Consider the following 62,502-nt stretch of genomic DNA (forward strand, 5'->3'; position numbering starts at 1 on the left):
CTTCAGAGCCCCCATTGTATTTGTGTTTGCAGCGTTTCGGCCAGCAGCACCGGGCAACGTTCCCTCCGTACTCCCAGGAACTCGGAGGAACTCCCTGGTTATTATGAGATTACCCCTTCACTGCAAAATAAACGGTTCTTTACAGATACCCTCTCAGGGGTGTTCCCTCACAGATGTCCGGGAGTCAGGAGGGGTCAGGACAGGAGGGATTCGACACTGCGTACAAAGCCTCTCGGCGCAGGCGGCAGCCCCCAGAACAATGCCATTCACTGTCCAAAGCATCCACGGGAACAGGGGCTGCCTCCGGAAAGCCTAAAGGAGGCTCTGTCTCACGCCTCACCCGCAGCAGCACCTTACACATCTGCAGGCAGCTCGACATCGGGCGCGGAAGGGAGCGCCGGATCACTCGCCTCTGGACAGAAACACCAGTTGCCGTATCCCAGTTTTCCCTGTTCCTAGGGGAAAGCGTTTTGGTTTGGGATTCCACAGGGTAACAGAGCCATTTCTCCTTGCTATCAGTCAGTGCTCACAGTATAGCTGTCACACTACAGATTTAATAACAGAAGGCCCAGCATCCCTCAAGCTTGCTGTTTGCTTGGGGGGGACACGAAGGGACAGAAATGTGTTTGCTTCTCAATTTGCTAGCAGCAACGGCAGACTGCCATTTCACGTTTGGCCTGGGGGCGAGGCGTACTTCTCCCGCGGGCCTCACGGGTACTTGACGACACTGGAGTGAGTCTGGATTGTGTTCCACTTTCTCCAAACTGGACCCTGGCAGTGACAGACCCCTCCAGCCCTATTCTGCAGGGCCACGATGCTGCTTGCTCATCCCATTCCCAGTTTCCAGTTTCGGATTTTCTGTACCCTGTTCCTTGAGACCGTAAGCCCACTAAGGCAGGGGCTGTTTTACACAATGCCTGGGAAACATCTGATACACTGAGACGCTCCGTCGGCAATTTATTCAAGCCATTTTTTCTCCTTCGTCCCCCCACCCTCTCCAAACACTCAGTTAAAAGAGACAAAGATTTAAAGATATTTCAATCTGGCAGGGAAGGTGCAGGATTATTTCGTTCCTTCTTTGAATTTTAAAAAGAAGATTATTACTGCCAATTTTTGACAACAGAGAACAGAGGGGCTTTTCTTCAGAAAAAAACAGAGGATACAAACACTCCAGCAGGTTTCAGGTCACTTGTCTCCTGAGCTACGTGGGGTCATTCTGAAAGCCATGGCTGCTTCACAATTTGCAGCATTTGCCGGACAGAAGAGTGGCCCAACAGGACACAAGGGTGGAGAACTGATCTCACAGGTGATGTGCGCAAGGGCGCTTTTAAAAGCTTCTGAGAGCTGCAGTTATGGAAATAACTGTGAGAACCTGAACCAGGGGTAAACCAGCGCAGCAACGCAGGGCTGCCTCGGGGCTGGAAACAGCAGCTCTCGCATCACCTTCTCGAAGCATGTCAGTCACAGCCTCATTCACTCATTTATTCTGCAGCAATGGTATTTGGCACTTTCCGATAACGCATAAATGCAGTATTTTACCAGTATCTGTAGTCAGGTACCCGACATCAGTTTCTGGGCAGCTTGCAAGCCAAATGCGCGCAGAGCCAGGGAACGGGCTCTTCGTGGCACGGGAGGCAGCCCTGGCACGTGGCGGCAGCAAGGCTGAGGACTGCAATCTGATAAGCTGCTGAAGCCACCTACAAATTAACTCCTTCCCAGGCACATACTGGGAAAAAACTCCTGGGCTAGGCTTCTTGAAACAATACTTCACTAAACAAGGCCCTGACAACGGAGATAGATTGCCTGGAGACATTGCGAGGTCAAGGAAAGATAAAAGCTTTCTTAAAAGAATGGTTGAAGATATTCATTGCCATATTGTGGTGATGACTATTTTCAGCAGATATGGGCCACAGCTGCACATGTTTGTGTGAAGAAAGGAAGACAAGAATGAAAGGGGGTTTTTTTATATCATTACGGCTTGGTCCCATCCCATTACAGAATACACAGAAGCTGGCTTTGCGAAGGATGCGTTCTTTTGAATCCTTGTGGCTTGGAGCCAGAGCTAAGGTAAACAGTTGCTAATTAATTTAATTTAAGCCATTAATGAGGTACAGAATCTAACTCACTTCACAGCAGTGTAGGTCCTGGCCTATACCCTATACCAGGTCTACATACTGTATAAATAATGCTATGTTAAGAAACTATTAATGTTGCAAAGTCAAACATTCGGAAGTTAAGGTACATCAGCAATAAGCCTGACGTTATTTCAGCCCTACCCATCAGCCACCTTACCATCTTTAATTACTTAACCACATAACAATTTTCAACTGGATCTCTGTTGAAGATCCTGTATATTTGCGGTCTGCTTTTATACTCATCATTCAATAGGTGGTTCATGTCTTATTTACTGCATATCGTCCAAACTCTGCTCTGAAGCCTGAATCACTGATTTTCTACATTGGTTTTTTTTTCTCTGTTATATTTAATTTCCGAGTTTCCAATGTGTGGAAATTCCTGTTCTGTTTCCAGCGACAAGCGTCTGAGGTCCATGCCTCTCCCCCGTCATCTTTCCAGTCCTACCTGTAAGCCCCCCACCCTTTCTCAGAACATCAGGATGTGGAGCCCAGCAGCTCTTTGTCCCAATGTCTTCGTTCTCAGCACTTCGGTACCAGCTCCCTACCTTCCGCAGTCTTGTTCCTTCTCCTCTCCCATGCTCTGTCAGACAACCACTGAAACCACAGCGGAGGCAGCAGCACTCTTCACCTCCTGTGCCCTGAGACAGCACGGCCACACCACGTACCTCGCTGCTCCGGTGGGAGAGGAGGTCGCCGTCCACCCCTGGGTTTGAGAACGGGCAGAAATCCTTCAGAGAACATGCATGTCTACTGTCTTTATGCAAAGCGGGACTTTCCGAGGCTCATAACTTGGGTAAACGTGAGAAAATTTTCACGGAAATAGGCAAGTATACATTCCTGACATCAGAGCGATCCTCCGCCCCAACTGCTGATCAAAAGACAAGTCTTTCATCCGAATTAGGTAGGGATTATTAATTCTTACTAGCATCCCTTTCAGGGATTTTTTAGCATATACATGGGAATAAAGTCTCCCTCAGTTTTTTCTGAAAACACAATTGTTTTTCCTCCCCTTTTCAAAGAAAGGGGAAAAGAAGGATGCAAGATATGGAGATTAATCCCTGACACGGGAAATTTCACCCTAGTTGTTTCAAATGTAGCAAAGTTCATACACAACTGAAAACAAAACATTATAATGATGTGGCATAAATTTCCAAAATACTTAATCATAAACATCTCCTTAGGTGTTGGCTATAACAATCAGTTTCCAGCACTATTTCTGTTAAATAGAAAACAAAACTCTGTTTTGCTCTCCTTGATTAAAAGGTGTGCTAAGATCTTGCAAATAATCGGTCAAAAACTTGTTAATAATCCTTCCTACGTTGTATTGCAAACGTTTGGCTCAGTTTAAGCCACCTCTTCAACTGAATTCCCACAGCCATCGCAATGCCGAGTTTTACCTTCCTGGCCCAATACACACAAGGCGGGTACACCCAGCGCAGTACAGCGGGGTGCCCAGTGTCAGCGAACCAGGGCATCATTAAAGACTCCAGGCCATCAGCTTAGGGATTCACCCTCTTCTCCTTCTCCTGCCAGCAGCCCATCCACCTTCCCAAGCCCCATGGCCGCTCTCCTTCACACCCCGCCCTTGGTCTCTCCCTGGGGTGGGCAGGTGCCCAGGGCCCGTGCTACGCAGGGCATGGGGAAAATAGGCTGGAGAACAACAAAAACCCATCGTTTCTCGTGCTAAAGAAAGGAGTGACCAGAAGCGAACGAGCAAAATGCTTCTGTCCCTGACTCCCGTGACGCTATGGTCAGAGCGAGCTCCGGCTCAGGTTTTTATCAGTCTTAGCATCAGGGTTGAGGACTGATCAGAAAATTGAATTGCCTTCTCCCCAGAAAGGCCGGAGGAGAAGGCGATTCTCCTGGCCTGGGTGAGGTGCTTTGAAAGGGGATCCCAAGGCACGTTGATAGGGGAGCCGGCAGTTCGGCTGCTTCGGTGGTACCTGTTTTGTGGACAAACAAATTACTTCAGTTTCCAACGCTGTAAATCTGGAACCCCTCATCACCACCAAATTAATAAAAACGTCTTTAAAAAGTGAATAAAAAACATGTAAAACACGCTAACTAGCCAGCAGTCTGGCGCTTGAAGCCCAAGATCGGACGGTAGAGAGGGAGCAGGGGGTCTCTTTCTCACCTAGGTAATGATTATACGAGCCCCATAAGGACATAGTTAAATCAAGTATTAAGAAGACTGCACTTAAGAGGGGGGAAATATGTCAATCACACTTTGCCTTTGACAAAAGGAAATTCCTTGAAACTGAGAATGGGGAGAGAGCGGGAGGGAGAGTGTCTCGTCATGTGGGTGGCCAGGAAACTGGAGGCCAGAAAAGTACGAGAGGGAGAAAGAGTAAGAGACAGGGGGGGAAAAAAAACCACCAGACTGAATTCTAATCCAAATGCTGTGAGGCGTTCACACCAGGCCTTGTGAGAATATTAACAAGGTTACAGGAGAGGGGCCTTTAGCCTCGGGAATTATTAGTGAATATGGAATTATATTTGCGCAAACACAACCAGATGCAAGCGGCTAAATGCTCTGCAGATGTGAGAGGAGACGGAGCGCGTTCCAAACGGGCAGCAGCTTCGTGCGCTTTAACCCTCCGTCGCGGTGCCTGGTTGCCTGCCTGAGAGGGCTGCTTTGCTGAAATGGCAATGGGACGGGAGGGATGGGGTCTTCTTTTTTAACAGAAATTTGAACACGGGAACACTTTAGGGATTATTCTTCCCCAGAGCCACTAGCATCTCCCAGCTGTCTGACTATGACGCTGAAGAAGACGTCCTGACTACGTTCTTTTATCTCTCTGTGCCTTAGATTAATTTCCTGCAAGTTTTCATTTTTCTTCCATTTTGCCATGTCTTTTTCTAAAATCTTCCTCTGTCCTCCTTCCCCGTTTTTCCTCATTGTTTGCTCTCTCCAGTCGCATCGTCTAACTCCACCGTGGCCTGAGCAGTTAGCCCGTACGCACAACACCGCAGGCTGTTTCCATTAGAACGAGAAATTGATTACAAGAGCCAGGTATTTCTTTGAAGTAATCCTCTTTTGCTACAAACAAAGTCCCGCTTCTTGAAATACGGTAAGATTGAACAACAATCCGTTGCTTTGCTCATGATCCCAGAAAAAAAAAAGCTCCTTCCCTTGGCTCCCTTTCAAGACCATTGTTTATTCACTTCATTTCTCGCACCATGATTTTTGGGTTTGCTCCCTGCCCGTTCCCTCCCGCTTTCCACTGTTTCATTCACTCTAATCGATGCTCCGACCCTGCATTCAATGTTTACTGTGGGCAGTAGCCTCCATTCTTTAAGTTATTACTAAACACGGGGTGTTCCCTCTTTTAGCTAGTGTGGAGGGCAGCGAGCACACCTAGCACCCTGAGCGGGATTTATGGATGATTCGAAACCAAAAAGCTACCTCTCAGCTCCCAAACTCACGTTATTAGGCGTATAACATCAGCAACTCAGTGTCCCAGCTGAGAATGCAGCTTCATCGTTCTAGATGAACGGCTGCTTCCAAAGTAATTACACTCCCTACTCCGAAAAGGAAAGAGCATATGCTGAATCTTTAAAGATCGACTTTATCCATTTAAGTACAAAGCCACTGAAATGGCCATAGGCATAATTATAAAGGGGTCTCGTGTCGCTCTGTGGCAGGTTTAAGACTTCTGCTCAAGAGGAAATTTTCTGCTACGAAGAATAATGGCAGCAAGTGACTGTTCATCCTATAGAACTGTAGATGTAAAAGTACGGAGATCTGGAGGCTTATGTACGTGGGATTTTAACCGATTACGGTTTGACTTGGGTGACTATGCTAATTGTGATTTTAATTACCTGAATGGTTTGAATTCCCATTAAGCAAGATCTTGCCCGTTTATTTCCTTGAATCACAATGCTTGTTTTCAAAAATAATCACAACATTCCTACAGTATGGCTTGTGCAGAATTACTGACAATACATGCCCTCCAGTTTCATCATCTTTTAAAATATTTTCTATCACTGAATGCGTACTTTAGAGGCAATTAAAGACTCTAGAGTCAGGGCAGAATTTTCAAACTCAGGCATGCTTTATCGATTATTCTTTACTCTCTATGAAAAACAGTGTACTCTCCTTAACAGTGCAATATGTATGGCTTGATTACAAAAGAAATTTTCTGGTGATTTCAAAGATGTATTTGAATATATTAATTTGCTTAGACATTAAAAATCAAGCATTTTAAAAAAATGGACCACCCATTATAAGACCTCTCTTTGTCTCCTATCTTGGTAAAAAAATACAGACTCCAGCAACCCAAGAGTATATGAGGCAGGAGGCTGCCCAGTGAAAAGGGAGGGTGGAAAAATATCACAACTTCATAGATGAAACACTTATTATTCTGTGACAAAAATTGTTTCCTATTAAAACTGTCAAATACGAATTTTGTTCTCTTAGTATTTAAGGGGGAGTCAAGGCATCAATGGGAGAGAGCAGCAAAAAGGACTTCAACCTCCCCTACAAAACTGGCTAAAAGCTCTGCTGGCTCCCACAGCCGTGGAACTCATTGTAACCTTGCACGAAGACTTTATTTCCCGGGCTTCTTGTAATTAAGCCGGTTTTGCCTGGGTGTTTTTCCTGCCGCATGTCATCTGGTTTTCCCCCCAGGCAGGGCCCAGAGGCTGCTCGGTGGACCACCGCCTGCCCTCAACATGGCTGCCACTCCCCAGTGCTCTGGACGGGCCGGGAGCGGTGGCAGGCCTCAGCTGGTGGCCACGTCGAGAAGGCTTCTCCCCATTGTTCCCAACGGGGTCTGTGTTTTATGATGCCTCACAGTATAGGCAGCCACCATCTCCCCCGAGGGCAACGGCAGTTTCTGTTTCATGGAGAACAATGGATGATGGTGGCCAGTCCAAAAGGGAACAATTCTGCATGGGGGGAAAAACAATAACAACAACAAAACAACTTTTAGTTACAAAAAATAACAGCAAGTATGGCCATTCATACGAAGCATCTGGGAGGAAAGCACCTATTGTGCCAGATCCTCTCTACAGAGAAGCCGAGAGGGAGGTGGGAGGCAGCGTGCTCGTCTTCAGCGCTGGAGGGGAAGCCAGGGGCACCCTCCCTGGAGGAGCGATGGAGAGCAAAGCGGACACGCGTAGACGGCCGGCTCCAGGCTTGTAAGCAACGCGGGCAAAATCGTATTTTGCTGCCCAAAGGAGAAGGGACAGGGTCGCTCCTGCCATGAGATGGAGGAAAGGTGAGGAGCTGCGGCAGAGGGCTCAGGGAGAAGCTGCGGAGAGCTGATCGGTCGCCACCGCCGTCACCAAGAGGCCAGAAGAGCTGGAGAGAGGGGCCGGTGCTGCTCGGCGCTGCCGCCCTCCTGCCCAGCCAGAGCTGGTGCCGGTGCCGTCCCCGGGCTGCCTCGGCAGCGGCGGCCGGCCCGGCTCTCTCGGTCTGTGGCACAAGAGAATCGGGCGGCAGAGCAGGCAGGGTTTGCGGTCGCCCCCAGCCAAGCCGGTGCCCTGCGCAGCTGGGCACCCAGCGTGCCGCACAAGGGGAGCGGGATTGTGGAGCCTGGGGAATTTCATACATTCCCAGGATAAAGCCCGGCTAAGGGAATGCCAACAAGGGGGTCGCGTATGAAGAATAGTTAATGGTGGGAGGCAACAAATCAGCAGGAATTTGGAGTGCAGAAAGCAAAGGGGGCTAGAGCCTACTTCAGCGACGTTTCATTGCTCTGGTGAAACAAAGCAGCTGCAAACCCAGTCCAGGTATCCCATAAACCACAGGCGTTCTGCGTTCCCCAGACGGGAACGCCATAGTCAGAGCATAGCCACGAATGTGCGTGTAAATGGTAAAATAAAAAACCTAACATTGATAAACCTTTACCTGGGAGTGTTATTTAATATCACATGAACACACCTGAGTGATTTTTTTAGAGATCATTGTAACAGCTCTGCATTTTATGTGCTTCAGTCTTTCTGGTGTCTAGAAATACACTTGGCTGTGCCATATCTACATTATTGTAAAGTGTTTATTTTGGTACTTTGTGACAGTCTTATTTTTTTAAATTAACGTAAAATTCATAAAATTACCAGTGAAGTATATATGGAACTGTACATTAAACAGATGTTAAATCATTACCAGTTCAACAGGTGTAAGCCCCTGATCTCATATTAGCAATTAGTATTTTTATTAACCACATCATAGAAAAAAACCCGAAAGCGCTGCTAGTAAAGTCTGTAGATGATGCACAGCTTGGTGGCATGACAAACAGGACGGAGGGAGCCAGTTACATACAGCTGGGCTGTCTGGTAGGAAGGGGAACTCGTTCAAGTGACGTGTCTGAAAACACATACATGGGGAAGGTCGCACACCTGGAAACAAAAATCCTACCTCACCCTTACAAGTCGGGGGACTGTGGAAATCACCGGCACTGAAATTGGTAGACAGAGATCAGATAGAAAGCATGTGAGCTCTCGGTGCGGCACAGCAGCTAGCACTATTCTCAGATATATAAACGTTATTTATTGTTCTATCAATCTGTGCATCGTCTGCAAACTTCCTTAGCAACACTTCTATGGTTTTTTTTAGCAGACGGTTGAGTAGAAGCAGACAAATTATATTGAGCATAGCAATAGTATTGTGGCACATGTTGGTGCTTATCCTGAACAGAAGAGCTTGAAAACCTGAAAAGATTAAGGAGCCACAATTGTAGTTTGAAATGTGTAAAGCCTATTTTATGACAGTTTTGAAAAAAATCAGTCCATGCCATTTCTTTAAGAAAAAAAAAACAAAATATACTTTGATTATAAGGGGAGAAGATTTCTGAAAGTAAAAGGTGTTTTAGCTTAAAAGGCAATGAGTTTATGCAATCTAAAATTGGAAAGTGAAATTAGACTAATTTAGATTGGAAACAGGGCATATTTTTAGGAACTGGAACAATTTATAAAAATAAATCATAGGTTTTACACCAATGACTTTTCAAAAGCGTCTGGTGTCTAATGACCCCTGATTTAAACGCGAATAAGGCAAGCAGATCTCTCTGCGCCCCACTCCCACGTCCCTATTCCCGATATCCTATCTCAGATCCTTATTCCAATAAGCAGGTTGAGGGATTCACTTCATTATTCCTTGTAGTCTCTTCCGAGAACCTTGGACAGGCGTTTAAGTCACAGGCAAGTGTTCACCCTGCAATATATCCTGCAGAGAAAGCGAGCGAGGCGTCATGCTAATGGCCATTGCCCAAAGGCAGCGGGGAGGTTCTCCTACTAAACCGAACAACCAGAGCTGCCAAGCAGAGGCTCAGACTGCCTGAATTCCTACCTACTCCTAAATTTCCCAAATCTGTTCCCTTCTGACATTTTTCCTAACAATTTCTTAACTTTGCCAAGCTTGTTTAAAACTGTTACGTTTTCTTCATTTTTCTATTAATTCCAGTAATACTATTTGCAGTCTTAAGAGTCTTTCATATGTTCACAGGTATGGAAATATCCCCATCGGCTGGGTACAGCTGAAGGAGGTTTGGCAGACGGGGGAAGTGATTAGGAGAGAGAAGACCGTCCTCACTAATAACGCTGCCCAAAGGAAAACTCTAGCCCATGGACTCTTACTCGAAGATGTGCTTCCACTTCAGAAAGGAAGAATCGCTGTTGCATACCAGCAAAAGCCTCCTCCGTGCCCCAGACGACTGTGACTGAAGAACCAGTCCAGACAAGGATTTTATCAAACTCTTTCCCAGATTTTGTTCCCGTTTCGCACACAGCTTAACAGATCTTTGGGTACGATGGGCTGAGGGAGTACGTGAATCCAGTGAAATATATTTTGGGTGGTATTTGCATTGATGCATATTAGTACACTGAAGTTTTAAAAGGAGGGCGTTTATGTAGGAGATAGGAAGGTCTCAGGGCAGCATCTAAACCAATAAATTTCCTTCTTTCTGGGGCTAAATTCCTGTAAGAATACCAGAAAGCATGAGAAAGTACTGCATACCTGGCCCCCAGCACTTCTTACATCTTTCCTCTCCTCTTCCAGACTTGTGTTCTTTAAAAGCAGACAGATATGGATGATACGTCAGCACTAATTTTTTCCTTTGTGAAGTCCGTTGACATAGCCATTTTTTTCTGTCTGTGGATTTCATTGAACATACAGAGGGTAAGTATGCCCATTCACCATTTCTGCTGACAGTCCCTAAGAACGCTTATCTGGACAGCAATACTTGCATATAAAGCGGAATTTCAGATACAAAAGACAGGAGTTATTAAAAGTGTTGCTTATGTTACACCCAAAAATACGTTAAGCATTTTAGAGATATAGAATAAGATAGCTCTCTGCTGGGAACAATGAGCGAAGGTCTTCTCAGACACCCAGGCTGGATTAACCACCAGAAATAACAGCAGAATTGGGTTTTCTATTTACTGTAGTAAAGCAACCTTGTCTATAAACTCCTTATTGCTGCAAACTAAAGGTGTGTGTCTGGGGAGGGCAAGCTGTTCCCCTTGATGTTCCAGGACATGGAAATACAATCCTTTTTCAGACACAGATGTTTGCAATAGAAAACTTTCACTCCGCTCTCTTCTGTTTTTAATCTGCTCATGACAGGAAACACAGATTCAAAATGAATGTAAAGAACACAGTCACCATAACTGATGATAATACAAAAGAACATGTAGGAAAGATTTCTTTTTCCCAACATACTATAGGGAGAAAAGGTTTGCAGGTTTCAGAAGATTCGAGGTGTTTTTATTTCTCGGTGGCTACTGGTACAGTGTTTTTCCATGAACTGCCCCGGACACAGCACTCCGCAACGCTACGATACTATCAACAGTTTGAGCACACAAAAGATTATACGGCACTTCTTCATGCTCCCTGCCAGATCTTCAGTGCTTTCAAACGAGTACCCTGCCAAAGCCTCACTGAACAGACGGATGTGTAAAAACGGTCAAAGATTTCACGTGTAAAATGTAAAATGAAACAGGTAAGAGGAACTGCTTCACCCTCCCCAGCCAGTCTTGCTGCTAACCTCGAGGCTCTCAAGAAATTCAAAGCCGTGCTTTTAAACTCCGCCAACCCACGTGTCTCCAGTTCTTTACGTACGACACGCGAAGGGGTCGCCTGCTCCAACTTCTCCTCTCGCTCTGCTCTTCCGATCCCACCCTACCTGGTCTCCCTTCTCTGCCTTCTCTCGCTTGCCTAAACCCCCTGCCCTTGCTCTCTCCTTCCGGTAGTACCTTGCTAATGACATCCTTCACCCAAAAACCAACGGGAGTCACAACATTTACACGGCGATTTCTGCAAGCTCGTTTATCCCGCTGTGCGTCATACGCTCTTTGATCCGTGTCCGTTTTGTCTGTTCAGACGAGGAGCTGTTTGGAGCTGAGGCTGTCCCCTGGTGTGTGCTTGAGCAACGCAGAGCACAACGGGATCCTGTTTTAGGCAGCACCTGAGCAATGCCGTATCAAACAAGAAAAACAATTGTCATTATAATTACCCCTCCCGCAAGCTACATTAAAAAACATGCCCAAACACTCAGAAATTGCGAAATGACAGCATCAACTCTGTGATGTGATTTTAATTCATTTCCCTCTCTTCTTCTGTATAAATATTATGATACTATATACCATATATGATACTACAGCTATACGATAGCACACTATTTTTTCTGCAAGGGTCTTGTCTCATTGATTAGTGTTCATTTATTAAAAGATTTTTTATTCAAAATGGTGTCCTAAAACTTTCTTACCATAGGATTTTCTGCCATAATCCCTCAACTGAGTAGAAAATTACTGATTTCCTTCTACATTATTCTTTGTTACTTTTATCAGAGAACGTGAATGATTCAAGGGTATTAGTGAAATTATTTTGAGCATGCTGACTTGAATAGCTGTTGCTCTTACTCTCTTTTAAAGATGGGAGCTAAAGCTCTATGCCCAATGGATTAAGCATAAAACCTAACTCTTACATGTTAAATTAAAAGACATAGGTGCTAATATTTTAGGCTGTTTCATGTTTTTAGCACATGGTATATTAGAAGCACAGTAGCAAAAAATTAGCTTTTAGCTAGGAGTGTGTAGAATTTCTGCTCATTTTTCAGGCAAGGAACACTAAATATTTTAGTACACACGATTTTTGATAGTGGCAAGGAATAAAGCCAGGTTTTCAAAATTTATTCAGCTTCTTCAACCATTCTTTCTTTTTACATTCTGCTGCCAACAACCAAACAACTTCTAACTTCTACAGTAAATAAGACGAGGAGGCTGTGCATAAAAGCTCTCTACGTATCCCTAACTCGTTCCCAGGACCCCGTTGGCACTGGAGACCAACCAAGGCTGCGTCCCGTGCAAAGCACGGCCTCTTCAAGGCTTCATGGAAGTAAGTTCTGCGGCTGCAGCCCAGCTACGGAGGTCTTTCCACCCAGAAAAGAGAATCGCAGCCTTTCTGTTCTGCTCCTAGCACTATCCTGCGTTTTCACTAATTACTTATTTGAGCATATGCCTAACTCTTCTCTTAAATCATTTTATGGCTATTCTCTGTGGTTTTTCCCTTGATTTTTCAATATCGCTTTTTAAGCATGGAAACCCAACGTAGACTTAGTATTTACTGACTGGTAGCCCAGTTCTAAAAAATCACTTCATTGGCCATTTCAGCAACAGGACTGCAGTAGCAAAGAGAGTTGCTTGTCCAGCACAAACCCTAGATCTTTTGCAGAACCACCATGTCCCAGGAGGCACAGGCTCATCTGAACGATACAGTCTAGAACTCGTTTCTAGGTCAACAGTCGGTTTGGCGATATTAAAAACAGAGAATTGCACTAGTGATATTTTGACCGAGTTCTGGCTCAGGTTCACCCGTTCCTGGTATTTCCCTAATTTGGGCTCAGATTCTGCACACCGAAACAGTCTCGAACGGATTCACAACGTGCGTTGGGGTGATATGGGTAGGGGAGAAGCATCCAGAATCATACGGGAGAAGGGTCAGAAGAGTTTCGGCGGCAGCGGGAGATTTCAGAGGACAACAGATACGAGCAGTGAATCTTTCTCCTCCCCTGACCGGGCCATCTCTCAGATGCAAGCCGCCTTGTCTTCGCTGGGATTCTCAAGCCAACCTCTTCCTCCTCTCACCCGCCTTGCACTTTCCCACCACTCTGCCTCTCTGCCTGCACCAAGAATAGCCCGTGCTTATTCTTCTGCCCCTGCTAGATCTCTAGCACAGTAGTGGGCTCTTCTTGTGTTAAACAGCTATTCTAAATATTGCATTGAATTTTTTCAGCTTGAGTTTGGCTTCAACAAAGACTCCGAAGTAATAACCCAGGCCCAGTTCTGGTTAAAGAAAAAAACCCCAAAATTACTTTAATTCAAGTTTTACTTCAGTTTCAATTTGATTTTAAAACATGCTTTGTTTTAATACACTCCTATTATCAGAATGGCTTGCGTGATCACCATGTTTTTAGCGTTGTTTACAAGTCTGTCAATATTTGTGTCAAGGGCACATTTCAACATAAATTATTCAGTATCTGCTTCCAGATTAGCAGTAACAGTACCGAGCAGGGCAAAGCACAGGCCACCACAGAACTCCACCAGAAGTCTCCCAATTCAAATTTAACAAGCGCTTTTGGAGAGCTGTCAGCTAATCGGCCCTTAGTCGTTTAACGTGTGCCTCTCTGGTATGTTTAATTAGAATGCTCTGGGGTACTGAGTCAAAGGTATTTCAAAAGTCTAAAAAGTACCACATTTTACTGTTCCATTTATTAACTCAAATTCTACTAACCTTGAAAATGAACACTAATACTTTTAAAGCAGTATTAACTATACCTTCGTTCTTTGGTCTTTTATCACTGAATCCCACATAGCTTTTTTCTTCATCATTTTGCCTCAAACCAATATCTGTCTCACTGATTTATAACAACGTTATATTTATATTTATTTAGTAGATGCTGAAAGTTTTCTCCTTAGCAATTACATACTGGAAAAGAGTTTGTTTTTAAATTCTTTACAACTGAAAAATTGTCTTAACATTTCCTTATCGCATTATCTCAATTTTCTTTACAGCTTGCTGAAGCTAAGTTGATATTCCGTTTGCCTCTTCAGCACCCCCCTCTTCTCTGCGTTAGTTTAAGACAGCTCTACCCGCCCCAGTTAGTCTCCAAGGGAGAACAGTTCTAGTTGTGAGACAGAGGCTAAGGCATCTGTGCACCCTCCCGCCGTCAGGGCTGTCACCTGGTGCTCCGCTCAAAGCACCTCTTCAGTCTCACACCAGCGGAGCAGCCACAGGATCTTCCCAATTTTTTCGCCTTAGGACCGGAAAATCTCAAAAAATATCACCTGGACTTCTCCATTTTTCAGCTTCTTTCCTGATGTCTCCTATAATTCAACCAGCTTCACGTGATCTTTGCCTAGTTATGTTCTCAGAAATGGCTGACACGTTCTTGCTGAAACATAACACTGAATAAAAATGTCAGGCAAAGATGAACGATGCACATACATAGAAGTTTTCAGCTCAAATTATAAACAATATCTAAAGTGATGATGCAAAGGATGGAAAAATTCTATGTACAATTTCTGGGTTCAAGTTAAAGTTCTTATTGACTGGGCAAAGTAGTAGCAGTAGTCGTCGTCTTATTGACTGTGTACTATAATACAATTTGTATTATAATACAAATAAAATAATACAATTTGTACTATAACACAATTTTGTATTGTACTATTGTACAATTTGTATTATAGTAGAGTCTGGGGAACTAAATTAAGATTAGGCTCCAATGTCCTAAGCACTGTACATACGCAGTTTTAAAATTTAGAAATTGTTATTAATCAATGCATGGCAGTGAAAATAAACAAACAGTTATGTAAACTTACAGTGGTTTTAGCTATTAAAATCACGTCAGGATTTTACAGTTAGGAACATTCTATGGCAATAGCCCCTGTGATAGGGTTTGGCCGAATCTTGCTCAGTACCCGTTGGCTACTGGAAAGAACGACCCGTGCGATGGGCAGCGACACTGGTAACAGACCTACGAGCGCGCTTGATTTCCCGACTGCTGCTTCGCTTCCCCAAATCCTGCCGTCGCGGATTCCCACAGCCACTGCCCCGGGCGTTTCCAGCCCTGCGGAGCAGCGGCAGCTCTCATCACCTGAACAGGGGTAACGAGGATTTTGTGGCTTCCCAGCCCGGGAGTTGAACTGGTGAGAAGTTAACTGGGGAGAAACCCGGCACCCTTCCCAAAAAAGCCGGCACAACGGGTTGATGCACGATGTCTTCAGGAGCACGTTACACCTCACTTGTAACGTCAGCCTTACCCGTTTGGCTTGGTTCTGTTACCTGGCGCCTGGGAAGCGTCACAGGCACAAGCACAGGATTTGGGGACGCGCCGCGCCAGGGGTGAAGGATGGAGAGAGCTGCTTCGGCCTTGGCGCTCGGGACAGCGCAGGGCAGGCCCAGGGCCGACAGCAGCTTCTCCCGGTCTTCTGTGGGGACGGACTTTGGACAGCCTGACAGGAGCGGGGCGGGCAGAGGCGGGTATCTCCGAGCAGGGCCCCGGCTGCAGATCTCCGCGGAAAAGCTGCGGCGGGCGCGGCCAGCCGGCCCGAGGGGAGCCGGGGAGACCCCGGGGGTTACGCGGGGGCGGGGGGGGCTCGCTGCCGAGCAGGGCCGCCTCGGGGGCGGCGGGCGGGCCCCTGAGGAGGGCGGCGGCGGCGGGCGGCGCGGCGCTGACAGGACGCGCGCCCGCCACGTGACCGCCCCCCCCCGCCCCACCGGCGGCCCCGCCCTCCCGCCGCCGCTCCGGCGCTGCGCGTGCGCGCGCGCCGGCCGGCGGACACGCGGCTGCGGGGCGCATGCGCTGACCCCTTCCCGCCTTTGCCATGGCGACCCCGAGCGGACTGATCCGGGCCCTGCACCGCGGCGCCCGCGGCCAGGTAACGGGCCCGGGGCGCGGCCCCCGCCCGGCGCACGGCCCCCGCCCGGCGCACGGCCCCCGCCCGGCGCGGACGCGGGGTCCCCTCCCGGTCTCTCCGGTTGGGCCGGCCCGAGCGCCAAGCCCGCCCCTCCGTGCCGCGGGACGGCTCCGCGCATGCGCGGCGGGGGGCGCGGGGCGGGGCCGGGCCGGGGCCGGGGCGGTCGCCCTCGGGTCCCGCCGCCCCTCAGGCCGCCTTCCCGCGGCCCCGTCCTCCCTCCCCGCCTGCCGGCCCCGGCGCCTCTCACCGCAGGGGCTTGTCCTCCGCGGGGCAGAGGGGCTTTAGGGGCAGGGGAGAGCGGGCGGCCTGGGCCGGCGAGTGAGGGGGGGGGCGCGGCGGCGGCTCCCCCGCGGCTGGGGGTGTCCGGGTGGGCGTTCCGGCGCTGAGGTACCGCGGGCGTTGTGCAGCCTTGGTCTTTGCTTTTTCCCCAGAGCGTTATCTCCCCGCTTTAAATGTACCTGCCTGTCTTCTCCAGCAGGGAAAAAAACCCGCATAGGCGTCTGAGCATTAGTTATAAGATGTATGTCAACCTTGGTACTTACACAGTTCCAGTGGGGTGTAGTGGCGGTTAAATTTGCTTAACGCATTTGGGATTTTCATTGTAACCATAAGGGACAGGAACTTGCCCCCCTTCCCCCCCCCCCCCCCCATTACAAAATTGAAATAAAGGAGCAATTGAGCGCATTGATCGTATTTTGGAAGATACCCTAAGCGATCAGCCAAGGCAGGTAGGAATGTATTCAGCGAGCATGTGATTCTAGGCAACCTCCTTCATAACGTTTTCTGTCTGTAAATTATTTGCCTTACGAATCTAAATTTTTATGTAGCTTGTAGTCTTGTTTTTAAAATGAATGGAAGAATTACTTACTAAAACAATTTGATGACAGTAATACTAATGCTGCATCATTTTGGTGAATGTTTCCCTTAGCTGGACAATTGGCTTTTCCAGAAAAATCACGCTCACGTTCGTGTATCATCGAAATCCCGAATGGCATGCTGTGCTTCTCTAATGGAACGCTTTATCCAGAACGGGTGTCAGGGTGGATGTGTCTTATGTTGCTTGTGAGGAGAAATAGGATAAGTGGAAGATCAAAGGTGGCTTTCAGTTTCTTGGTGTTATCTGTGCTGCCTGTGACCTTGCGGCAACAGAATTCTAGCTGATACTCTCAGCTAGGGAGTTGTTATTCTGAGAATTTCAAGCTAAAACATACACTAGTACACAAAAAGTTGGTGTATATAGTGGTGAGTCTGGGTAAACTACAAGTTGCGGGAATGTTTGAGTTATTTCAGAACTGGGATTTTTAAGGTTAAACTTAAGAAACTAAGGCATATTTCAGTTACTTGTCAAGACAGCTAATAGCGTGCCAATGACCTTGATTCTGCCCTTTCTACTGAGGAGGTAGAATGAGAGGGAAAGAGGGAGGACCTGTTATCCCATATGAAACTTTCATAACCAGTATTTTACTTAGTAACTGTATGCTTCCTACTAGGTGTTCCTATGAGGCAGAGGTAAGGTTTCCGCTTATATTTTTTTGTCTCAGAATTCATTTGTGTGTAAGACTACTTTGAATTGTAACCATATAGAAGACCTAAGGTGTCTTGGCGTGGCATACAATAAGCTTGTTGGGTGTTCCTGTTCCTTTAGGTGCTTTGATTTCATTTCACTTATGTGTACCGAAATCTTCCTAGGTTTTTAACACTTAAAATTTGAACAGTTACACTGTCCCTGTAATACGTTTGCCGAAGCACACAACACGCAGATCTTGCAAAGATGCCTCAAGCCACTTTTTATTTTTAGAACAAGAACTGCAAAGTTCTTTGAAAAATATTGAAAGGGTTTGTATATGCTTATCTTTCCAGCTACTCATGGTGGCTCTTTGGCATCGGTTCAGTATCCTAGCAGGTACCCTGCCCTGCTTTCATTTCCCTAGCAAAAGATTCTGGTTTATCTTGTGTAATAGAGAAATCTGCTCTGAGCGAACTTGGCTCTGTTATATCTTAATATTCGCTCTGACATGAACTTCTTTGCCACCTCTGAGTTGCCTGTCAGATCAAGATTACTCATCAGGTGATTTGTCACCTGGTTCCTTACCCGATGTCCTTCAGGTGTGATAGGTCTGACAATGTGCTTCCTTCCTATTATTCTTTAAATGTTTCAATTTAAAAAGCAAGAAGCCTGAAGTTAGTGTTAGTTATGTAACTTCATACCGCCCACCCCCAAATAACAGTAGCAATTTAAGCTGTTTCTCTGATCTTAAATTTGCAAGTCCAATATGCTGTGGGCTTTTGTCACTTTCCTCTCACGTTAAGTGCCCTCTTACGTCTGTCTGGAAAGAATTGCACTGGAATTGAAGTGGTACTTCAGTGCTTCTTCCAAAGAATTGAATAAAAAAACCTGGCTTCCTAATTTATGCTGTTCCCGTTGCCAAACTGGACTTCAGAGTAGTTCAACTATTACGGCAGGCAGCTTGGAACAGGTCATGTATTTGTTGTGTGCTAATGAGGAATATTCAGGTTTCAAGCTGGAAATGTGTTTGTCTTCGAGCTTCAGCAGTATATATCTGCTGGCACCCTTATAGTTTTGGTCTTTAAACGTTTGATAATAGTCATACTTACTAGAATGTGTAACTGCTGTGGTTTCGGCTTTGTTTCACTGTAGTGCACAGTTCATCATTACGCTGGATTTATCATCCTGTGGAAAAGTTCCGCTACGCTTTTTGTTGTACATATTTCTAGTACACAACTGGAATATGTAGGCATAATATATGTGGTTAAGAAGAAAGTAGCATTTTATTGGAGAGATTAATTATATTTTGGGTATCTTGACTTTTAAGAGCTTATTTTCAAATTCCTTGATGTACTGTTCCTCAGTGGTCTCCAAGCCGGGGTTATAGAAAGTCATTTCATCAAGTCTGTTACTTTGATAAGACACTCTTAAAAATGGCGTCTAACAGGTACTCAAGGGAATTACTGATAAAATTCTGAGAAATCCAACTATGGCATAACCTGCCAGTAGGAAAATTGAATCTGAGGTGAGTCAGTCAGCTGCTGGTGTATGGCCTGATAAAATATGAATTAGGTTTAGTCCTGTCAGGAAAGCTCTAGAAGTTGTTGCTATCACTGTAAGTGCTCATTTATATCTTAAATCTTACTAAATCAGGCCTTACGTTGTGTCAGTCAGTGAGTTTCATGGGTTAGCTGTTACCTCAGTATCCTCAATTGATAATCTCTCTGTAGTCTCACTGTTGCAAAGCCAAATCATTTAAGCTCAGAAGTGGCCAGTGGTCGAAGCCCAGCCTGTGTAGGCTTTCTTTTCTCCAATTCAGACCTTCGTGGCTAACCCTAACAGCCGCTGATGAAAAAAATCTAAGCACGTGAATGAAGTAAAGATAGGGACTGTTTGTGCTTAGGTGATTACGGAGGAAAATCTTATCTATCAGCAGTACTACCAACGCCAGTGACTAACTGTGGAGCATCTCTGTACTGGTGTGAACTCAAGCTCTTGGACAAGGTATCTCTTTTTCTCCTCTATACCGCATAATGGACTTCTGATTTGTTCAGAGAGGAGCCTAGTCAGCATTGCACATACCCCCTTCAGACCTTCTGATCTACATAGCTCCTGCTACGTAGTATGTTTGAGGCATACCAGAAGGTAGTTTACTACCTTCAGGGTTACCCCAGTGAAGTAGAAGAATGATGAGGTCTTGCTTTTGATTATAGAGTCTCAGGCATCACTCGATGGCTTTTCAGGCTCCCAGCTGGAGGCCTACTTTTAGATGTTATTTGCCTTCAAGAAGAAGTCAGGAGTCTTTGGCACCATTTTTCTTTTTGTAGTAGCAAAGTAGTTATCGCTATTACAGTTATTGTAAGAATACCTATATTGCTTTTCTTCCTGAGAGCATCTTGTAAAGAAAACATGAACCTCTTATTTTGCTGCTTTTTCCCCTAGCCCGGTCTTCCCTCGTTGGTAGGTAAGCCTTCCCTGGCCTTCACACATGATCTATTACAATGGCTGCATTGTTGTCGCTAAGCTGTACGTTTTGATGTCCTTCATCTCTTGTCAGCTTTCACAGGAGTGATGCATTGGGAAGGGGAGTCTCTTTTAGCTTTATGTGGTACAGAACTGCATCTTCCAGCCACAAGGGTTGGTATTTTTTAACACAAAATACTCTCCTTTCCTCTTTGGTGCTAGAATTTGGTCTTCTTTTTTTTTCTGGCACTCAAAGTTGGATTTGCTGTAATGACACTCAGGACAGTGACTCTAGCAGGCGCTGTTTGGGTCACGCAAAGAGAAGATTGGTTTGAGTCCCGCAGTCCCAAGGTTGCTTCTTCTGCCTCTCAGTGAGTGCTGCACAGAAAGCATCTCTGGTGAATGTTTAGTCAGGACCGCTGCAAGTACGAGACCTTCAAATCCAAGGAATCTTAACCAACACGTTGGTAATCTTAGCAGCTCATTTGGGAACGTTCCTGTTTCTTCACCTGAGCCAATAACTGAAAAAATGCCACAGCATAGATCCCTGTAGGTAGTTTCTCTAGGTTGCTTTACAGTTTGTGACCGAAGGTGGTGCTAAAATCAAGACGCATTTACTGCGTCTTCCTCGACTGTGACAGCCTAATGGGTCTCAAGGCCAAAGTTAGGCTCATCTGGCATGTGTTGCTCTTAACAAATCCATGTTTGCTGTTGATTTCCTCTAGTTATCTTCTGAGGAGTTGCAAAAGATGTTTTTTGTTCACTGAGAACTGATGCTAAGCAGGCTACCTCCCAGACTGCTCCTCTTTTCCTGTATTTTTGGAGACAGGAATGACGTTTGTCCTTTTTTGGCCTTCTGATACTTTGCTAGGCCCCTGTGAACCTCAGTGATTCTGGCCAGTATTCTCGGTACTTTAAGAAGAGATCTTCAGACTGGTTGGCTCTGACAAAATTCGATTCGTTTTTTGAGGAACTATTGTTCTTTCTGTCTTCAGGCCACCTGATCGCTGCATTGTTGCTGTGCCAGTCATCTTAATGACGGGTCATGTTTCATATTTTTTAATGAAGATGGCTGTGAAAAAGGCAGTTAGATAAAAATTGAAGGGTTGTTTTGGAGGAGACCATTACAATGCTTTTTCCCAGATTGCAAATTTAATCTTGAAAATTTGTAGCTGTAGTTACCATATGGGTTCCGGAGAAAGGAAGTAACTGAAATTACCAGGCCCTAATCCTTAAGGATTTCAAAAATTATAGTTAAAACTATAGTGGGAGAGAGAGCTCAATTTTTAGTATCATTCAGATGTGTTATGAATGAAATGCAAACAATTTAAAAGCATCCATGTTCCCATCTTGAGTTTGTTGCTGTCGCATGGGGGTCACTTTGTTAACCATTAGTGAAATGAGTCCCCAGATGCGTGTAACCAGCTGCGCGCGTAGGCAGGTTACTGCAGCAGGTCGTGTACTGAGATCGATGGATGAGCAGACAGTTTTTTAAGTGCCTGCCTTGGATTTATGATTGTGACAGTCGCCGGTGTAGCATCTCTTTCTTCTACAGAGTATGAAGGTTGGAGGTAGCAAAGTGCTTTGGACTGAGGAAGAAAAGCTGGAAATGGAAATACCTCTCAGACAGCAAACACCCATGCTGTTCCCTGGTGTCCAGTATGGGGTGGTTTGGTATGTTGTTATCTACAGGACCTTTAGGAAAGATCTAAGGGGCTTGAGAAATGCTTTCCAAATACAAGTAGCCTCTATGTGGATTCATGTGTAGAAATTGGTACCTTTTTTTAACTTCCTGTTTTCCTATTTTCCTGAATTTTAACTTTTTTTTGCTATTGTTGTTGGGCACAGATACCAAAGTTATTTAGTTACCCAGCTCCTCGCGAAATCAGCTGGACTTAGCAACATGTGCCAGCCTTTGGATTAAACCTCTAGTGTCTCCTGTCCAGGTTGGAATGGAAGTCTTTCCTAATCAGTCGTTTGTTTTTATTTTAGTCACTAAATAAGTTATGTTTAGTCCTCTAAGGAAACTGGCTTATCTTTCAGATAAAGCATTGGAAGTGTTCTCTATGCCAGAATGAAACCATTAGCTTGTGTATCATTTTCAGAGCTGAAGGGAAGTTAGTATGCAGAGAGAATATACATTTCTTGGGTCTTCGCTGGGTTTGAGAGAACTCAGGTTTCCACACAGATTTACGGGACCTTCCAGTCGTAGAGAGACTTCTCCTAATCTGCCTTGCTTAGTGCCTTCTCTCTAGTGGGTTTTGGCCACTGTCGTAGCTGCACAGGAGAGAGCCCCCATTGTAGACAGAAATGAGGGATCTTTGAGGCGTGAACGGGTCCTATTCATTTCCATAATGGAGTTCTAACAATAAAGTCTGGCAAACGTAGATTGTTTTAGCAGGAAACAGCCCTTTATTCTGGCGTCTTGGCAGGGCTTGGGTAGAGTCCCACCATTCTTTCCCCCTCTGGCCCTTGCTTTCAGTCTCTTGGCTGAGCCTGTTTTTTCTCTTGAGAGACTTCTGTTTTTATTAACTTGTTTTTGTACAGTGAGTTTAATGAAAGATGCTACTCTGGCAGTCCTGGATGTTGAAGTTTCGTGTAAATTTCTCCGGTGCATGTGTTGGACAAACACACTGTGAATTGTGCAGTCTGCAGCGGATCACCTCTGTCTCTAGACCGGAGACGGGGGGTCTTGTTTTAGTGCTGCTTGAGTGGCAGGTAGAATTTCCATTTACTAATACAGCAAGTGCTATTCTAGACATTCAACAATTACTTTTTCCATGACACAAGTTGTGGTTTATGCTGGGACTCTGGGGTTAGATGAACAAACATTTTGTGGAGTTGACTCAAATTACAGTAGGATCAGAAGCTGAAGTGAAGAAAACCCCTAAACATTAACTCAGTTAAGTCACCTTAGATCATATATTTTCTGAGCTCTGCTGAGTTCGTAAGTAGTGAATTGAAATTGTTTTCCTTTTGGTTATTTGAGCCCTTGACTGTAACAATACCATTCTTGGAGTCCCCAACTCAGACAAATCACGTGGCAGATTTTAGAATTTTCTGTTGTATCAGGCAAATCTGTGTATCCACTGGACAGGATTAAATACATTTTTGCCCCCAGAGATGTCCACCTTGAGAGTGCGCTGAAGTTCTCGCTGCGAGGGAAAGGAAATAGATCTTTGGATATATGTATACACACACACACACACACAAAACGAAGTATATATACAATAAAGTATATATACTTACTTTTACATTTCCCTCATTCTTGTGATGATTGCTACCAGAAATGAAGTGTTTGCTTTTACTTTTAACTTTGAGTTCTTGGAATTATGCTAGAGCTTGCTTCCACTTCTTGGAGCTGGCAGAAGTAATGGGAAGGTGGAGTTTATCTGATTGTTTCGGTGATGTCTGCACGATATCTGAATGAAGAATTAGTGTCACTAATAGGGTTTTCCTCAAATCTCATCGTGTTGCACATAGATCATGTTATGAACTACTACCAGGATGCTGATGTTATCTTCATAACCAGGCAGATAAAACCCTGCTATGCTTCATAGGTATTTAGAAGGCACTTTCGTAACTGTACAGACTAGGAACTTTTTTTTGTTTAGATTACCTTGTTTGTAGGTAAGGGGTTTAGAGCCTTACAGTACACATTAGAAGGTGAATCGAGTGCTTCTTGTTGATATTTCAAAGTGGGGTAAGCCCATCTAGTTCACCTACTTAGGTGGGTGTCATTATTTACGTTCCTTTGAGAAAGATCCCAGGGTTGGATAGTGCTAAGTTTCCATTTTTGAGGCTCGGAGCTCCTGTATAACTATTCTAGTTCCCAGAAGTATTCAGAAGTAAAGTGAGACGAAATTGCATACATACTCCCACTCTGACAGATGGAGTATATGTGGTTTTGAATCCCGTCACTGTCGTTGCTGGTCACATACACTCAGTGACAATCAAATATTATACCTTGGGCTTCGTAGTGTCCTCCTCACAATCTGGGCACTGAACTATTGATCTCATTTGGAAGGCTGTTGGCCAGCATTCAAAAAAATGGAATTGCTAGCATCTTCACAACTTTCTAGGCACACCATTATCTTTTTTTTTTTTTTCCTTTTGCGAGATGCAAGTTCTGACTTTGGAATCTGACATGTTAGCTGTGCCTTGGACAAGATATAGCAACATTTCCATGTTAATAACAGACTCCAGGCTTCCTGATGATCTCACCAAAGATTCACATAGCAATTATTTCTGTCACTTGCTTTCACACTTGTAGATACTCTCATATCCCTGTCCTTTGGCAGCGAGATTGCTAAATGGCCTGTTTTGAGCTTACCTAACAGCAGGAACAGTTCTTTTCAGGGATTCTGCCTTAATCCTTTCTCTTTTCTGCTTACCAGCGTTGCTTTTTACATTAACAACAGCAAAGAAATATGGAGAGGTACAAACTTCGGATGACAGAACCACGTTATGCTATCCTTCCTAAATATAATCTTTTTATAGCCACATCAAAGTTTCTTTCAAAGGTGGTCTTTGACTTCTACTTGAATTGGGTTATCCATTTGCAAATATTTTTCTTGAAATCACATACTTGCCAAGATGTGGAAAGACTTTACTTAATAGGCATCCATAGGGTGCTTTCCGTTTGCATGGAAGAACAAAACAGTTTCAAACATTTCAAAGCCTCTTTGTTGCTTATGTAAAGGGAATGAGGGGTCCAGCCCTCTGAATTCCTGACCGAATCTCATTTTGCATCTCTGCTGGCAACAAATTAGCCCATGTAATTGCTGCCACCAAGAATGAGTACGCATTCTGCTCTTCATACACTTCCACTGGTTTTTTTTTTTTTGTGTTTGTTTTGGTGGTTTTTTTTTTTTTCTTGGAAGATAGCCACATGTGAGATCTTCACAGAGTTAAAGCAATGTCAGCACTTTGCACGTTCATCAAGCGTTAAGCCAGGCCAGAAAAGCCAAAGGTGCTGCCACTCCCTTCAGGGGACATTTTTGCAGTTGGCCATGCAACATTGATATTAAGTGTCTAGTAGAATACTTGCCAGTACTCAAAGAAAAATGGAGTATTACCCATCTCTGGGATACCTGCAGTACAAACAGTTGGCTTCTTTTATGCTGAGGTACTCCAAAGGGTGCATCCAAATCGGGAGTTGGTGATTTGCCTGGTTTCCTGCGGGCCAGTTGGAATAATGCAGGTAAGCTAGCAAGGGAGAGCTCATCTTTAAAACAAAGCAGTGAGCGTCACACACGAACGAGGGAACTTTTCATTTGACGTTACCTGGGCTCAAGGTGCGTAATAAGCGGGATTGTGACTACAGTTTGCTGTGACGTGGGCGGTGTGTGCTGCGGCCTTTCTAGTCTCACAGGTAATGCTCTATAAACTTCTACATGCTTTAGGTCTCAAACGTGATAACCCTTAATTGTACTGCTACAAATCCTTACCTGTATTGCTTTTGTTTTTACATTCTTTTAGATGTTAGTGACCAAGGGGCAGACTTTTTTAAGCAGCGTTTTATTGTGCTAGTGACTGAAGGTGCTGGTGCACATTAGGTATCAGTCCTCCAAGGACGTCCTCTCATGTAAGCAAAGAATTTGCTCTGTATACAGAAAACTTCATCAGTTGTAAATTCAGTCTTCGATGGAAATACAGAGGCGACACTCCTTTTCAACTTAACCTTGGATTAAATTCCTTAGGAAGAGGATATAGCTTTTATTGACCATTTACTCTTTGGGGTCAGTGCTTGTATCTAAACTAGGGCATCCAGAGGAGCTTCTGTGCTGCTGGACAGAGGAACGTGCCTTGGCTACATCCCCTTGGAGGGCAAGACCTGAGCGCAAATGAACCTCTCTGTCCCCCTCATCCATTCCTCATCCATCATTTGTCCTTTCTGTGGAAACAGCCCAGTCTGGTGATTTCAGGAGCAACCTGCACTGATACAAATAGTTTAAATGTAGTCTGTGAGTATTGTCTGTCTTCAGAAAAAGTTTTTAGAATTCTGTAGAAGTCCCTGATACAACTATGATTATTATGTCTAAAATATTTAAATTGATGGAATTCTCTTCAGCATAGACAAGGAGGACCAGCTGTAGCATTTTCTTTGTGCATGTGTGCACCGTTAGGGAATTTACTGAGACTTAAACCTCCTAGGGCCTCTCAACAGCCATCAGGTGGTTTTAAAACTTTCCTTTTCACCTGAGATGAATTTCAGGCAGTGACCACAAGGTGAAATTTTTTGAACAGCTGTGTTAATTTTGGCCCCATGTGAAATGAAGCCAACTTTTCCTTGCTACAGGAAATTGCCAAATAAAATAATGGAGAGGAAATGAACTACTCTTTGAGTTTCTAGGACAATATTCTGAAGAAACATAGTAATTCCAAACAAAAAATATTTTTTAAAAAACATCCCTCTAGATGTAAGTCGATAGCCTTTGTTTATATCCCATAGGGCGATCTTGGTAGCAAGCAGACTCCTCACTTGAACAAAATATATAAAAAATATAATAAACTCTCTTTCAGCTAGAGGTCAGAGGAGGAGCAAGAGTGATCAGATGTTTTTAAGAGATTTGGATACTACTGTGATCAAAAACATAACTTCTTTAATTTCTCTGGGAGGGAAGTATTTAGTTATGGGGGCGTTCTTTAGCTTTTTGTTTTGTTATGCTTTAAGATTGCGATGTTTTCAATACTTAAAATGGTTTCATCTGTTAACTTAAAAGCAGATCAACACTTCATATGTCAAATAACCTATATTTATAATTTAGAAATACGATATACTTTATTTTTTGACGGTAACGCCTGTATCATGTAGCAAAATGAGTGCTAATGCTTCACGTATTGCAATCAGGTTTATTCTGTTGAAGCAGTGTACGCTTCTGAATGTACGTATATACCAATTTACAAGTATTAAATGTTAACCTGTATTTCACATCTCTTGACAACACGGAGTGGTTTTTCAAAGCATGTCAGTGCTCAGCTGCTACCTCAGTTCTTAAATTTGGTTAAATACAGGTAGAAAGACTTGAATCTCTAAATGCTATGAGATCTAGCCTATCTAAAGAAAACTCTAATTTCTCTTCCATCCTCTTTGGTCATTGCACTTCGACCTTAATCGTGCCTGTATAAGATCATAGGCTCAGAGGACCAGAAGAGACCAACTAGAGGTGAGCTGGTGCTTCCCCTGGCCCAAAATAAGAATTAGCTGCCCCTACATCTTTATCAACACATCTCATATATATATTTTTTTTTTAATAAAGAACCTCCCTAAGCACTCTTCTGAAATGTTTTCTTTCTCTTACTGTTGGAAACTGTTCTTTACATCTGGTCTTAATCTTTCCTACTGCAACTTAAGCTCGTTGTTTCTTACGCTATTAGCCATGGTCTCAAAAGTCGTATGTAGAAGACTACATATTTAAGACATGTTTAAGACCTTGTCCCTCCACAGTCTTCCTTCCACTGGGCTAAACCTCAGTTCTTTCAGGCTTTCCTCTGTAGTCTTATTTCTGAGGTCTCATTGGACTTGATCGTACTTCTGTGGCCTCTTTCTACCGCTGTTTTGAAACACAGGACCTAAAACATGTCCCAGTGCTCCAGCTTGAGGCCATCCTCATCCTTAGTAGGGCGAGTAAATTGTTTTGTGTCATCTGGATTTTAATCCTATTCGTAGATTCCTGTGCAACTTTTGCTGTGTTTTGTAAAAGTGGTGGTTTTGCAGCAGCGTGATACTGATTCATACTCAGCTTCTAGACCGTTACAACCCCCAGACCCTGTTCTGCAGCTGCTGCCTGCACAGCTCTTCTCCCTCCTGCGTTGGTGCAGTTGAGTAGTCCTTTCGCTATAGATACATGCACTTTTCCCTGGTAAAGCACATCCTGGTTTTTTCAGACCGTTTCTTTGCTTCGTCAGTATCATTTTGGGCCCTTATCATCCTTCCACCTTTGTGTCATCTGCAGATTTAATGAATACTCTTTATTTCATCATCCAGATTACTAATGAAGATATTAGAATATTAAATAATACTGGACCCAAGAAAAAACCCTGTAAAACTGTATTTGGTATATCTTTCCCCAGTCACTGTAAGCCATCAATAAGTGCCATTTTGGGTTTTTTCTGTCCCGTTCCAGCCGCAGCGTACATTATGTTCTAGGTGCTATTTCTCTAGCTTGTGGGAAACTGAGATAATATTGGAACTTAATGAAAATCAGGATATAACCTTTACTACTACTTCTCCATTCTAGCATCTCTTGTGCTATAGAAGGTTATTAGAGTGAGCTGACATCAGTAGTTCTCGAGAAATACTGCTGTCTGCTGTTTATGGCTGTAATTTCTTCTAAGTTCTTAATTTGTTCCTGTATTTTTCCAAGAACTGAAGTTAAGCTGACCAATACAGAGCAGCTCTGCTTCGGCGAGGTCCCGGAGCGGAGCACGAGGTTCTCCGCTCGCTCCCTGGGCCAGTGTGCTTTCTGCCGGCCCCCGGGGCTGCCGCTGGACCAGGAGGAAGGCAGGCCTGGTGGGTGCTCCGAAGAACGGTTTCCAGAAAGCACCTGTGCCCTCAAATCTTAATTGTTTGGCTGCTGCTGCTTCAGCCACGTTGTTCAATGGACAGTAAGCTAGCTTTTCTGTGGATTTGTGTCTTAGGGGTGTTCTCCACAGTGTGATAAGCCTGTGTCTCTGCTCCCTCCCTTTTCCCTTGTGCCACCTTCTCCAAGCAATGCCTACGGTACTATAACTATCAAATTTTCAGCTTTGAGTGCTGTGTGTCATCTAATGGGTTTGGAAGCGGCACGTACTGAACTGGCCTGACCCTCGTGCGTGCCCGGCTGGCCAGAACGTTCCTGCTGATGGTTCAGCACGCTTAGCTCCTGCTGCAGCCTCCTGTCAGTGAGGCACTCGTTTGGTTTGGCTCTTAGCACCTTACTTGTGCAGCAGTTGTAAGAACATGGTGTTAGTAAGTCCTTTGCCCTTTCACTGAGTCGGGGTGAAAAGGGCTGATAAGGCCTGCGGTTAAGGTACTTTGACTGAAGAAGCTTTATGCCCTCGCTTAACAAAAGGGAAGTAAATGGTTTGAGAATAGTTAGTGCAGGGTTAGGGCTCTAGGCTGCTGCCTGTCTCGGACCACGTGAAGCCATTAACTGCGGTTCTGTGTACGTCTTTGAAAGCCAGGAGGTGCAGAAGTGGCGCCTGTGTCGGCATCCGTTGGACTGGCTCTGTAACTGCGCCGCTGTGGGCTGTGTCTCGGCTTTGAACAGATGCCATAGCATGCTGTCCTTCCAGTTGGTGTGGAAAACTGTAGGGAGCACAGCACAAACAGATAAGACTACCAGGCTGTGTCCTTGCTGAGGAGGACGTCGCGGTTTAGAATAAGGTTGGTGACCACCGTTGGCCGCATGCAGGCCCAGCGCTTGGTTCCTTCACCGACTGTGCACAAACCCTTCCCGCTCCATCAGATGTTATCAGCGCTTCTTGTCCTAGGACCTCTGCAGAGCACTTGGGCCAGCTCTTCTGCTTTGTAGACTGCCGGCTGCTTAGAAGTCCCCTAACCAGAGTTTGTGTAACGGGTTTCACTGGGCGCGGGAGGGAAGGGTCCGTGGCTGCCCGGCGTCCAGAGGCGCCTTCTCTTGCGTGGCGGCGCGACCTGCGGGACCGGCTGTAGGTAATCCTTGTGTCTGTCACTCGCCCGTTGAGCGGCACGCGGAGCTCGGAAAGGCAGAGGAGAGGACGCATTTGCGGGATGCAGCCTGCGCCATTAAAGGATCCGCTTGCTCGGTCGTCTTTAACAAGGCGGCGTGAGAGGGCAGCCTAACCAAACGCAGTTATGCTGTAGGCTCTTGCTAGCCCTAGAGGGCAGAGTTAAATTTATAGGGTGGGGTTAGCATGCGCTGTAAATGTTCCTCCTTTCAATGTGTTTCTCATTTTAAATATAAATATGAAAATCTTACTTAAGTTTAAATATAAATGCATTTGACGTTCAAGAAGGGGGTACCAGGCAGTGCTATTTAAATCTTAATTTAGTTCAGTTTCTGAGCAACGAGTTAATCCTTTCTCAGAAGCCATTTATCTGAAAACTTGCTCTGGTCTAAATATGTTTCTTTCTAATTTAATGTTAGCTCTTTAATCCCTAATTTTAAGAATTAAGCATGATAAAATAGCATTTGTACCAGATGAATTTGATATACGGAATTACCAGATCAAGATAAACATGTTTTAAAGGTTTCTACAGCAAGTTTGTGGAGAAGTAATTGCTTAAAAAGCAATAAATGAAGCAAAGTCTGTAGTACATAGACTGCTTCTAAGTTTTCCTTTTCCTTCAATTTTTTTTCTCTCTCTAATAACATTAACACTTAAATTGGCCCAATTAGGCTTTAAAATTTATGCTTTAGCTAGTAAAATCTGACTTGTCTGGTTTCCCTTCATTTTGCTGCTTAATAGCTGTCTGAAGACAGGTTTTGCTAAGCCAAGATTAACAGACGAACATATCATTTTAGCAACGAGAGCTTTGAAGTTGCAAAGTATTAATGAGGGAAATAAAAAAATCATAGACAGATGCAAAAGTTGCAGTAGTTGGGGGCTTTTGTCAGCCAAAGAATTTCTTTTGTCTCTGAGGTTGAGGCAAGTTTTGGGGGTTTTTTCCTTCCTTTTTTGATCCCTGTTGGGAGGATCCTCGTGTTCAAAATTTCAAATTTTCCAATTTGTGTGTTTTACTCGTGTCTGTGTTTGCTTAGCGCTGCTCTTTCTTCCCTTTGACTTTCACATTTTCTTTTCCTCTGGCAAACTTGAACTTGCTTCGGTTTGGGACGGCTCTGGCTAAACGAACCGCCGCGGATAAAATTATAACAAGAGGAGCAAAGTCTGTGAATGATCCTTTGCTGTTTCCTGAGTCGTTCCAGTCTCATTAATCAGCGCTGGTGCTGCGGAGGCTGTGTGGTGTGTTATGTCGCCAGCACAGCAGCTTCTCCGTCCCTTTCCCCCACCCCCTGCGTGCCTACACAGTGGGGAAAACTAGAGAGGGAAGCCATCAATCTTCCCTGTCGCAGATGTCAGCAGTGATTCTCCTGTCGGCTTCCTGCTTTCTCCGTCCTGCCCGCCACCTGTGTTTGGAATTAGCTCCGATGCTGCAGATCTCGCTCGGCTCTTCACCTGTTCTGCTGTTAAAATAAAGCAGAGCGGCTAAATGCTATAGCATGTGAATAGTAACCACCACTGTGGGTTGCGGGGTGATCTCTGTTGCAGCTGCTATTGTACTGCTGCTATTGTAATATTGTCGTGATTTTCCGTAACGGTGGGGTTTTTGAGGTCTGAAATCTCTTGCTTGTGTCTCAGCCCAAAGGTGAGCTTGTGAGCAAGTCTTTATTTAATGTAAAGATTAAAATATTTATTAGATACATTATAGATAGGGGCCTATCTCCCATCAGTTAGCTTGCTTGGATAGCTTTATGAACAAAGTCTAAATAAATTAATTAGTCTGAAGCCTTGTCCTTACCTTCAGTTACTCAAAGAATACAATTAGCAAAAGATTGGTTGGGAATTGATTTTATACCTCAGTACCTCTATACCTCTCTGGCTGGTGGGGGTCGTGAAAATTTAAGTGTCCATCTCCCCCGTCACTGGCTAGATTGAGAAGCTAAGATGCACTGCCTCTGTACTTCCAGGGCAGGATTAATGTCATCATCCTGTGGTCTGTTGTGTTAAATAATAGGTCTAAAACAGACTCGAACCAGCCCAACTTCGACGTGTACTTTTATGTAATTGTACAGATATTTTCCTATGGAGTCCTGAGAAGTGTCTGTCTGTTGGCAGCTTTCTCCTACCTCCTGGGCTGGATGCTAGCTTTTTCTGTTTTTAAAACCCACAAAAAGATGAAAGTGTTTATAAGGTGTAAGGTTTCCTTGTAACTGTAGCTTTTCTGCTGTCATTTCAGGTGTATGATGGCAATATTTCTGTGGAGCTATGAAGAAGGGAGGCTCTGAAAACCTTAGTCCCGTGAATGCTTTCACTTGATTTTATTTGTGTAACTTCTTTGTGAAGCGGAGGAACTGTATTATGACTGATTTTACTACATATTTGAGAAGCAGCTTTCTGTTGACTGTGCCAAGCAAATACATGTATTCAGCAGGTAAATACTTGTATTCAGCCCCCCCAGAATTCAGAAAGCTAAACGTGAGAGATTAATCAGGATACTAAGAATTGGCTGGTGACATGGGATGTTTTGATCCGCAGGGATCTTTTCAGTGTGGATTCTCAGCACTTTCAGAGACTTGAATTGGTTTCTTCTTTTGAATGAACGCAGTTCGAGGCTTCCCAAATCACTAGTTACCTCCCCAAATAGCTGTATTTGGTATCCGTGGTTTGTGTTTCGGTATGACGAGAGTTTCATGCTTGAGTTTGCCTAGTGCTTATCCTGATCAATTTAACAACAACAAAAAAAAATCTTCCTGGTGAAGTCTTAAAAATCTTAAAAAAAATCAAAATAGAATGAAAAAGGGTAACTTCCTATAATTTTAAAGGAGGCAGAGGTGGCTTCTTATACTAATAAACAAAGGGAGGCTTACCATTTTAAATGTTGCAGATGTGCTGCTGAGCTCATGGAAGGAGCCCTGTAACTTTATGGTCAGTGATACAATGAAATGCTTTCAGCAATGGGGTTGTCTTTTGCTCTCCATTTGATTTTTAGTTTGGAAAAACTATTCTGGAGTATGGTTAGCTGTACACTTCCAAGCTTGTTTTTAAAGGAATCTTGAACTGTTACTTGCCAGACTCTCTAATGTTTAATTTTTAAGAAAGACATGTTTTCACAGATTTTTCTAAAGTAACTATTAATATTTTAATTTCGATTTTTAAGCCTGTAAACGTTTTGCCTGCGTAGATCCTCAGCTTTTTTAAAGATGTCTTGTAGCTGTTGTGTTGTTTAGATACCAATTATGTATATATCTATTAGAGTAATATGTACTCCAATTGTACAGATGTCTAAATTAGAGAGTATTAACGAAGTAAATTTGAGTCAGCTGAAAGTCATGGAATGAAATAGAGAACCTTTATTTGTGAAACTTTTTCTACAGCTGCAGATGGTTTAAGGAGCACATGGCGTCCTGCTCTGGAGGTTGCAAAAAGCTTTTAAACACAATTGGAAATGCAATATGTACAGCTACCAGCATCCAGAGGACTGCAGAGCTGCTTTTAGGGTCTGGTACTGCCGGGCTGCGGAAGAGCTCGGGAGCTCCTCTGCGTGCTCTTTAACAGACCAGAGTCCTGTGTCTGCGTTCTGAGGTGAACATTTTAACCCCTAAAATTGATTGTCCTCCTTCTCCAGGTTTCCTATAAATAGCGAAAGGGGCTGTTTTTTGGTACAGAATGGCTGACCATGCTTAGTATGTGAAAATAGTTTGGCCCACTAAGGGCAAAAACCAAACTCAGTCTAAGGCAGCTGTATTTTTTTGAGTCCTCTCTTCGAAGATTTTTTGCTGTGGTAGATTGTCGTGAGCATAAATTTTAGGCAGTTTGCATCTTTCTTTTAAAGATTTGGTGGTCTTCAAAGATGTAACATTCAGTGGTCTTCAAGTCAGTCTGCCCATGTCATTAATAACATGAGAAAGTTGTGTATTTTGGATACACTTCCCTATATAACTGAACAGCATCAAGTTGACTTTACTAATATTCTTCTGTAAAAATTCTGTCAATTGGACAAGCATGCTGTTAACACCTTCTTTCCTTTAAAAATGAAGCTCTTTGTGATGGTCTTCGGGAGACACACAGATAGGGTTTCCTTAACTCTAGCAACCTTGGTTTGTTCCCCAGTTCTGGCACACTTGTCTCGCGAGCAGGGAACGACTGTGGTTTTGACTGCTGAATTGATGCCTTGACGACTGTAGCCCTCCTTACTACAGGTGTGGCATATGAGAAAAGCTCTGCTTGGGTCCAAGAGAGCAGCGTTGGATTTGGGAAGCGCTCATCTTTTCCAGTATTCCCTTTTGTGTTGAAAATGGACGTGGCCATACTGCAGGGCGTCGGGGCCAGACTTCATCCGTCTTGCTCTGGGACAGGAATGTAACGCTTATTCCTGATTTTTTGAGAGCATTTGGATGCTGACGGTTTTTCAGTGTAAGGAGGAGACGTTGTTCGCCTCCTCATGAAAAAGGAGGTTAGGTAAGAGAATACCTGAATCTTAATGGGGTTCGGGCCAAGCTTCATTTAGAAATGCTGCTGAGAAATGCGCCGTGGTGTTTGGAATTGCCATGCAGAAGGCTTATTGAGAGAAAACAAATAATAGACGTTAAAACATCTGTCAGATACCACGCTTTTAACAGGAGCGAGGATTAACATGCAGCACTAGTGGTGTAGGTGCACACACCACACAGAGTTAAACATACGAACAGCAGGCTCACACTGTGCTTACTACAGATGTCTGAATGAGTGAGTGCCTGTGGGCTGGAGCTGCATGTCTTGCGGCTTTCACTCTGCTCCATTGGGAAGTCTTCACTCCTTTTGTTTTTATCCTTTTCCAACTCCAGTACTTTCGAGCACACAGCTCCCATCCCCTGACCTAACAGCTCCATTGAAGTGCATTCCAGCCCCATGATTTCATGGTACCAGGCAGAACTCCCCTGCCATGCTGCTATGCTGCCCGCTGCTTCTCACGGAGCGAACAAACAGGGAACATAAACTCTCTCCAAAGGAGCAATGTTCTCTGTATATTTTTAGTGCTGGAAATCCAAGATTCATTTAAGGGTGTTTTGTGTGGGCTTTTTTTAATATAGACTTCGGCTAACACAATGGAATATTTCATACCACCCTATTTGCTGTAACATCTCGTGCTTTATGTTGTTAAATGGAATCAAAGGAGTTAAAGATGAAAGACTCCCAGTCAACTGGTCCCTCGGCTGGGAGCCTGTGTGAGTTTGTTCTTTGTAACGTATTCGCTAGTGCTTTACCCGGGTCCAGCCTAGCTCAGTTTTCTTTATTGCATTTACTTGTTTCTGGAAATTCCATGCCTAGGCTAAGTAATTTCCGAGCTTAGATTCAGTATAATACTGCTGCTGTTTGTTTCTCATGTTTAACTTGATATTTATTGCCCGTATACTGAACAAACCTTTTATAAGTAGTTGTTTACCATTTGAATGTACAAGCACCGTTAAAGATGCCATGCTTGCTTGCACAGGTATACTCTTCACTGGATGGACAGAGAACTTTGTTATCTCTTTATATGAAACTGTGTCTGTTTTACAGTGTACTTGGGTGTTTTCTTTCCAACATGTAGTGTGTCACCAGATGCTAACTTATGTAATGTTACAGTAAACCTATCTTTAATTAGCTCATTGTTACCCTTCAAATATTTGGACTTAGTACAGAATTTGCTTGTGTAGTGTATGTTGAAACATGGACATCTTGTATTTTCTTGGTAAAAAATGTGCTTAAACTACCTACTTCAATGTCTCTGTTGCATTTGTACCATCTATTTGAGTGTATGAATGATTCTCAAATTAGGAGACACAATTTTGGCAATACATCGGATATATTGATGGTGACTTCATCTACAGTGACCTGGGAGGGGGAAAAGGCAGATAATGAACATGTTGTGGGAAGCATATGGAGCCGGGACTGCGGCTGCAAGGGAATGGAGTCTGCGTGCCTTGGGGACCGAGGAGGTTTGTAGGCAGAGCCGTTCTCCACAGGCTGAGGGTGCCAGCATTTTTGGGTCAGGGTATGGGCACGTGAGCTGATCTGTGCTGACTGCACAGAGATTCCCGCTGTCTGGTGTAACAGACAGTGACCCGGGGGTAGAGCTGTTTCTGCACTGAAGTAACACCAGCTTCAGGGTCCCAGGGACAAGAAGCAATAACATCAGGAGGCATTTCAGGTGATGCTGTCTTTGTCTAGGCTGCGGTTGGAAGATGTGCAAGTTTCCGTACCATGCTTTAACACGGTCATCCTAACATACTTTATTTGATGCACATCCGTAGTGGATTTCTAGAACATCATAAAGTTTCTTGGCTATTCCAACAGTGCAGGTCGGAAACATATTTTATATAAAAGTCACTGGAGTCAAGGCAGTAATAGCTTCCTTACCATAGGGTAAACTCTGTGCCTCCTTACTGTCTTGATATACCATGCAAGAGCTCTTTTGGGAAGCAGGAGGTGGGGAAGCACAACCGGAGGAAGAAAAGAATACAGGAACGCTGGAGGGATGAAACTACCTGATAAGAAAATGGAGAGTAGCGCTGTAAGAAGCTGTAGCCTGTGTAGAAGAGTGTGGTTCACCAGGCATATCAATGGGCAGTGGAAAGCAGGAGGCACTGTGGGGAGGAATAACTGTGGGAAGGAGCATCAGGACTTGAACCGAGGGGAGACAGGGAGATGAGGAGATGTGCTCTGACAAGCACTCAGCTGTTCTGGGGTCCCTGTAGGGGCAGAAAACAATCTCGGTGATCGTCTGTCTATAGCCTTCTTTTCTTCTCGAGCTCTTATTCGCTTGGTGAAGAGCAGGGACATAGGAAGCAAAAGACGAATGCTATGCCTGTGAAGTACCTGTTGCGTTGCCTAGCACTGCTCTATGCCCTTAATAACAGACGCACAGCTCTGAAGCCTAGTGAATCCCGAGTTTCTACAAGAGTTGATTTTATTTATGTATGTTGGGATTCTGTATGCCTTCTTCTCGAGGTGAGCGCCTGGCCCTTCTCGGCATTAACAAAAAGCTGGCTGCAGTCCTGGGGCCAGGTAGCAGCTTGGTGGGAGGTGAAGGGCTTCTGCGAGTGGTGATGAATGCTCTGATGTAGGTTCCTAGGAAAACAAGGGATCAAATGGCAAACAAGGAATTGAGTAGCATAATTCCATTTTTGTGTAATGGAAAGGAGAGGTGTGGGTAGTCAAGAACTGGAAGTTAGAATTGCTGTTGGAGGAAATGGTGTGCTTTTTATTGCAGTGACTACCTTGCAGCTCCTGTGCTGGAGGTTCTCCAAGAGCACTTAGAAAATTACTCAAGAATATACCTCGAAGTCAAGCCGAGATTTGGGATGGGGTGAGGGGGTTGCCACCTGGACCTAAATGTGTAGGCATTTATGCGAGCAGGAGAAATTAGCGTGGCTGCTAGCCCAAACCTGCTCTTACCTGTCAGCACAAACGCTTAAACATTGGCTAAGAACATTGTCTTGATCTGAAAAACAGGCTTACTTTGAAAGCAAAGAGATTTTTTTCAGCAAATTTTGAGGGAAATGGGCTAGGCTTTTCTGAACCATAGATCATTTAAAAAAAAAAAAAAAAAAAGTCCTATTCCACTTGGAGACACTTTCTCATTAATTTTTCTTGAGTCTGAGTCGAAATTAATTAAGTCAATTTTAAGTCCTTTTTTTTTAATAGTTAAAAATAATGGTACTTGGCCCTGACTTTTGCTGCCATTTTGTGTGGTTTCATAGTTGCATGACTTTATTATTTTTTTCTCCCCATACATTTGTAACAGATTCACAGAAAAGAAAATGGACTACATCAGTAAATAAATTCTCTCTACATTGTTATAGATGTTGCTTATAAAATTTAGCAGGAAAAAAAATCATGCAGCCAGAGGCATAATGCAGCTGATGTTCCTGCTGCACGGCAGAGCCTGAGGGTTTATATTGTGCAGCCTTGTAACTGGGACTCCCCGCTGAGGTTGGTGGGACCCTCGTTTATAAGTTGAGCAGCCTTGCATGCTCTTGCAACTTGGCACATACAAGCATTTTCACATAAAACATTGCTGAGTTACTTTCTGAATATGGTAGAATTCCTTGGAAAGGTCGAGGAGGTAATTGATCATATGCTGACAGCTTGGGGCTCTGAGAAAATGGTCAGATGGAGGGCTGGGATGCAGGAAAACAAACTTTCCAAGATGGTAACTGTCACTTAGCCAAGCTATACATGTTTTAAGCTTTTTAATCTTTGTTCACAACCTCAGCTGCTTCATCAGGTTTTGCTGCTTCTCTGCAAACTCTTTTCAGATGTTGAGATTTCACTGGTACTGATGCACCCACAGTATTACAGGTGTGATCTTGAGCAGTATTTCTTTGTAGAACTGCTTTAGAAAAGCTACTGCTGCCAAGATGGGTGGTTTCAGGACTTTGATAATCTCTTTCATTATTCTTTGACCTTTGGGTCAAGGACTAGGTTTCTTTCAGGAACCGCTCAAAATGTTCTTTGCAACTAGAAAAACAAGACTTCAGTGTTTATGGGAATTAAGATTTCCATCTACTTGGATACTGAATATGTTTACAACAAAAATGTTTGAATTTCTCTGTGCTGTGATCCTAAGTTTCTGTATCAGAGTGGATGATGTGCTAAAGAGAAACCTACGGCTTTGGCGCAAAAAAGGATGAAAGAATCTACCACTTGGTTTCTGAGGTCTGGTTTTCACTGGTCTTGTTTACAGCTATGTTTGTTTGCATATGCAGCCTGACAGCTTAAAATTATGCTAGTTGTCAGTCTCTCTGCAGTAAGATAGAGTATTTTGACTGACTTACTGCAATTATTTTTAGTCAATCCTGAGGTAATTCATACATTAATACACCGACAGGAGGAGAGAAGAGACAGGCATAAGTGAGGCTTTATTAATGACTTTAAGATACAAAAGAATCTGTCAAAAAATGCATGTGTTAATTTTACCAATGCTTTGTAACAGAATACGGCCGTGGATCGGATCTTCTCTGGTATTCAGCCAACCGGGACACCTCATCTGGGTAACTACCTTGGAGCCATTCAGAACTGGGTGAATCTGCAGGAGGAGTGCGGCTCAGTGCTCTACAGCATTATGGACATGCACTCCCTCACCATGCCCAGGGAGCCAGCTCTCCTGCGCCAGAACATACTGGACACCACTGCTGCCGTCCTTGCCTGTGGTGTGGACCCAAAGAAGTGTCTCCTGTTCCGTCAGTCGCTGGTTAGTGCGCCTGTTACGTTAGATTTGTTCCTTGTTACGTGGCTTTCCAGACACGTTAATGAATGAGCATAGCATTACTGAACTCCTTTATCATCCTTGTGTCGGTGGTCCTAGAAAATGTTAGCAGTGTTGGATTTCAAACTTATCCCTTGCTGCTGTTTTGAAGTGGCTGAAATCATGATTGAGAAGTTCATTTAGGGATAAGTAGATTTTAAATTTCCCAAGCAGAGCTAGGGGCTTGTGCGAGTTATGAGTACTATACTGAAAAGACCTGTTAGGAGAGCATTAATTTAGCTTGGTGAGTTTCACTTCAGTTGCAAAATGTTAACTTATAAATGCTTGAACATAGTCTGTGCAACCATAAAGGCAAGTAAAACATGTTTCTATGGTTTTGTATCAGCACTTACCACTTAATCTGCCAGCTGCGCAGTATCTCCGACAGGTGATTGGCATGGTAAGTTTGTGTCCGTTCCATCGTAATCACCAGGCCATTCCATCTCCTCTGAGATCTTTTTTACCTTCTTCACTATAACCTCCTTTCCATATGCGCCTTTTTCCGCCTGATCTGATAATTCATATGTGAAATATTTGCTGCTTCTCTTGGCCACCCCAAGGGGTATGGGGCTTACCTTCCTACACATGTCAGCCTAGTCTGTCGCATGCTGCATTTTCCTGGAACACAACTTAATTTCTTGCCTGACTCACCTTCTGTAACTGACTCTAAACCGGCAAACTTCTGTGATTTCCCACAGAGGCAGATGTGTCCTAGCTTCTGCTCTTGTGAAGACATCTTTAAACGGATGTCCAACTTGCAACAGGACTGCGACGGTGATGTGCACAGGGTCTGAATTTTATCAGTGCAAGATGAAATCATGGTATTGCAATCCTCCTTTGAACATGGTTCTTCACAGGCAGAGTTTCCTGGGGTTGTCAAACTGCAAATGACAATCATAGCTCCTTAATCCCTGGTGGATATTGAAATGATGAAGACAGGTACACTTCCGGCTTTGCTTTTCCTCCGTATAAAAAAAACAATCTAACTAGATTAGCTCAGAATTCTGGTGGAGATACGTTTAAATTAATTTATCCTTGGTTCAAATCTGTTCATCCTTTTAAATAAGTTAACAGCTTGGGTTTTAATTTGGCTCTACTCTGACTTAATTCACCTTGAGGCTGACATTAACTGGAGTAATCTCAAGGTGAGTTACAAGCCAGTGATGCAGTAAAAACCGGTCTGGAGTTTTGTTTTTTCTTGTTTTCGAGCAACTGAACAATTCACTTAGTTACAACACAGGAGCAGTGACTAGATACACAGAGAGGACTCTTCAGCCTAGAAGAGAGACAGTTTGCAGGTTATGGTTAGAGAGGAATAAAGTAAAGGTTTATAAAACTGCAAGTGAAATGGAGAAAATAGATGGGGAACAACTGTTTTATCCCCTGAAGAACATGAACTAACAGGTATCAAAATAAGTTAACACCTGGTAGGTTCAGCACAAGCAAAACAATGCTGTGTTTCATTAAGTCCACAATTAGGCTACAGAACTCCTTGGCGCAGGATACAGCACATGCTCAAATGTGCATGAATTCAGAAAAGGACTCGACAAATTAATCTGAAAAATCCGTTGAGGACTGTTCTATACCTGAGGTGCCACCTCTGCAGGGAGTGCTGCAGCCACAGTTGGGAGAGTATCTGTGCTTTTCTGTACTTGCACTCTTTTCTGTTGGAGATGGGCATTTGATCTGTTCCAGTGTTGCTTTTCTCATGTTCTTACGAGTCTAAAAGCTAAACTACTGCTGTTCCAGGTCTTACTAAAGCCACCATGCAGAATTCCCTTGAAGCCAGCAGGTTATCAGTGAGAATCTTGCCTTGCAGTCAGCCACAGAAAGCATGTTGTATCTTTCACAATATAATAATGCAGAGATTAAGTCTTTGAGTCCCCAAAGAGAAAGTATCAGACTCAAGAAATGAAGGACTGTAGGTCCTGTAGGTTTATAGAACCAATACAGTCAACAAGCAATGGAAACTTTAGATGGCTAGACTTGAAAAATGTTTGTCTTCATCAAAAAAAAGTTTCCACCAAAGATGATTCTGGTTTATGTTACAGTGGTTAGGCTGGCCTCTGTTAATAAACTGCCTTTTATCTTAATTTTTCTGGGTGTCCTTATCTGTCCTGATCTAATGGTTTTTCTTCTTATTCAATCTAAACCCTTAAGTATTTGCTTTCTGTGGGCAGTGCCTGATGTCTCGAACCATATTCTTGCTAATACTTATCACACGTGTATCAATACAGCTGCCAGAAGTGGCTGATCCTAGCAGATTTTTGTAAGCTCATTGTCACACTGCAAGCAGAAAAAGGGCTCTTAGAGTTGTTCGTGAATCCAGACTGTTTCAGTCATGGTTCGGGCTGAAGTGGTTTGTTGGCTTCCCAAAAACAAGGCTATCCGAGCTGTATGTAGTGGTCAGATGTACCCAGAGATGCACTAGGGTCTGTACGATTGCATCGGCGGGACCAGGCGTTTCTCTGGAAGCAATTAAAAGGAATATCTGCGTGTAGTTCTTGATGCGAGGAGAGGAGACAGGAACCTTGCTAATGTGATTATTGTTTTAGTATGATAATGAAATAGTACGTTATGGAATGTCATAATATCGAGATGATTGTACCTAAAAACAAAGGTGCAAGCTGGATTGCAGCTCTCGCTAATCAAGAAAGTTTATTGCTTGATTTTGGACAGGTAATTGCTCAGTTTTCAAAAAAGGAGCTGGCCTCTCCTTTTCAGCCCCTGTAGCAGTCTCCAAGGGTGGTCTAAAAAGCCACGATTTTGTTTACAAACATTTGGCTGAGGCGTAAAGCCAAGTGACCGAAACCGGTTGTGTACTGAAATAGGTTGTACTTCCAGAGGTCATCAGGAAAGCGGTGAAAATCCAGCTGCAAATAGAGAACTGGTTTAGGTATTTGGTTATGGGCAAAGTAGCCTTCTCTTTTCAATACCAGATCAAACTGATAAATGAGGCACTTCTCAGTAGATGAGCATGCTACAATTACTGCTGTATTTTCAGTTCTATCTTGAAGGTTACCGAATCTATAGGTCACAGAAGTGCTACTGCAGTTACTTCTGATTCACACTTCTGTTCATTTTTTTTTTAAGCAAACATCATGCAATTAAATTATTATGGAATAAGAACTTTTGGTTTTAATCACCAAAACCGGCTACAACTAATGACTGGTAGCACCCTGATTCTGTAGCAGTACATAGCAGAACGAAATTCTTGCACTGCAAAAGCATGCTAGTAATGGTAAGCTCCCGTTAAGGGAATTGCTCGTGCAGTCACTATTGGAAATGCTCCTGTGTCCTCTTACTTCCTCTGGGTTAACTTGGGCAAGAATGGTCTAGAATTGCTGAAGAGGGTTTTTTTTTTGTTTGTTTATTTGTTTGGCTTACTCTTTCTTTCTTTCTGTTGCTGCTTGCATTGCTTCTCTGGAATATGTTTGCCATATGTGGAAAAAAATATTGATTACTTTGTTTCTCGAAAGGCATGTGCATTTGGTAAGGGTTTCACTGTCAGTAGGCTTTTATTTACAGCAGGATTTATGCAGATCATATCTCTAATCCAGAGCTATCTGAAATACCTGCCTCCAGAGTTTTCCCACATTTTATCATCCTTTCTAATACAGGCAAGAGACAAAAGGCTGAACAATGTTGATCACAGATTGACCGCTGGGAAAAAGTGTGGTGAGAACAGATACCTCTCACGTTGACACTAGATCCAAAAGGTGCTGCTACGATAAGGATGCAGGTGAAGTTGTCTTGGAGTCCCAGAACTGATCTCAGTGATGTCCTTGCCTTGCAAGTAAAATGAAATAAAAGTGAGAGGAATTCTGCGTAGACTGATTTTTACTGTATTGCTTAGAGGGTATATGGCCTCTGTTCTTATGTATCAGGTATACAGCTAAGTTACCTATAAATGGAAAGTGCTAGTTTGATGAAAATTAGGTTTGTATGCTTCAGAATCTACCATTTGTAAATTATAGTTTTTTATAACATATATAAATGGCAAGTTAATGGCTGGCTCTGTATTTGGTCTCCATACATAGCAGGTCACCAAATACCTCCCACACTTATATTACCATATACAAACTTGAACTCCAGCTTAGGGAAGTAGTGGCTACAAAGAGCCAAAGAGAGGATAACTTGAAAATACTTAGAAGCAAGAAGGATAATGAAGAATATTTAGGGTAGTGTCTGGAATCGCATTGTCTGTGAAGGGTTATAAACAAGCACATGTAATTAGAGTATCTAGGAAAACACAATTGTGGAATATGTTGGACACCAGAATGGCCTCCCAGAGAGAGAAGCTCTTTCACTACAGCTTGATTAATTAAATTCTCTTAAGTAGGAAGACAAGTCATAGAAGAGTGACAATTTCTGTAAGAATAAAAATGAATGCATATTTCAAAATTACGCATTTGTATTTGGAGCACAGCTGCAAGATGTGTGAAATGCTCTTTGCTCTTAGAGAAAATAATGTAAAGTTATCTGCCTTTGCCTACCAGGCATAAAAGAGAAGTAACAGAATAATGACTCGGACAATGTATCCTGAGAATACTAGAAGAAAGAGCAAATATATTCCTTAAATTGTACCATAACTGATAAAAGCTGTAACAGTCGTCTTTCATAAAACTTAGACTGTTTTATTAAAAACACAAAGGACTACGGGGAGGGGGGAATGAGGAAGACAGTTAGCAATCGGCACACATGGTAAGCTTATATGGTATAAACCATTTTCTCTGTTTCCTGGTGGGTACAATACACATTTCAGTTCTTACCCATAACCATCTTGTATCTCATCTGCTTCACAGTCAAAACAATTTTAGAAACTGCTGTTGCCTGTATGTGGTCTCCGGCTGTTCTTCCTGTCCACCTACCCGTTGTAGCAGGCACATGCTAAATGTCCCAACAGAAACTAAAATTCCATCAGAGTTGATTCGGCAGGCAGTGGTTGATGTGCTGCACTAACACTTCTCTGAGGAGTCCTGTGAGTTTCTGGACAATGTAACGTTCGGTTTCTGGGTGGAAAATTGCAGTTTTCAGCCTTCTGGATGGGGTGATTTATTTTCTTGAGTATAATCAGCCGCAGTATTCTTGCAGTGTGCAAGCAAACTGAAGCAGTAACTCTGGGAGGTGGGAATTTGCCAATTTGTCTTAGCCTTAACTCCAAAAGCCAAAATACAACAATTTAAATGTGTGCACTAACTGTTTCACTGCTATTATTTTCCAGAAATATCCAGTTGCTTTGTTTTGTGGGCAGAGTTTGAATGGATTCATGCTACTTGTTGTCCAATTTTCAGAGGGGCTTAAAAGCTTCCATTGCATCATAGCTTATAAATTCATTTAAGTACATTAATTTAGCATGGTCCATTGAAAACTTCCTGTCATAAGAGGAAGTATGTGATATTTAATTTAGAAAATTATTCTGCTTCTCTCATCCCTCTGTTTTCTCCCTCACAGGACTGGGCTAGACATAGCTAGAGCTCAGTGGGAAGAAAAGTCACGGTTCAGTAGGATTTCTTTTTTTTTTTCTTCTTCTTTCTTAATTTACCTGGTTTATTTCACACTATTATGTAGCTGTTATATGTTCCTCTCTCCACCAATCTTCTGGATACACCAAGCTAATTACTCCAACAGTATTGTGGGTTAAAGGAGGAGAATGTTTCTGAAAAGAAGTTCATTTCATAATGAATAAAGGGAGGGAAAGGGGTGCCTGGGCCAAATTACTGTGCTCTATCTCTGTATAATCTGATTCCAGTAGGGGTATTCTTGGTCAGGCTCTTTGGAAAGGAGAGACAGATCTTATTTCTGTAAGTCTGAGCCAAATATAAACAAGGATAAGTGATTAAATTGTTTAAAGGTAGTAGTGAAAGCTGTAAATACTGATAGATTTACCAATGATAGCTAGATAACCACACCTAATCCAATACATTGCTTAACATGTTCTTTAAAGCAGATGTTGCCTTTGTAACCATGACCGTATTCCACCTGCACTTTAATTATTTCTTTGAACAGGAATTTGGGATACCATCTCAAATCTTCTGTCCCAAAAGTATCTCACTGGGTGTTCAGTTGCTGGGTGCATTTGATTGAAGAGCAGTCTAATTTGTCTTGTTTATGGCCCCGTTATGCTCTCTAGCTGTAAAATATAGAGATGCATTACCAAGTATCTTGAATGTATTGTTTGCAACCTTAGGCATTAATAAAATCTTACCTCTTATTCAAGAAAAATAAATGTGAGCAGCACTTTCTTCTAAAAGGCCTCTAAAATTTTTTGGCAGCACTAACTGGTACTTCTAGGAGAGACAAAAATCCTAAAAACATGTTTCATTTCTTTTGAAATTTAGGACACTTTCCCTCCTCTGTTCAGATTTCTTTTAGTACACAGCTATCCAAATTACCTCCCCAGACCTGTTTGTTTGGCCTTTACGCTGTCAAAATCAAATCTTTGGATTTTATTGCCCGTTTACGACGTAGCCCTTCAGGAGGTGACACCGCTGAGGGGAAGCCCTTTCCACGTAACGGATATGCAGCAAATTTGCAGCCCCTTACAGAGAAGGGCTGTAGGTTGCAACTTGAGGAAATCCATCTTGAAAATGAAACACTGCATCTCTTTTTGCAGGTAGGCACTTCAGGTGCCGACGCACAACTTGGTATAATAAGCCTCAGAGAGCTGAGTTCCAGTGTTGCTGATTTGCCTGCTTGCAGAGCTGCTCGCAGGATCCATGCCTTTCCCTCTGTTATTGTTCTTGAATCTCATTGCTTGCTGTCCTCCTCCGCCCCACGTCTCAGCGTGAGAAGTCATCTAGAATTACTTCGACTAACTGTAGCTATTGGTTTTCCATGTATATATCATCACCTGTGGCTGCGGCCAGGGAATAGCAGCAATAACCCGGTGGGGGAATAGCTAGGATCAAGGACAAAGTGATAGATCTGCAGGGAGAAGCCCTGAGCTTCTACTTCAGCATATAAAGCCCCAGAGATGATCCGAGTGTAAAGTATGATCCGAGTTTAATAACGGCAAATGGCCGCACAAGCGAACAGTTAAGAAGCTATTTGTCTGTAAAGAGGGAGGAGCAGGGCACTCGGCCAGGTGAAGAAACAGAGGTGTTTTGTGCCTTCTCAATAACTGCTCGTTATCATTTGGAAGTGGTCGCTTCTGTTAAATAAGCGTGCTCAATAAAAAATGGAGCGAAGGGAATCTGATTACGCAGACTCAGGCTTGTCGGGCCACAAGGAAGGGATGTAAGTCGTTTGTTCTGGAAATAACTCTTTGATTAGTGATTAGTAAGCCAGGTTGTGGGGGATGCTTAATGCGATGGAAATTGAAGGAGGAAATGTGTCGCTGGTAATAGCAGAGAGATGACCATCTCGACCCTCTGAGAAATGTTGATGGTTTTTACAGACTTGTAACAGATTAGGAAAGAAAACTGTGTTGAAGTGGGAGAGAGCACAGAGCAGGGAAAAAGAAAGAAACTTGATGTGATTACTGAGAAAAGCAAAGGGTATGATTTGGGCTGTCTGAAAAGAGGGGTTTACTGTAGGGATCTGGTTCAGCTTTTTTTGTGAAAACTGCTAAGTGGGAAATAGTTGGCTTTGTACGGGAAACAATAAATAGAGGACTTAGAAGGCTGTTAGTCCTCCAAATATTTTCAGCCAAGCTGCAAGAAATATTTCCTGAGAAAATAATGCTTATATTGAAAACAGGCTATTATATTATTTCAGGACACAAAAGTAGCTGGAGTTGACATGAAGGATTTAATGGATTAGATAGCTGTTTTTCACAGTTACCAGTGATTGCAACATTCTTGGAGGTTGGTTTGACATACAGTTCAGGAACTGTCGCTGGTTGTGAGTTTTGTTCGTTGGAGATGCGATTCTGTTTTTCTGAGTTTTGTAGCATTTTTATACTGGGGTATTTGGGGGAGAGAGCACTGCTGAGAAACCGATGTCTTCGTTGTAGAAGGGCTAAGCTGATTATTAGCTGTTCTCCTTCGGGAAAGCGGGACGGTCCTGAACTACGTTAGAGCTCCAGAGGGTACTTCTGTTGTCAGATTTTAAAATACAAACCAAATTAATTTCTTTACTCGTTCAAGTATACACAGAGTAAACTTAATTGATTGGATATACTTTTATTTCCTGGAGTCATGGTTAAATTTTGTATGAACTCTTTTTTTTTTTAAAAAAAAAAGGCAAGCAAAAGACCTCTCTGACAGTCCTACTCTTTTTAATGATAATTTTGTGAATAGTGATGCTTCTTTGACAAAGGCCTTCCTTGCGATGGCATGATACATGCTACCTAACAGAATAGGAAGCAGCTGAAAATCATTTGACAGATTGATACAAAGATGAGCTGTCTTTTCTCTGTTGCATTCCATTGTTTGAATTTACTGGAGGGATTGCCTCTCTCCATAATACTATGGGAAAATAAAAATACTTGTGGGTGAAGATACCAGAATCTAACAGAAAACGCGTTACTGGGGTTGTACGACTGACCCGCTGCTCAAGATGATGGTAGTGATCAGGAGATGTTAACTGAGGTGAGAGAAGCTGCAAATTTAGTACAGGGAGCAATAGTATTGCACTTCAGCTGTCCACATACAGCCTTACCGGGATGAGACATACAGATAAAATTTTTGGATGCAATAAATGATCCTTCCTAGTCTTACAACCTGTTAGCTATGATGCTATGATGCTACATTTGCTTTTGGGTGGTGCGCAGGACCTAGGTCGGGATGTTTTAGTGGAGGGCTCTGAGTAGTAACCACCTCATTATAGCGGTGTTCAGCGTTGTGGCTGGAGAGAGCAGACCAAATACAGTGCGTGAATGTTCTGTTTGGAGAAAGGGAGCTAGGTGAAAACAAAGTCCAATTGTCAGAAATAAATAAACAAAAAGCAAGAAAGCTACAACTATCCTGGAGGTTGTGTTTTAAAACACCAAATGTATTTAAAAAACAAAAACAAAACACAACAAAACCAAGAGTTAAATGTGTGGCACCACTCATGAAGAAACGTTGGTCCAGCAAATCCCTTTCCATGGTTCCATAAGTTAGGATGCAATCATAGGAAAAGATTAGGTTTTCAGAAGGGAATACTTGTCCAAATTAGAAAAACAAGAAAGCATATAAAATTGGCAAGTTCCTTTTTTTTTTTTTAAACAAAAAATTAAAGGGGCTAAAAAAGAATTTGAGGAGCACCCTGCAGAGGATTCTTGACTAAGTGGTCTTGCATCAAAACCAGGAGGCCGTTTAGGAGACCGATGAGTGCGAAGTACAGGAGACGCTCCGGGTTGATAGGCCCTAAGAGCAAGGCTCCGTTTTCGCTCTTGGACTCTGCTGCCGAAGGCATTGGGAAGGTCGCCGCTTGATGCATTTTGTAGCAGCGGATCAGAAGAGCTAAGTCAGTTTATTGTAGATTTACAGAAACTATGAGGTAAAGATAGTTTAGGCACCAGATGGCATTCAGCTGGGAGTCTGAAAAAACCTCAGCTGTGAAATGGCAGAACTGGTGGCCAGGGTGAGCAGCCTGCCACCATGAGCGGTCGCTCTGCCAGAGGAACAGTAGGTCGAGGCCGTGTTGGCAGTATGGAAGCAGAGCTCTAAAGGGGACCCCAGAATCTACAAACTGATGATTTTGACTTTCACCTTGCCAGGGATGGCAGAGTCTTCAACAAAGCATAGGGCAGCGAGTGCCTGAGCAAACAGCCTCGTCGGAGAGTCGCTATGGTTTCTGTAAAGGGGAATCCTGTTTCACTAAGCTACGGGACTCCGTGGGGGCGTCAGTAAGCGTGTGGATAAAGGGCATCCCAGGAACATAATGGATTTGATTTTTTTAAAAAAGCCTCTGACAAGGTTCTATATCAATTCTTATTTAAAAAAAAAAAAGTATGGGAGGAAATGTTCATTACCAGTCTTGCAGCTGGTTATTGTTGAGATCCAAACAGGGTATAGGGATTGCTTTTTTTTGAATGGCACAGTCAGTAGTCATGTCCCTCAGGGATTCGTGCTGGGAGCAATTCTGGTCAACATCTTTGTTCATGACCTGAAGAAGGTAGCAAACAGAAGTTTGTGGGCAATGCTAAGTTCCTCCAGATAGTTAAATGCTATGCCAAGGAAAGGAACTCCAAAAGGACTTGTAAAACAGCGTGGATAGGCAAATTAGTGGTAGAAGAGCTTTAAATGCAAAATAAAGCATCTAAGTAAAGGTAATCTAAACCTTCTTTAGGCAGTATTGAGCTGAGTCACAACGCAGGAGAAAAGTCTTGGAGTCGTCGTTGACAGTTCCCTGAAATCATTGGCTCAGCACAAGTGATTTTCAAAAGAGCCAACAATATGTCATCATCACCACATCCCAGGACAGGTCTTGAGAACAAGAGAGGTGATGTTTTGTCACTATACAAAACCTTAGTCTGCCCATATCTTGAATATTGGGTAGAGCTTTAGTGTCTGCATCTCAAGAAGGGAGCAGTGAATTAGAGATGATACAAAGAAGGGGAATTAATGCTACAGGGGATAGAGTAGCTGCCTTGAAAGGAGAAATTTAGAAGTCTAGGATGCTTCAGTTCGAAGAGGAGAAGGCTGAGGTGTAGAAGCAATCGAAGTTTACAAAATCAGAAAAGCACTGGCTAACCTGAATTGTTCACCAAATTGTGCAATACAAGAAATGGGTGTTATTCAAAACGTTCAGTGGATAAATGAAAGTCCTTCTTTCCCCATCAGGTTTGAACCTCCGGAGCTTGTTGCTGTGTGTGGCTGTGAAGTGGGCGGTGTCAGCAGGTTCAGAAAGGGATTAGGGACATTCGTGGGGAACATGGATACCCGCAGGACTGGGCCAGGGATAATACCCTCCGATATTCCCTGCTGCAACAACTATGGACGCTGGAGAAGTATGGGGGGGAGAGACTGTAGGAAGCGATAGGCTCATGTGCTCGCCTGAAATGCCGTCTCTTGTTGCTGCTCCTGGAAACGGAGCGCTAGGCTACAGCTACCCCTGTTGTGATGCAGTACGATATTACTTCTTGCGTTCTTATGGTTCGGTGGTTTAATGAAGACATTTGCTCAGAATTTTAAATGGACTCGGGGCAAGAGGCTGGCTGAGTTTGTCTGAGAGAATGGCTTCTCCTAGCTGTGACCCATTGGTATTGCTCAGTGCCAGAAAGGAGGAGTAGACTGGGCCTTTATTTTACTGGTATCGTATACATCTTTACTTCTTCCAGTTTCTTTGTGTCCAAAGTTATCCAATCAAAGTGATGGAGTACTGTAGCTTAATGAGTAACCACATTTGAGCTGATGCAGGGTGACCGACCAAATGCAGCAATTACCTGCCCCCCTTGCCAAGTAAAACACAGTAGCTTAAACCATGATTTAGTCTGACAAATGATTTGTGGTTTAAGCCTAGTACCTCCTGATTCGCAGACCAACATACAGTCAGTTACTGCAATTTGGGTGATGAATGTTAACTCATTAGGCTCCAGTACTGAATTTTTTTCCAGCTGAAATCTCTACCCTTCTGTGCAGTTTTTCATATTTTCTCCCCCTTTTATCAGGCTTTTTCTTCACAGTATTCAGCACTCTAGCCTTACTTAGGAAAGGACTGTGTGTGTTTGAGGATTAGAAGTGAGTATAATTTGCTAGGACCCCAGAACTGCGGACTCAACTCAACAAACGCTGTTTAGACCACTCGGTGTTTTGGTAACTGATGTAATGTCAGCGCCACTGATGCGGTCTGGGCTGTGGAAGCAGCCTCTGACAGAGCTGGATCAATGACTGCATAGCTTTTAAAGGGAGTCCTTGTCAACACAAGTGCAACAGAGCACCATCTCCTCTCTGTCCGTGACTGGAAGAAAGGAATGAGAAACCACTTTGAACCAGATGGTGATTCCTTCTAAATGAAATGGGGCTCTTGAGCTTAGTATTTTCTATAAAGTTTGGTTCACTCTTCGTGTCTTGCAGAAGGTACGTTTGGTGCATCTTGCTGCACTTTGCCTTGTGCGCAGAAGATTGCAGGTCAAGTAAGCATGAGGAAATTAAAAGAAAAAAAAAAACCCTGTGGGAAAGGCAGAAAGAAGGGAAAGAGACTCAACCTGGGATATTTCATATCTAACCGCTGAGCTGTTGTCTTGAGGTCGGATACCTCTATAGAACATTGGCAACCAAATACTCTAATGACTGCTAGCTAGGAAATTACTACTTTTAAAATGTGACAACAAAGGAATTGCCATTAACAATGCTAGTAATTCTTACTTGTTAACAAACACTTTTTACTGCCTTCCATCTGGGTGGTTATATCATGTTGCAAGCATGAAGCTTTGAACCTCTTTGAGACGGTCAGCATGCTTTTAAACATCCAAACCTGCCAGGATTGAAAAGAGTGAATCAGACATGTAAGCAAAGAACAACAACATAGATCACCTTTTTCTTTTGATGATTATCGTATATATAGCTAACTAACAACAGACAAAATGACGGGAGAAATTAAAGAACAGCGTATGCATCAGCAATGCTTGCCTCTTTTACTAATCCTAAAAGGAATATTTGAAATGCAAAAGCTGAAGAGTGTGTAGAAAGAAGCTAAACATGGATTCATCCGGCAGAGGTGGTTGCACAGCACATTTCTTGTCTCTGCCTGTAGAAAGTCTTCCTCTTAGCAGGAGGGGGGCGATCACTCTGATGTCCTTCTGAAACTATTAAAATTCCACTATCACCGCAGTCTCCCCAGAATGTTAAATGAAGAGTTTGTTGTATGAGCTTAAATGGGATCTTCTTTCCTCTCCCATCTTTTCAAACCACCCTTGCAGCAAAGGGTAGGTGGAGGCCTGATCCTTCTCTTTCACCTGCAGATCAGTATTAGTTTTGACAGGATTGCAGAACTGAGGGACAAATTAAGCCACAATTCAGGCTGTACTGCAGTTTGACTTCAGCTATTATCCCTGTTTTGCAGGCAGGTCAGGGTCATTGAGACCTGTTGGTGCCCCCAAAGCCCTGAAGGACCTCACCTGGACCCTCCACCCGTGCCCCTTCTGCCCAGTGCCCCAGGAGCTCCGCTGAAGCTCAGGCCCCCGGTCTTCACCGGAGCTTCCTCACAGTGTACCTGCAGCCCACCTCTTCTTGTTCCCCGGCCGTTAGCTCAGGCCCCGGCGAAGGGCCTGCGGTGTTAGACTGCCAGACGTGCCGCAGCGTAGCCCAGGCAAGGCCTAGGGGCAGTCTGGCCTGAGCTTAAATGGGGCTCCTGGGGCCATGGGTGGAGGGCCCAGGTGGGGCTGGTGAGGACGGTTCAGGGAAATGAGTGCGTTCAGGGCCCTGATGCAGAAGGAATGAAGCTTGGGTAACTTAGCGGCACTGGAAATGAGAAAGGCAAAGAGGTTTCATAACTCTTTGGGTGTTATCTCAAAGCGTAGGGAGGCTGTGGCACAGCAGCCAGCAGTTGGTTAGCTTTACACGTGTGTTCAACTCTGCTATCGCTCAAGCGTTTTCTCTCTTTTTTAGAACATGAGTGGATAGGATCAAGAATCTTGCTATGCTGCTCGAGTGTAGTGTGTTCAGTCCCTGCGGTGTCCAAAACTTTCCATTAGCTTGTCGCTTGACCTTACTGAAAAAATAATAGACAAAAATAAATGGTTTTCTGATCTCTGATACTGTTTATCTGTATTGAATTTGAGAAAATTCGGCATATAAATGCTGAAGATTAAAATAGATTCTGACTTTGTACTTCCAGGTTCCTGAGCATGCAGAACTTGCCTGGATTCTTGGGTGCTTGACTAACGTGCCACGTCTGCTGCGCTTGCCCCAGTGGAAGGTATGGACGGTTTCATAAGTTGAAAGGAAATGTATGGGAATTCAGTAGAACTGCTGTCCTTGAAATACTTGTTATCTATGAAGTACCAACTGTACCTTGGTTATTCTTGCTTTAGGTTTAAGTAATTCCCTGGTCCTTTGGTGGAAGGAGGAAAACGTGTCTTTCCAGGTCTGTTGCTTTCAGTGAGTGTTTTTTTGCTGGAAGCTACAGGATAATACTTTCGGGAGAAACTTGCAGAAGCTGTATTAAGTAGGAGGGTTGTTTAGTGTTGTTAAACTGATTTTGCTAGAATGCTTGGAGTTATTTCAATGCTTATTTAATAATGCGCAACAACTACAAGATATTGCAGTGGAAACCTTGAGCCTTGCTGATTAAGGAGTTCCATAAACAGCTTTTCTTTTTTCACCACGAAGAGTGGCTGTTCTGTAGATTTTATGGAAGAGGGTGCAAAAGAAACATACGTTGAAAGAGGAGTATAGAAATTATAAATATTAAAAATGTGCTGAGTGATAAAGTTAGTGCACCTTCAATGTTTGCTTTTACAAGTTTCAAGTGTTCGTCTTCTTAATCTTGGTACTGCATCAGCATGACAGCATCAACTGGATTCTTGCATTTAATTTCCTTGTATTGTATTTTGGCATTCAGTAAGCAGAAAAACCGAAAGGCAAGAGAGAGAAGTATCAAAAAAGGAAAAAAAAAAAAAAAAAATCTTAAGAGCAGTTTGGCTTGCAGAGTTCAGAGCAGTCTTAAATACCTCCAGATGTTTTCTTTTTTCCTGTTTTTCTTCTTAATTAAATAAAAACAGTAAAACTTAAATACAGCAAGCAGTGTTAATGCATGGCATAGATTAAAGCCAACCTCTTCAAACCTGAGGTTCTAAAGTTAAGCTCTTAAATCCAACTTTGACTGGATTGACTTTCCAGATCTACAGATAGGTGTTACAGGTGATAGGCTTTGCAAATTAGGTCCCCTGAACCCCAGGCGCCTAGAGATGTAGACAGAAGACAGGATCTGTGTGAGATGGTGAGAAAAATCTAAAGATACTTGAATAGTCTTAATGAAATAATTAAGATTTTAAGGATTTTAGTGTATTTAACTATTGTTAAAAGCAAAAAGTAGATAAGCCATTGCTAGAACAGAATGAGTATCTGTACCCTGACTGTCTTGGTGTAAATGATCCGTATCCTAGAGCGGTGAAGGATTTCAGGCCAGCGGGTGGATTGTTGGGAGCAGCGTGAACTAGCGGAGAGAGCAGGGGACGCTGCCTCTGTAGTTCTGGGTTCTCCTCCTGGCTGTCACCAACTCTCCCGGTGACTGTGTGTGATCACCATGTCTTGATCTCTTTTCTGTGAAACACAGGTATTAATGCCTTTTTCTATCTTATTGTAAAGCGTTTCAAAAATTTACTGCTGAAAATGCTATTTAAAAAGTAGGGGTTATCAATAACGAGTGTAATAACCCAGCCTGATTGTTTTGTATTTATAATCGTTTTCATTAGTAAGGTTACAAACAGAAAGAAAACACAAGCTTATGTTTTCTCTCTGCTACAATATCAGAACAGTGTAGGGAAATTCATAAATACAGGACGTAAAATGGGATGTGCATATTTACAAGGAGTGGATTTTACAGGGCACGCTTTTCTCTAGAGTTACACAGTAAGTTACTCAAATTAGTCGGAATTCTAATTAATTGAAATCACGGACTTTGATACCATTAGCCAAAAGGGTGATTTCTCTCTGTTTTTCTTTTGCTAACAGATGAAGCGTACCAGCCAGAATAATGAAGGAACCGTTGGTTTGTTGACTTACCCTGTGCTTCAAGCAGCAGATATTTTGCTGTACAAGTAAGAGGCAGAACGTGAGCCCATGGGCAATGTCTGTTCAGCTGCGTTAGAATGAATGTTCGTCAGGTCAACATGCTAACTTATTACGTGGGGGAGCTGGGTCTGATTAGATCAGAAGATTGGAAATGGATGACAGCTTTTTTACCTCTCAAGTGGCTGGTTGAAATCTAGCCTGGCTTGAAAGCAACTGACAGGGCTGGAAAGAGAAAAAGCTGGTCACTTCAGAACAATTCTTAGGGAGTTATAACACCTTGATGTTTAATTATACATACTATATATTCACACACATACATATACATATATTTTTTTAAGGAGTTATGCTTTATTTTATGCAGTGTACTGTAGAGACACTTAAGCTGGCTGTATATAGCATACCCATAGTAGTGTGAGATTCTCTGTAGGGCTGTTGATACTGATGAAGAAGTGAGTAATTTACTGCACCTTGTGGTACCCGGGCTCGTTCGGTTTTCTGTGGTGTACTACGTGCTGCCATGGAAATACACCCTAATGAGGGACCGGTGACTCCGCATGCCCACGTTTGTAGCCTAGCTGATAGAACTTGTAGTGCGTTGTTGTGACTGGTTGTATTTCGTAATATGTTTTAAACTGTCGCAATAAGTAAATGTCAGAGACGATGCACTATGTATTAATTTATTTTTGTTCTGAGCATAGGTACTTTGTGGAATTGTTCTGAAGTGAAGTTGTGAATATTTGTTGGGACAGAGAAGTAATACAGAACTAAGAGGGCAGGGACTTCAGGAGGAGAGAGTAACCAAGATTGGCAAGTTGTTAACCCAGAAAAATCTATCTAGAGAAATTCAATCCTAAGTGACCATTAGTAAGGGAGAACAGTAATGTTAGAAGACCAGTAGATGGTATTTCTAATTCACTTGAATTTTAACTGAAAATAATGGGAAGCAAAAATCAGAATGAATTTGAACATTAAAATAATCTTGTAAGCAGTGAGTCCCGTTTGATTGTCAAGTAGTGTTTAAGGGTGAAATTAGACAACTTTATCAGAAATCGCCTTGTTTTGGTTGAGCTCAACCGTGTATGTCTTTTCCATTTCTACTAAGATCACGTGATTCATCATTCCTTAGCGAAGCCTGCGGTTTGTTTGCTACCATGTGTATTAACAGCAGGCCGTCCAGACAGAGCACAAAACAAGGAAGTGAAGGAGAAACAATATCTCTTTGAAGAAATTTGACATAATGTCTTTAATAAGAAATGTTTTAATGTAAAACGTAATATAGGGAACAAGAACCAGGGAGAAATGGAAGCACAGAAAGGGAATAGCAGTCGTGAAGAAGAATTAAGAGCTGGAGGAGGGGGCGAAACAGTACTAATTCAGATGAACCAAGGATCAAAGAGACAGGAAAATGGATAGAAGGTAAATATATGACAGAAAGGAATAAAAATAGCACCAGGACAGAAATATTAAAAAAGCAGCAAGGAAAAAGGCAAAGAATCATGCAGAGGCATTTATAAAGACAATATGTTTTCTGTTTAGTGGCAAACCTTGTGAATATGGAACCGTTTTGGCATATGGAAACATTTCTTCTGACCTGCTTAAAGTATATTGATTACGGTAACTGATTTTCTTTCTGCTAGTTGTAGGCCACTGTGATTTCCTATTGGCTACTGTAACTGTTTTTAGGTTGCCTTACTGACTGTTTGGTGGGGAATAAAGGTGGACAAATTGATTCCTGGATGCCAGCCCAGTAATTCAGAGTCGGAAGGAAGGAGCACCATGTTGAACTGAAATTTTCTGGGAACTTAAAAGATGCATAGTGAACTTTCTTAGACTGGAACATATCCAGGATTCAGAGATGAATACCCCACAAGCCTTAGAAAAAAAAAATCTGCTGGGGGAGGGGAGAGTAGCCAGAAGCTGGCAAGGCTTCAAGTCTGCCTCATCTAAAAGAACCATACATTTTTAGTGAGTATAATTAAATGTGGGAAAGAATCACCAGGGGAAGTAATGGATTCTTCACCTCCTCATGTCCTCTGATGCAGATTGTGTTTTCCTCCAGAACTGCCTTCAAGCTATTGAGTTCAATACAGAAGATCAAATGATCCTTTGATCCTACCAGTTCTAATCTATGAATGATAACACTTGTGGCAGCAGAGGTACTGGCCCACGTGATATTTATATAATGGTGACCCATGAGGAAGAACCACTCTCTTCTTTCCTTCCCTTGATGAATCCACAGGGCTAACTTCTCAACAACAGTTCTGTTTTCCTGAGACTTGACAAGGCAAGGTGCTTGCGCTTTATGCCTTGCAGATCTTACTTTGTTCGCACACTGCAACACATGCTCTTTGATCTCTAAAGAGACAGCAGGAGATACTACAAAAACCTTTCTTTGAGCTGAGTTTAATGATTTGCTCTTATTGGTATCCTTACTGTGTATGTTTTCGTGAAGGGCTGTTTTTGCCCTTGGAGATGTGCTTCAGTTCAGCGCAAAAAGCAGACTCTTCCTGGGCTGCAGCCACTTTGGGATCTCGTCCCCACAGCACCTCCAGCTGGCTGGGGCTGAGCGTTTGGCTCAGCCTGGCCCTCAGTCATGGCAGAAGCTGTGACAGTCTTGAGTAACATTTCGGCAGAACCAGAGAGGTTTGCTGAGTTTCCTGTATCTGTCTTTTATTAAAAGGTCGACACATGTTCCCGTTGGAGAAGATCAAGTCCTGCACCTGGAACTGGCCCAAGATATAGCACAACAGTTCAACAAGAAATACGGAGAATTCTTTCCTGTGCCCAAAGCCATTTTAAGTGAGCTGGTCTTGGTTTGGTTTTTTTTCTTCCCCTTAACTGCACTTCAAGGTTGAAGATGGATTTAAATATTGTGGAAATGGTTTCGGGGACCAAGAAAAGGGAGCAAACTGATGCTAAGGGAGTGGAAAATTAAAAACTGACAACAGGAGACTAGAGGCTGTGAAATTGAACTCCCAAGATAGACATAGGGCTTTACAAATCCCCAGTAGAGGAATGTATGCGACGTCTGGTATTCTAGTCCAGGGGGCCAGATGCTCTCTGCTGCTGCCAGTCAGCCCTGCTCTTCCAGTCTGGAGCTTTTAGGAGCAGGGTCTCTGCTCCATGCTGCTAGTTCAGGAGACGTGTAAGGAAGAAGACAAGACACCTCTAGCAAGCAGAATTCTTCAGTGTCTGGGTGGTAGATGTTTACATTAAGTATGCTAAACAGCTTATAGGTTTATTGCTACAAGCTCAAAAATCTGTTAAGTGTGTTTAATATATACTTGCGTATTTCAGTAAGGGTCTCTTACAGAGCTTAGACGTTCTGTTTTTGGTCTTAGACTCAGGGAGACTTATGAGGAAAATCTTCTCAGCCATTTTTGAGCTATAAGGTCATAGGCCGGGGGGTGAGGAGGAGTCAGATGGCGCAAATGGCATGTTTGTTAAGAAACGTGAAGAATTGGGCAAGGAAGAAGCATTGCATCTTTGTTGTAAGTAATGTAGAGGAATGCACAGCAGAGACCTTCGCCCCTAAAAGGGCAAGGAGCTCTCACCTTAGAAAAGACAGGCAGTAATAAACCTTTCTCAGTTTTCAAGCCTCAGTGACAAAAATGGTGTTAGACCCAGAGCGGAGCTTAGAGAATACTAGGTATTGCAAGCTCTGTAGTTTCTAATGAACAATTAATTACTAAGCACTGTAATGAGGAGCTGAGCATAGCCTATGATGCAGGTGAGACTGTTTCCCAGCAAATAAAGAGCTCGATTTGAAAAAAAAAAAAAAGAAGAATAATATTTAAACTTTCCTCATGAAAAGCATACCTTCACAAGTGCACAAGTATATGCAAACCAATGAAATATCTTAGACGAATGGAGGAGCTGGGGACCGACTCAGGCTCACGAGCTGTAGGCAGTTAGATTACCTGGGCTCCTTCAAACGTACAGAAAAGAGAGAGACCCTTCGGAAAGGTGGTTCAGAACAGAGCACTTTCGGGGCAGTCTGAACTGTGCCCTGCAAGAACACTTACCCTTTCACTGAGTACCTAGGCCGTCTGTGAGGAGTAGGCGGGTAATTTAGTTGGCTGTATTAGGTGTCTAAATACCATTGGTGTGAGTACTTTCTAGATCAGTGGTACTTTGTGTACTCCATGTTTCTTGGTGAAAGACTGAAATTGGTTGGGTTTATGCTGTTAAAGAAAGTACTTTGCAATACTCCCCTAATGCTACTATTCTGTTTCGTGTACATGCCTGTATCTTCGTAGTTTGTACAATACCCACAGCTCTCTTGCCTGAACAGTGCTTTCCCTCTAATGGAGCTGGTTAGCATTCAGCTAGGGGACTTTTAAGAGCTGTCTTTATTGATATTTAGGGGAATTACTAAGAGATTTTGGGTGGAAGGTTTTCCTAAAGTAAGGAGATTAACTGTTCTGCGATTCTTTTTTGCTAGTGGATTTAACCTGTTTCCCCACTGTTACAGAACCTCTCAGTAATGTGCAGTCCGTGCTCTCTAGGTCACTTGTCCCCAGTGCCAGGAACACAAGGGAGGAGGGAGTTTTCAGGGAAGATCAGCGTGTAGCCACAGAAAATATTAGGAAGTGTCCCAGCAGAAGTTTCTGCTTAGTGAGGAGGGGACAAACGGAGCAGGTTTTCATTTCGGTTATGGGAGGAGAAAAGTGGAGAGGCCATAAGGACTAAATAGGAACGTACACAATTGCGCTCACGACTCATTTTTAAGCAAGGATAAACAGAGAACTTCGTCATGCTGCTACAAAGTGTTCTTAGCAATTGTCATAAGAAAATTGTCATAAGAAACTGTTGTCTGTGTGCGTTCATAATTATTCCCCCCCTTTTTTTTTTAAAGGTACAACAAAGAAAATAAAATCCCTCAGAGATCCAACGGCGAAGATGTCCAAGTCGGACCCGCAGAAGTTAGCTACCGTTAACATAGCGGACAGCCCTGATGAAATAGTGCTGAAATTCCGCAAAGCTGTGACTGACTTTACCTCTGAGGTGACCTACGACCCGGCCAGTCGCCCTGGTGTCTCCAATCTGGTGTCCATTCATGCTGCAGTGACGGGGCTTAGCATCAAAGAAGTGCTGCACCAAGCTGCTGGTCTCGACACTGCTCGCTACAAAATGGTGGTAGCGGAGTCAGTTATTCAAAAATTTGCACCTATCAGGAATGAAATCAAGAAACTCCAGGAAGACACATCCCATCTGGTAAAGGTTTTAGAGGATGGGGCAGAGAAAGCCAAAGAACTGGCTGCCCCCATCTATCAAGAAATAAGACGACTGGTGGGATTTCAGTAGCAACTGCTGAGTTGCAAGGACTTCTGTTTCCTCGGACAGACATTTTGTTATTTGTATCTTCTTAATCATTTTGGTTTGAAACAAAAACTTTTTTTTTCCTCGAAAATCCAAGTAGGACATTGAAGGTCTTTGTAATAAAAAATGTGCATGAAGCCAGATATTTCCAGTGGGACCAGCATTGAGCTTGTCTGGATAGTCAAAGAGGGAGGGCAGAAGCAATCACAGCTCACGAAGAAATCACGCAAAAGCAGAATATAAGGTTGCCCAAATGGGGTTTGGGGTTTTTCCGTTGACCACTGCAGGAAGCTGAGGTATAGGCGAGGTGATGGGAATCTAGCAGAAAGGTTTGTAATCTTCTCAAGAACATCCTTAGCTGTGCACGTGATCTTGTTACAGATGGACAGCTCATCCCGTTGGTGGTTATTCAGCTTCAGTATGGCGGTTGAATGTGTTCTTGGATAACCAGAATAAAAGCGCAGGCTTACAAATCAAACTGCTGAGGGTGATGAAGAGAGAACTTACTGCCTTCCCCTATCGCGTCTTCAAACTCAGTGTAATTTTGTATCTGCACCTAGTTTGTGTGAAGTGAGTCAGTGCGTCTTATGGATAGAATCATAGAATCGTTTAGGTTGGAAAAGACCTTTAAGATCATCAAGTCCAACCGTTAACCCAGCGCTGCCAAGCCCACCACTAACCCGTGTCCCTCAGCACCGCATCTACCTGGCTTTTAAATACCTCCAGGGACGGGGCCTCAATATGGATATCCATACTCTAAAACTCACTGTGACTACTGTGCCTCTTTGACAGTCACTCCAAAGAATCCAGAGAGTGGACCTGAATTTCACTTCTGCCACCTGTCCCATCCTGCTGGTCGGGTCTCGGGTACTTCAGTGAGAAACGACATGCGCTTCAGCTGCTGTTTGGTGTAGCAGGGAGCCCCAGGATTTTCAGTTCAGCATCAGGTCTAGGATTCCTTTAGAAAAGGTGCAGGGGAAAAGATGAAATCCTGCGTGAAAGAAATCTTAGGTTGAGAAATCAGAGAACTTTCTGTAAAATTTACAAAATTACTTGTTTAGAAAATTATGCTGAGGTCAGAGACAGAATGGGATTAAATAGATCTTTATGAAATCTCAGTACTGAGCCTCAAGAAAACTCAGTGATGGGAGAATGGTGTTAGCCTCTGCTGATCTTAGGCCTCACGAGACCGACAGACTGGGACCATGGACCATGGCATTTGTCGGGGAACGTGTGGCAAAGGGGAGTTGCCAAAAGGAGACACCATCTTCTGAAGTACGTGTTAAAAGGGAACGAAAGGCCTACAGGTCCTGTGCCAGCATAGTCAGGGGTATCATTGCACTTACTGGTGCTGCGTTTGAAATTGCTATACTGTAATGTAAACGGAGTTCATCCTGTACTCCGGCAGCTCATAACCGTGCCTGTGGCATTTGGCATGAGGGACCGCAATCTTACATGACTGAGTTAGTAAAACTGGGGGGGTGTCTACGTAGTGCAGTTGTTTGTTTGTTTTTTAGAAAAACTATTTAGTTTTAAATATAGTTAATTATCATAGTGAGGTGATTCAGAAGGAATTATTTAATTTTGCAAAACAAGAAGTTGTGGACTGAGCGTCTGCAGATCTGTACTGAGACCTGTATTTGTTTGTTAGGGATCTGAAGAAGATAACTGCCATGCAAGAGCTTGATGATGAGAGAGTTTCTAAAGTTAGTCAAGACTAGAGGAGCAGAGTGGATGGAGACAGAATGATGGGAAACCACTCGGTGTAGACAAGTCCAAGGTAATGTCCTCTGGAAAGAAGAAGTGTATTCAAAAATCGTCCCTGGTTTCAAATTAGCTGTAGCAGATTAGGAAAGGGCACAGTTATAACTGTAGTTTTACAAAACTTTTGTCAGTGTTTAACAGCCGCATTAGTCTGCGTGGGAACTAGGAGGGAAAATTAAGGCACACAGTTACTGCTGCTTGCTGACTTGGCATAAAGTGTCTGCTCTGACGCTTCTTAACGTGGGTTGGTATCTGCAAAGGTCCCGCAACAGGTTCCTTGAGAGAAGCTAGCGCAGTGCTCGTGGGGCCACTGAAAATGGTTAACGGTAAGGTGTCTAGTTTCTACCTGTTCCTCTTTTTCACTAGTAAAGATAGGAGTACGTATTCAAAACACAAATGATAGTTTCAAGGTGTCTTTACACTTCTGATACTCGAATCACCTGACATATAGGGTTGGCGTTCAGCACGCCTCCTTTGCAGTGAAAAAGAAATAGGAGTATTCATATGTCTTTAATACAATTTATTTTTAAAAAAAGGCGGGGAGGAGATGACATCAACAGGCAGTTCAGGCTCATTACCCAAGCTGTTATGAGCAGTCTTTCCAAAACTGTTAAGAAAATCACATGGGTGAAGCAGGAAGAAAAGCTTCAAAAAAGCCCTTTCTTTGGGTAGGGGTTTAATATGTTACATATTTAGCAGTGTTTCAGTCAAATTTACTATTTTATCACTTTTTAATTCAAGAATAGATTGGAGTTTTCCCCTTCCCTTTTCCCTGTCAGTCAAACAAATCTTACTTTCCTGACCCGTTTCCTTCAAGTAAGGAAATATGCCTGG

At 43.3% G+C, this 62,502-nt stretch overlaps 1 protein-coding gene across 1 annotated transcript; it reads left to right on the forward strand.

The window, feature by feature from the left end:
- Nucleotides 1-15,959: 15,959 nt before the first annotated feature.
- Nucleotides 15,960-59,889, forward strand: WARS2 (tryptophanyl tRNA synthetase 2, mitochondrial; the record flags this gene model as incomplete). Its single annotated transcript, XM_082303720.1, has 6 exons — nucleotides 15,960-16,013; nucleotides 38,666-38,923; nucleotides 52,685-52,765; nucleotides 54,523-54,608; nucleotides 57,263-57,381; nucleotides 59,441-59,889. 6 exons carry the CDS (start codon nucleotides 15,960-15,962, stop codon nucleotides 59,887-59,889), a joined length of 1,047 nt encoding a protein of 348 aa, XP_082159846.1.
- Between the last annotated feature and the right edge of the window lie 2,613 nt (nucleotides 59,890-62,502).

Source organism: Platalea leucorodia (genome assembly GCF_965183815.1).
Source record: "Platalea leucorodia genome assembly, chromosome: 2".
Taxonomy (NCBI): Eukaryota; Metazoa; Chordata; class Aves; order Pelecaniformes; family Threskiornithidae; genus Platalea; species Platalea leucorodia.